Raw genomic sequence first — 64,077 nt, 5'->3', positions numbered from 1 at the left:
GGCTCCCCACTGGCGGAGGTCACGACACAGGAAAACAGGAGGCTGGGTAGTACTAGGGGTTTGTGGGCATAAGGGGGACTAAAGAGGAGGGTGGGGGACACTGTGCAGCTTCTGCCAGTGGGTGAGGGTCCAGCGTGGCAGCGAGTCAGTGTCTCCTCTTACTGGGTGGGAGTTAGGGTGCATGAGAGCAGGAGGCTGGGCGGTAAAGCATGATAGGGGAATGTGGGCAACACAGGGTGAGCGGGTCCCCACTGGTGGAACTTACGGGGCAGGAGAATAGGAGGCAGGGCAGTGATAGGGTTGTGTGGGCATGAGGGGTAGTAAAGTTTTTTGGCTGTTGCAGAGTTGGGATGGCCATTGGTGCAGACGCCATTGATAGTTGGCATTGATTGCGATTTTGCACCCTGCCATCGGTAGTAGTAAAATATTGCTTGGATAACCATCGATTGTTAATGCTATCGATGGTCATCCATTATATCTGACTGAATAGGCCGTGGGTCAATCAGAACTCGGTGGCAGGACTTCCAGGTGTGGGGGGGCGGAGCTATGCTCCGTGTCCCGGCACCTTAAAAAAAAATTAAACTTGATCGGTTCTCCTTTGCCTTCTTGTGGCGGTACAGGATCCCTCATTCTCATGCGGGTCCGTGAAATGCGGGAGTGGGGTCGTGGGGGTCCGCGGGGGGAATTGCGGGATGGGGGCCGGGTGGGTCTGCATATCGCGGGGGGAGGGGGAATGGCGGGAGTGGGGGGGGCGCTGGGGGGCGTGAATCAAGGGAGGGGGGCTCGGGGGGGTTTGTGTGTTTGTGAATTGTGGGAGGGGGGATTGCGAGGGTCCGCAAATTGCGGCAGGGGGGTTGTGGGGGTACGTGAATCGAGGGAGGGGGGTGCAAATCACTGGAGGGGGGGTCGAGGGGGTCCGCAAATTGTGGGAGGGGGGCGCAGGGGGTGCCGGGAATCGCGGGCGGTTTGAATCGCGGGAGGTGGGGACGTGAATCGCGGGAGGGGGGTTGCGGGAGTCCGTGAATCGTGGGGGGGGGTCGCGGGTGTCCGTAAATCGCAGGAGGGGGGGTGTGGGGGTGCCGTGAATCATGGGAGGTGGGGCGCGGGGGTCCACGAAACGCGGAAAGGAGGGTGCGGGGGTGCCGTGAATCGCGGGAGGGGGGTCGCGGGGGGACCCGCGAATCATGGGAGGGGGTGTGGGGGGTTTTGTGTGCCATGAATTGTGGGAGGGGGGGGGCGCGAGGGGCCCCGTGATTCACGGGAGGGGGGAGGTGTGGGGGTGTGTGTGCCGTGAATCGCGGGAGGGGGCGCGGGGGGGGTTGATGTGTCACCTGGTGGCTGTGGAGTAATGGTAGATGGTGGTCGTCTACTGTAGCTCTGGCTGGGCGGGGGGAGGTGATGTCAAGGGGGTGGTGGTGTGTATCACACAGGTCTTTTCCCTAGGGTCCATGAATCACGGGAGGGGGGAGGACGCGGTGGGTGCCGTGAATCGCAGAGGAGCGTGAATCGCGGGAAGGGGGGTCGCGGGGGTCCGCGAAATGTGGGAGGGGGGGTTGTTGGGGGTCCGTGAATTGAGGGAGGGGGTGCAAATCGCTGGAGGGGGGGTCGCGGGGGTCTGCAAATTGCGGGAGGTGGGCGCAGGGTGGGAGTTAGGGTGCATGAGAGCAGGAGGAATCGCGGGGGGGGCTTGAATTGCGGGAAGTGGGGGTCCGCGAATTGCGGGAGGGGGGGTTGTGGGGGTCCGCGAATCACGGGAGGGGGGCGAGCGAATCGCTGGGGGGGGTTGCGGGGGTCAGTGAATAGCCGGAGGGGGGCGGACGCTGTGGGTGCCGTGAATCGCAGGGGGCGTGAATCACGGGAAGGGGGGTTGCGGGGGTCCGCGAATTGCGGGAGGGGGGTTGTGGGGGTCCGTGAATCGAGGAGTCCGTGAATGGGCCCATGATTAAGGTGCGACTAAGTACTGAAACAGTCTGGTGGCGGTGGCACTCGCACAAAGAAATACATAGCATACAGGTAATTTATACATACATACCAACACACCCCCGGTGCCGCAAATAGCCCGCACGCTGGGTGACGTCATCTGAAATGAATGGACTCTATTACCGGCAGATGCGCCTGTCCATTTCAGATTACGTCATCCAGCGTGCGGGCTATTTGCGGCACCGGGACGCCGGGGACGTGTTGGTATTTATGTATAAATTACCTGTATGCTATGTATTTCTTTGTACTGTGTCCTGAAGAAGAAACGTGTATTAAAGGCTTCTAAACGTTGACATATCTGATGTCCGTCTGAATTTCTTGAGAGCGAGTGCCACCGCCACCAGGCGTACTATTGCAGACCCGAGACAGGGTTCCACGGTTGGCACCGCACCTGACTCCTTGTAAGGAGTGCTGCTCCAGATCGTATACTAAAACGTTGTTTGGTCTGCAGTGGAGTAAGCATCTACATTTCCCTACTGCGGAATATACGCTTTTTTCCCTTCGCTGAGTGCGAGAGAGGAGGTTTTCCCAAGATTGTGGGTTAAAATCCATACAATTAGATTTTACTTTCACGGCTATATGTGCCTTTCCATCCGCCTCTGAAGGAAATACATTTTGATTTTATATTATTGGCTAAATTCCCCATCTCTACCAATACTGCCTTGCCCCTAATGAAGTCGTGTAGACGAAACGTGTTGGGCTTCTAATAAAGAACTGCTTTTATGATCGAGGTCTTGACGGTGTTATTTTGATACATATGAAATTTCTTCGGAGTGAATGAAAGTGACTGCTGGATCACACACATTTGTGACAACGAGTCTGTGGCTAGGTGGTACCACAAGAGCGCACTCTGGACACCCCCTCTTTGTGTATTCTGTTCTTTGTCTCTCACTAACAGGAGAGTCGCTCCAGAGTTGCAGCTGGTCGACAGACCTATCTGAGCGCAATTTCCTAGACCATATTGTGTGTTTTTTTTTTTATAAATATATATATATATTTATATATATATATACAAAAAAATCTCTAAAATTGCGCTATTAAAGTACAATTTAGGTGGTCGCTGTTGACACTCAATCCACTGCTAGTTGGGACAGAAAAACACCAATTCACACCACCAGTAGTGTCTACAGCGCCCTTAATCAGTAATGTCCATCCCACAATTTAATAAAAATGTATAAATAAATAAACTTGTGGTTGTTCTTTTTGAAAGAAGCTTTTATTTTTATTTTCAATACACATGCACAGTACACCAGTTTAGCTTCTTTTTTTTTTTTTTTTTGGGGGGGGGGTTGTTTGTTTGTTTTTAGTTTTTTCAGAAGATTCAGTATTTCATCAAAGCTTTGATACCAACACAAGTTCATTGGAAACAGCTTTGATTCTTTATATGTTTTCAGACAGAAACAGATACAGAATAAATTAGCATAACAAGAACTAACTGGAGTGAGATCCTGGGAATTCCCTCACTCTATAATCCTTTGGATCAAAATCTCTACTGTCTACCACTGTGACCTTTCATCTCAATGTCCACAACTTCATAGATAGTCAAGGTCAATTCTTAATAGATACTTTTCTGTTTTGTTAATAAACCACGTACATCAGTTGATATAAGTATCGGTTAATAGAACAAATATATAATTTAAGGCCCCTTTCAGACCGCACTTTTTACCCATTATTTTGCGTTTTTTTTTTACCATTTTAATTTTTTTTCCCGATTTCTCTGCCTGGCTTCCCAACTTCTTATCCTCTGACATCTCCATCATCATCCGGGGTGACTTCAGTATTGCTATTGACAGTCCACAATCTCTGCAGGCTTCCAAACTCCTCTATCTAACCTCCTCTCTCGACCTCTCCCAGTGTTCTGACTCCTCTACTCATGAGGAAGGCCACTGCCTTGACTTTGTTTTCTCCAGGCTGTGCTCAGTCTCTGATTTTATTAACACTCCCTTCCCTCTCTCTGATCACAATCTCATTACCTTCTCGCTCTCCTCTATTAACCCAAGCTCACTGACACAGAAATCATGCATGCCTAGAAACACTAATGCTAATAATTTTCGACAACACCTCTCTGCAACAACAGCTTTCTCTAATTCCTACACTTACCTCTCCTGACTCTGCTGTTTCCCACCTGTACCGTACTCTTGGAATAGCCCTTGACGAAGTTGCTCCAGGTAGCCATTACACCCCCCGTAGGCTTAGATGCCAGCCGTGGCACACCAAAATAGCAAGACAACTACAAACCCAGTCATGTAAAGTAGAACGCCAATGGTGTAAATCTCTTAATCTGACTGATTTCCTCACATATAAGACTAGTTACCCCTCCTACTGCAATGCTTTGGACACTGCCAAACAAATGTACTTCCAATCTCTCATCTCTTCTCATGCCACTAACCCTAAATTACTTTTTAACACATTTAAGTTTCTTCTGTACCCTCCCTCTCCTCCCCCACCGGCTACCATCAGTGCACCAGAACTTGCCTCCTACTTTAAGGACAAGATTGATAATGTCCAAGATGAAATGGTATGCTCTTCCACAACCTCTATACCCACTTTCTTCCCCACTTGAACCCTCTGGCACTTTCTCTTCATTTGAGCCTACAAATGAAAAGGAAGTTTCCACACTCTTCTTATCCTCCTACTCTACTACCTCTCCTCTTGATCCTATAACTGCACAAGTAATTAAAATTCTATCTCCTGTGCTTATTTCAACCTTAACTAAAATTTGCAATCTCTCTCTTGCTACTGGTACTTTTCCTTCTCTGCTTGAATATGCAGTGATTACTCCCATTCTGACTCTAACTCTCTCTCTCTCTAACTACCATCCTATCTCTCAGCTGCCATGCCTCTCCAAGCTACTGGAGAGACTTGTCTACTCACGCCTCACACACTTTCTTAACTCTCATACCCTATTAGACCTGCTTCAGTCAGGCTTTCGTTCCCAACACTCCACTGAGACAGCACTGACTAAAGTGGTGAATGATCTGGTAACTGCCAAGTCTAAAGACCATTACTCACTACTTATTCTTCTAGATCATTCTGCTGCGTTTGACACTGTTGATCATACTCTTCTCATACAAACACTGCACTCCTTAGGTCTTAATGATACAGCCCTTTCCTAGTTCACATCTTACCTATCTGATTGCTCTTTCAGTGTTCGCTTCTCTGACTCTACCTCCTCTTCACTACCTCTGTCAGTCGGAGTTCCACAAGGCTCAGTCTTAGGTCCTCTTCTTTTCTCAATCTGAACCTCATCTCTTGGCAAACTCATCAGCTCTTTCGGATTTCAGTATCATTCATATGTGTATGATACTCAAATCTATCTATCATCCCCAGAGTTGTCACCAGTGGTTTTGGGCTGAGTCTCTGAATGCCTCTCTGCCATCTCATCTTGGATGTCTTCTCGCCACCTCAAACTCAATATTTCGAAAACTGAATTACTTATATTCCCTAAAATATTGTTCCTTATAATTTTGCACCTATGTGTGTATGCGCCGCAAAAATATAATTAATTGGGGGGCAGGTATTGCCCCTTGGGGAAAGGAGACAGCCAGTTCTCAGTAACTTTTGATCCTCATTTGTCCTATGTTGTCACCATGGAACTGGTATAGGTATAGGATTTAAATCATTGGATCATTTTCCTTAAAATCGGTTGTCACCTTGCAGGCAGGGATTTGCAAAAGACAATAATTGCTCTATTGCTGAAATTTCATTGAAACTCACAAGGGGGCAGTATGGTGCCACAGATAAATATACACAGGAAGAAATTGTGCTGTTAAAGACGTATATTAGGCAAATTCTCTCCTGATCTGGGCAAGTAAGTACTGTGAGGGGAATCCACTGGGCTGTGCCAGTGGTTACCTGTTAACCTGACCCGCCTTAGGTATAGGACTGGTATCAGGTCCTGTAGCTGTCTCTCAGTTGCAGTGTCCCCGGGTGAGTTCCTGCCTGGCCGGTCACGTGAGTGCACCACGTGATCGGCAATCCCTCCTGACGAACGTTTCGCGATGCGCTTGGTCACAGGGGGACACACAACCCCCTGTGACCAAGCGCATCTCGAAATGTACGTCAGGAGGGATTGCCGATCACGTGGTGCACTCACGTGACCGGCCAGGCAGGAACTCACCCGGGGACACTGCAACTGAGAGACGGCTACAGGACCTGATACCAGCCCTATACCTAAGGCGGGTCAGGTTAACAGGTAACCACTGGCACAGCCCAGTGGATTCCCCTCACAGTACTTACTTGCCCAGATCAGGAGAGCATTTGCCTAATATACGTCTTTAACAGCACAATTTCTTCCTGTGTATATTTATCTGTGGCACCATACTGCCCCCTTGTGAGTTTCAATGAAATTTCAGCAATAGAGCAATTATTGTCTTTTGCAAATCCCTGCCTGCAAGGTGACAACCGATTTTAAGGAAAATTATCCAATGATTTAAATCCTATACCTATACCAGTTCCATGGTGACAACATAGGACAAATGAGGATCAACAGTTACTGAGAACCGGCTGTCTCCTTTCCCCAAGGGGCAATACCTGCCCCCCAATTATTTATATTTTTGCGGCGCATACACACATAGGTTCAAAATTATAAGGAACAATATTTTAGAGCATATCCATTAAAGATTACCTTTTAAGTGAATTTATAAACACTCCTTTAACAACAGTGAAATAAGGGTGCCCCCACCCAGAGTTTTCTTTCTTTCTCCTCCTCTCTTGGCATAATTTACATATTGCTACTCTAACTCCGGGGTGCACCACTGACTGTCCCACAAACAGGCACCACTAGGCCCAAGGGCCACTAAGGTGCACAGGGACTCACATACTCCATTATTTAGGAAATAGTCAGTTCTTCACAGTTGTTTTGCTATCATCTGAACTACACACATACCAGTGCGGTTATACTCCTTCCCACCTACTATTACTTATATTCCCACCAGCTAAGAACAGTTACCATCCTCAGATCTCCATCACTGTTGACATCTTGACAATCTAACCTACCCCACAAGCTCGGTGCCTATGGGTCATCCTTGACTCTGAACTGTCCTTTGTTCCCCACATTAAATCTGTCTCCAAATCATGTTACATGCATCTATAAAACATTTCCAAAATATGATCCTATCTCACACAAGACACTACTAAATCTCTTAACCATGCACTCATTATATCCCACATTGATTATTGCAATAGTCTCCTAACTGGTCTTTCCCAGAACAGACTCTCGCCACTGCAATCCATTTTAAATGCCACTGCTAGGCTGATCTTCCTAGCAAGACTCTCATTGTCTGCTGATCCACTCTGCCAGTCCCTCCATTGGTTACCTGTATCTTACCGTATTCAATATAAAACACTTCTACTTGCATCTAAAACTATTAACCATACTGCACCAGCTGATATCTCTGTACATATCACAAAATATCTCCCATCTCGACCACTCTGCTCTGTACAAGATCTGCGTCTCTCTTCTGCACGGATTACCAGCTCCCATTCACTATTACAGGACTTTCATCGAGCTGTTCCCACCATTTGCCCTTCCACGCACAATAAGACTCTCTGCTAGCGTCCAAACTTTCAAGCGCTCCCTGAAAACTCACCTCTTCAGGGAAGCCTATCATATTTAAGTTCCATACGCATAACCCTCTGAGGAACTTATGTATTTTATAACTTCCCTTCTGGGCCTACAAGTTATGCTATTACTGGTGCCTATCCTTTTGTTTCCCTCCTATATCACTATAGATTGTAAGCTTGCAGCAGGGCTCTCCTACCTCCAAGTCTGTCTGTTGTTACCCAGTTTGTTTTATCTCTGTTTACAATTGTACAGCGCAACGGAATCTGCTGCGCTATATAAGAAACTGTAAATAAATAAATTAAGTGGACATTTGCATTAATTGTATCCCGTCATAGAGAGAGAGAGAGAGAGAGAGATATTTTCCATACTGCTTTCAATATTGCCAATATTAGTATATATATGATCATTTTGTAGTAGAAAATTAAGTGACATAGCCCTCAAAGGTTTCACCAGAGAACACCCATGGATTGCAATGGTTAACAGTTACTGCAAGAAATAACAACCATCTACTCTGCATGTGCTTACCATGGACTTTCATGTGCAATGTTTGGAGAACCCTTATCATTGAGTCACTTTGCATTTGCAAAGGAGAGAAGCAGAGAGAAAGCATGCGATTGCTAAGTCTATTCCTAGTGGGAGTGACAAAGCAAGGGGAGGGGCAAGGTCAAAAGAAAGGAGCTCAAACAGACCTTTGTGTGCTTGCTTTGCTTGCCACACTTTGATCACAGTTACTAAATGCAACCATTGGTGGCTTTGATAGTGTCACTGCAAGGCATCTGGCCTTTCTCCTCCCTCTGGGCTTTAAGGTTCCTTTAGCCCACTAGGATTTAGCAAATACTTTGATGTTTCTGGGATTCTGGGATAGGAAACTCTGTAACTGATGTGCTGGGTTGAGAGATAGAAGCTTTGCTGGAGAAAGACTGAGTAATTGGGCAGCTTTTCCAGTCAGTAGCCTGAAGAGAGACTGTGTGTAGATACCAGGAGCCTAGTAACTTTGCGACTGAGACTCGAGTCACCATCCCCAGTATCAGCTATATCAGTGGGACACAGACCATTACTCTACTATGAAGCTATTGGACCAAAGCATCCAGACACCCTATACAGCAGAAGAAGGGGAGACATACTCCTACATGCAGCAGATCTGTGAAGAGGGGTGAGTTTTAAACTTGTTCACCACATGCACATCGCTCACAGATACTTGCTAGCCTCATACCTGTGTGGCCTATTGTTTCCGGAGACCACTGTCCAATCTATTTACAACTGTAAAAAAAATATTGTATTGCATCTATTACAATACTGATAACTTGTTTTTGGACTCAGTATTGCAAGACAGTAATATGTTATCAAAGACCCAAGTTATTTTACAGGATCTATTTACATTTACCACCCGGGTATTCAGAACAAATACTCTGCTATCACATTCTATTTCAAAACTGACCTCAAATGTGGCTGGGGTCTGCATCTGGCTTTACATAGGCAGAAAACAGTAGTAGTAGTAGTTTGTTTATTTATAAGGCGCCACAAAGTGTCCGCAGTGCCGTACATAGCAAACAAAAAATCAAATTACAAGGTAATGTACAGGGTGTGTTGATAAAATACAGCATAAATAGGGGTATCGCTGGTAGAACTAAAATCAGCATCAGTTCTGAAGTAGGTATCAAAATTGTGGAGGAGACTGAAGATGAAGTAGAGGAAGGGAAGAACTGGGTAAGAGCACAGGTGAGGTAAAGAGGTAGGGTGAGTACGTGACGAAGGAGGGCCCTACTCATAAGAGTTAACAGACTAAAAGGAGGTGGGTGGATGAACGAAAAGCAATAGGATAAGTAGGAATGGATGGGAACAGATAGAGGGGTAGGGTAGGCAGGATAGGAGGAGTGAAAGAGGTTAGGAGGAGTAGGGATAGGCTAGTCGGAAGAAGTGGTGGATTTTACCGGGGGGGGGGGCGGGGTCTGCAGTCCATAGGTAAAAATCGCCACTAATCAAATGTGCACTTCAACTGTGAGAGACAGAAATTGGGGGAGAAAAATAGGAAATCACATTGTATGATTTTTAAACTATTTCTTTGTATAGTCTTGTGGTAAATAAATATTTTGACACCTACCAACCAGCAAGATTTCTGGCTTTCACAGACATGTTACTTCATTTTTAAGAAGTGCTTCTATCCTCCACTTGTTATCTGTATTAATGGCACCTGTTTGAACTGGTTATCTGTATAAAAGACACCTGTCCAGACCCTCAAACAGTCAGACTGCAACCTCTCTTCCATGGACAAGACCAGAGAGCTATCTAATAACATTAGGGACAAAATTTTAGAGCTGGACAAGGCTGGTATGAGCTATTTGACAATATGCAAGCAGCTTGGTGAGAAGAGATCAACTGTTGGCGCAATTATTAAAAAATTGAAGAAATACAAGATCACAGACAATCTCCCTGAATCTGGGGATCCATGCAAGATCTCACCTCGTGGGGTATAAATGATGTTGAGAACAGTGTGGAATCAGCCCAGAACTACATGGGGGCACCTGCTCAATGACCTTAAGAGAGCTGGGACCAGAGTCACAAAGGTTACCATTAGAAACACACTACATCATCATGGATTAAAATCCTGCAATGCCCAAAAGGTCCCTCTGCTTAAGACAGCACATGTCCAGGCCCATCTAATGTTTGTCAGTGACCATCTGGATGATCCAGAGGATTGGGAGAATGGTATATGGTCAGATGAGAGCAAAATATAACCTTTTAATATAAACTCCGCTCGCCATGTTTGGAGGGAGAAGAATGATGAGTAGCATCCCAAAAATACCATACCCACTGTGAAGTATGGGGTGGAAACATCATGTTTTGGCGCTGCTTTTGTGCAAAGGTGACAGGACGACTGATCCATAATAAGGAGAGAATAAATGGGGCGATGTATCATAAGATTTTTGCCAAAACCTCCTTCCCTCAGTAAGAGCATTAAAGATGGAACATGGCTGGGTCTTCCATTATGACAATGACCCCAAACACACCACTTGGGCAACTAAGGAGTGGCTCCGTAAGAAGCATTTCAAGGTCCTGGAGTGGCCTAGCCTCAACCCGATCGAGGAATTGAAAGTCTGTGTTGCCCTGCGACAGCCACAAAACATGACAGATCTAGAGAAGATCTGCCTGGAAGTGTGGGCCAAAATACCTGCTACAGTGTGTGCAAACCTGGTCAAGAACTACAGGAAACATTTAACCGCTGTAATTTCCAACCAATTTTATATTACAGTTATATTGAGTTTAACTTTTTGATTGTCAAAATATTTATTTTCCGCAAGAATGTACAAATAAATTGTTTTGAAATCATACAATGTGATTTAATGTTGTTTTTTTTTTTTTACACATTCTGCCTCTCGCAGTTGAAGTGATGGAAATTACAGACCTCTCTCATCTTTTTAGGGTCAACTCATACAATCGGTGGCTGTCCAATTACTTTTTTTGTCCCACTGTATATGCATGTGTTTGTGTGTTTAAGTTAAAATGAAAATAGACATTTCAGTTAATAAACAAAACTGCTTAAGATCTATGAACCTTTCACATCTTTATTTTACACTTACACTTAGAACTGGAATTTCTGCTTTATTGTATAAATATGAAAGCCATAAGAATAAAGACTATATGTTTATGATTAGCATAACAAATGTGTGAATTGTCATTGACCTGTTGTGTCTTTGAAGTTGTGGTCATTGTGATAAAAGGTTACAGGTGTGAATATCAACCTTTGATCCTTCATTATGAATATGAAGATAGACCTCTCTCATCTATTTAAGTGCGTCAACTTGGAAAATCAAAGTGAAAGCAGAACAAAAAGCATAGCATGTCTCTCATAACTTAGACCACAAGGCTATGGGCTGGATTGTTAGGTCACATACTCATAGTTACTATGGCAACGTACAGCCTTCCACACTGTTATCTTACTTGTTGATATTAATAGGATCAGGATGATTTCCATACTTTTCATGTAATTATCAAAAATTTCACACTGTACAGTTATTATGTAACATTTCCATAACGCCTACAAGTGGACATTTTTAACTAAATTGCGTAGAAATATAATTGAGTAAAAATTCATAGTAGTTGTGCATGAAATTATGAATTAATATAACCTATAACCACTATATGACTATTTAATTAGTTAAAATGAAAATAGACATTTCAGCTAATAAACAAAAGTGCTTAAGATCTATAAATCTTTTACATCTTTAGTTTTACTTACTCAATATACCACTAAGTCCTATTCCTCTCTACTCTGGCTAAGGCCCTGATAGCTAGAAAATGGCTGGTTTCAGAACTACCTAATATACATCACTGGAGGGCATTTGTCAATGAGGTATCTGGGCATGAAAGAAGTATGCATAAGAATAGAGGTGCATACCAAATGTATTTTAAAAAATGGGATAGATGAAATACCTCGATGCTAGGAACAGATATCCTCTCCTCTAGATAGAGACGCATAAAGACCTCAGCAATGAAATTGTGATAGTTGGAGCCCACAATAATTAGAACTCTATATGTATAGCTTGGGGTATATATGAGATCTTGAGTATATATTGGAGAGCTAAAAGGAAATGGAAAATAAAGTCACTAAGATATGATACTGTAAAAGATAGAAAAAGGGATACTATGATAATGACTAAAGTTTAAACCTCAATTATTATTTTATTTTTATTTACTTGTTGTTTTCTATTACTGTCGGGTTTAATTGTTAATAATTTATATACTAAAGATAACATTCATTTCTTTCCTGACTCGCAATGTGAAAGATGCGAAAAGGAATAAAGAAAAGGTAAAGTCTGGCTATATTGAAGGATTGACATATACTTAAAGGAATAGTAGTAACAACCCATATACAACGTAATCACAAAGGACACTAATGGCAACACGTAAGAATATTAGAATTAGAGGGAAACACAGTAATTACACCTTTAAGTAATTGACCACTATTAAACACGAAATACTGAAAAGAGAAAGTTCACATGAAACTACACACTCATAATTTGCACTCAAACATCTAAGTTTATTTATTTTTATACGCCTTAGTAATATAGGGTATACAGGTCGAGTATCCCGTATCCGAATATCCGTTATCCGAATTATTCCGAAAACCATACATTCCAGAAAGTGAAGAAAATTCTTTTTGTTTTAATAAAAACTCACTGGGGACATATGTAACAGCATCACTGGGGACATGATATGTAACTGGCACTATATATGTACAAGAAAATGATTGCTTGCCATTCAAATTCAGTATCTGAGATAGTACACAAATTTTGTTTCATGTTTTGAAACCTTGTTTTTTGAACAAATGAAATATATTTGTGTGTATTTTATGTGGTAATAAAATATATATGTGTGTATTTTATGTGTTTATACAGCATAAATGCAAGATACTTCAAAAAACATCATTGAAATATTAAAATATTCCGAAATACGGAATAATCCGTTATCCAAAATTTTCCTGGTCCCGAGCATTTTGGATAAGGGATACTCAACCTGTATATGTAATACACAAACACACAAATACGTGATATGGGTTAGCTATGCAGGAAGAATAAATCAGAAGGTATCTGTTCCTTGAATGTAAATCCAGACTCCACAATTTCACTTATATGTCCTGATTCTCGATATCAAGAATGTAATATACACAGCATTATCAATTATAATATATGTAACCAAAAGAAAAAAATCTTTAATAAAGACTGCATGATTTAAAAAAAAAAAGTAGTTGTACTTGAAATTATGAAATAATATAACCTATAATCAAGTATGACTAATTAGTTAAAATGAAAATAGACCTTTCAGCTAATAAACAAAAGTGCTTAAGATCTATAAATCTTTCACATCTTTAGTTTTCACTTACTCTTAGTACTGCAATTCCTGCTTAAAATGTATATGTATAAATATGAAAGCCATAAGAATAAAGACTTTAAGTATCGGTATATACTGTTTTATGTTTATGATTAGCATAACAAATGTGTGAATTGTCATTGACCTGTTGTGTCTTTGAAGTTGTGGTCATTGTGATAAGAGGCTACAGTTGTGAATATCAAGCTTTGATCATACATTATAAATATGGAGATAATTTACTGCACCTCAGTTCAGTCTTGGAGACCATCAGAGCAACATCTCCTGATAGAGAACTTAGAGAAAATCCTACAGAAGCTCTGTTGTACAAGGATGGCCTGGCTCATCTTCAACTTAGGGCTCATCATCATCACAGTGGCTCAAGTAATGTCCATTCCTTTGCCATGGAAGAATTCCAGACTCCCTCTCCAGCAGACACACCACAAATCACAGATATTATCCAGCCTGCATGGAAAAATACACTCCCAAAGCATGTTGCATTCTCCCTACATGATGCAGCAATACAAGGCACACATCATGGGACATGAGACAGATCTTTCCAGCCTGGGATATTCTGTCCTTCAACATATTGACACTGTGCTAAGCCTCACTGCCAAAAGTAAGTACATATATTATTTGGTGGGCACTGAGTTGATGTATTATCTGTGATAGGTAGCTAAATTATAATCTATTTTTGTAGCCTTGATTAGTTATACAGTTTATTATATAGATTAGAGTAATATATTAATTTATATCTTCCCTACTGGAAGCAATTAACAAATGTGAGTTATGCATTGGATAATAATACTGTAGACCAATTTTCATTTTATTGCACAAAGATTTAATTTTCCTTGCCTTCATGCATTTGCAGTGATCAGACAAAGTATATGGTTATATATTTTTTGCTTAAAATGGCTGTATAAATCACATGTAACTGTTCTGAATGGTTGTTTATTGATTGTGTGCTTCTTGTGTCACCATTAGGTTGCTCTGAGGTGGACAGTCGTTGGTCTCTGTCCTTTGACACTTCCTCCATCTCCAGCAATAATGAGATACAGTTGGCAGAGCTGAGGATTCATTTTCCGTCTTTGCAGAAATCTCTTCCTGCAAATCTGGACATCTATCATAGTGAAGATGGTCAAGAGAAGGTATTTCTTGGATCGTTGTCTATAAATTCCTCCATTCCTCCTGAATCCTCCTGGAAAGTTTACAACCTTACTCAGAAGCTTAATTATTTTCTTAAACACAAAACAAATTTTCACAAGGAAGCATATACCGATGGTATGGACATGCCAAAGACAGATCAGGAGACCAGGTGTGGAAATTTTTCTAGTGACAAAGTTATATTCGTGGTCTTTATCAAGGACAATCCTTCTACAAACCTCAATGGATATCCCAACCTTATCCAGACAGTGGAATCCTCTAAGCATGTAATGACTCCAGAGACAAAAACAAATACAGATATTCGGAGATTCAGGAATACCAGGCATGCAAATCACAGTATTATAATGGGCAGCATTTTCCCCAGACCCAATGAAGATGGGATACCCCTGTGCAAAAGGGTTGATATGATTGTGGACTTTGAAAAGATCGGATGGGGAAATCAAATCATCTACCCCAAATCATTCAATGCATACAGATGTGAAGGAGCATGTCCCATCCCCCTCAGTGAAAACCTCAAGCCAACAAACCATGCCTACATTAAGGTAGATTTAAGTTTTCTGATATCGTTTAAATAGATCTGTTTTTTTATATAAATGCCTCTTATTTTAATATTTTATGACTTGCATTCCCTAAAAAAATTCTGGATAACATAAATATTGAATTACTACTGCAAAATGTACTTTAAATAAATATATAGATAGATAGATAGATAGATAGATAGATAGATAGTTCTATCTATCTATATATATATGACGGAGATAACTTCGCCATTATGGAGTTACCTCCGTTATCAGGGACATAAAGAATGAAGCTGAAATTTACTTCTTAACAGAAATTCATGTTTTTTTTTCTTCGTTTTTGTTTTACAGAGTTTATTGAAATTATACAATACAGAAAAAGTAGACTGTTTCTCCTGTGCTCCAGTCAAGATGAGACCCCTGTCCATGATGATGTACGAAGATAGGGAGGTGGTATTAAAACATCATGAAGATATGATTGTAGAGGAATGTGGGTGTCATTGAGGATGAATTCCTTTATGCTTCTCTGAAGAGAGCTAATAAACTATAATGCAAAGCTGCCTAAAGGGTTGAAAAGATGTTTGGCTAAATCACTTGAGCTAGTGGTTAACTGTACTGCACTACAAATAAATGTATATATTATTAACTGATGGGAAATATAATGTAATAAATGTATTTTTTTTGTATTTCATGAAATATTTGCACTTATTCTAGATTATGAAATAAAAAAATTAACTATTATTATTTTGTACAATTTGTCATTTATCAATACGGTTGGGTTGATGATATTTCTGTGGGATATAGATTTGGCAGCATTTGTCAAATGAAAGCAAATGGCTCCGCGATAAGGGATTTGTATAAAAACTGTATGTTTACTTTCAAACGGTTGAGATTGGCTGTAACATGTTAGACAGTTGAAAACCATGGAAAAAATGAGATATAGATGGGGTTGGAAATTCAAAGTGAAAGCAGAACAAAAAGCATAGTATGTCTCTCATAACTTAGACCACAAGGCTATGGGCTGGATGTTAGGTAACATATTCATAGTTACTATGGCAACGTACAGCCTTCTGCACTTTTATCTTACTTGCTACTATTAACAGGATCAGGATGATTTCCATACTTTTTCATGTAATTATCAAAAATTCCACACTGTACAGTTATTATGTAACATTTCCATAATGCCTATAAGTTGACAATTTTAACTGAATTGAGTAGAAATATAATTGAGTAAAAATTCATAAAGTAGTCGTACATGAAATTATGAATTAATATAATCAATAATCACATATGACTATTTAATTAGTTAAAATAAAAATATACATTTCAGCTAATAAACAAAAGTGCTTAAGATCTATAAATCTTTCACATCTTTAGTTTTCACTTAATCTTAGTACTGCAAATCCTGCTTAAAATGTATATGTATAAATATGAAAGCCATAAGAATAAAGACTTTAAGTATCAGTATATACTGTTATATGTTTATGATTAGCATAACAAATGTGTGAATTGTCATTGACCTGTTGTGTCTTTGAAGTTGTGGTCATTGTGATAAAAGGTTACAGTTGTGAATATCAAGCTTTGATCATACATTATGAATATGAAGAAAGAACTCTCATCTATTTAAGTGCGTCAACTCGAACAAATGGTGGCTGTCCAATTACTTTCACATCTTTATTTTACACTTAATCTTAGTACTGCAATTCCTTCTTTATAGTAGAAATATGAAAGCCATAAGAATAAAGACTTTAAGTATCGGTATATACTGTTATATGTTTATGATTAGCATAACACATGTGTCATTGCATATTGTGGTCATTGTGATAAAAGGTTACAGGTGTGAATATCAAGCTTTGATCATACATTATAAATATGGAGATAATTTCCTGCACCTCAGTTCAGTCTTGGAGACCATCAGAGCAACATCTCCTGATAGAGAACATAAGAGGAGATCCTACAGAAGCTCTCTTGTATAAGGATGGCCTGGCTCATCTCCAACTTAGGGCTCATAATCATCACAGTGGCTCAAGTAATGTCCATTCCTTTGCCATGGAAGAATTCCAGACTCCCTCTCCTGAAGACACACCACAAATCACAGATATTATCCAGCCTGCATGGAAAAATGCACTCCCAAAGCATGTTGCATTCTCCCTACATGATGCAGCAGTACAAGGCACACATCATGGGGCATGAGGCAGATCTTTCCAGCCTGGGATATTCTATCCTTCAACATATTGACACTGTGCTAAGCCTCACTGCCAAAAGTAAGTACACATATTATTTGGTGGGTTCTGAGTTGATGTAATATCTGTGATAGGTAGCTAAATTAGAAACTCTTTTTGTAGCCTTGATTAGTTATATAGTTTATTATATAGATTAGAGTAATATATTGTTTACTGCAATTATACCTTCCAGTAGACAGCAATTTACATTTATGAGTTATGCATTGAATAATAATACTGTAGACCAATTTTCATTTTATTGCACAAAGATTTATTGTTCCTTGCCTTCATGCATTTGCAGTGATCAGACAAAGTATATCATTATAGATTTTTGGCTTAAAATGGCTGTATAAATCACATGCAACTGTTTTGAATGGTTGTTTATTGATTGTGTGCTTCTTGTGTCACCATTAGGTTGCTCTGAGGTGGACAATCGTTGGTCTGTGTCCTTTGACACTTCCTCCATCTCCAGCAATAATGAGATACAGTTGGCAGAGCTGAGGATTCATTTTCCGTCTTTGCAGAAATCTCGTCCTGCACATCTGGACATCTATCATAGTGAACATGGTCAAGAGAAGGTATTCCTTGGATCGTTGTCTACAAATTCCTCCATTCCTCCTGAATCCTCCTGGAAAGTTTTCAACCTTACTCAGAAGCTTAATTATTTTCTTAAACACAAAACAAATTTTCACAACGAAGCATATACCGATGGTATGGACATGCCAAAGACAGATCAGGAGACCAGGTGTGGAAATTTTTCTAGTGACAAAGTGATATTTGTGGTCTTTATCAAGGACAACCCTTCTACGAACCTCAGTGGATTTCCCAACCTTATTCAGACAGTGGAATCCTCTAAGCATATAATGACTCCAGAGCCAAAAACAAATACAGATATTCGGAGATTCAGGAATACCAGGCATGCAAATCACAGTATTATAATGGGCAGCATTCTCCCCAGACCCAATGAAGATGGGATACCCTTGTGCAGAAGGGTTGATATGATTGTGGACTTCGAAAAGATCGGATGGGGAAATCAAATCATCTACCCCAAATCATTCAATGCATACAGATGTGAAGGAGCATGTCCCATCCCCCTCAGTGAAAACCTCAAGCCAACAAACCATGCATACATTAAGGTAGATTTCAGTTTTCTGATATCTTATAATTAGATCTGATTTTTTTTATATAAATGCTTCTTTGTTTAATATTTTATATCTTGCAATCCCTAAAAAAAAAATTCTGGATATATATTAAGTGGAAATAACTGGCGGCACTCAGAGGTCTTTTCACAGTGTATTTGCAGAAAAAAAGGCTTAACATTGCGGAGCTGGTGCTCCTTTATCAAAAGCGTGTAGGCACCAGCTCCGAAACGTTAAGCTTTTTTTCTGCAAATACACTGATGAAAAGACTTCTGAGTGCTGCCAGTTATTTCCACTTTGTTCACGCCATGTGAAGTCACCGCGGCAGATGCGCAGATATTGGAGAGTCCAGGCCGCAACCCTACAAGATATATATATATATATATATATATATATATATATATATATATATATATGTATATATATATATATGCATGCAGGGAGATGAGGTGGCACTCAATCAGACTTGCAGCTGAAATTTAAAAGTCCTTTAATTGGTCCTACGCCATAACAGAGTTACCTCTGTCATCATGGACATAAAGAATGAAGATGAAATTTACTTCTTAATAGAAATTCATGTTTTCTTTCTTTGTTTTTGTTTTATAGAGTTTATTGAAATTATACAATACAGAAAAAATAGACTGTTTCTCCTGTGCTCCTGTCAAGATGAGACCCCTGTCCATGATGATGTACGAAGATGGGGAGGTGGTATTAAAACATCATGAAGATATGATTGTAGAGGAATGTGGGTGTCATTGAAGATGAATGCCTTTATGCTTCTCTGAAGAGAGCTAATAAATGATCATGCAAAGCTGCCTAAAGGGTTGACAAGATGTTTGGCTAAATCACTTGATCTAGTGTTTAACTGTTCTGCACTACAAATAAATGTATATATTATTAACTGATGGGAAATATAATGTAATAAATGTATTTTTTTGTATTTCATGAAATTTTTGCACTTATTCTAGATTATGAAATAAAAAAATTAATAATATTATTTTGTGAAATTTGTCATTTATCAATACTGTTGGGTTGATGATATTTCTGTGGGACATAGATTTGGCAGCATTTGTCAAATGAAAGCAAAAGGCTCGTGGAAAAGGGATTTGTATAAAAACTGAATGTTTACTTGCAAACGGTTGAGATTGGGTGTAACATGTTAGACAGTTGAGAACAAAAAAATGAGATATAGATGGGGTTGGAAATTCAAAGTGAAAGCAGAACAAAAAGCATAGTATGTCTCTCATAACTTAGACCACAAGGCTATGGGCTGGTTTGTTAGGTCACATACTCATAGTTACTATGGCAACGTACAGCCTTCCACACTGTTATCTTACTTGCTGCTATTAATAGGATCAGGATGATTTCCATACTTTTTCATGTAATTATCAAAAATCCCACACTGTACAGTTATTATGTAACATTTACATAATGCCTGCATGTGGACATTTTAACTGAATTGAGTAGAAATATAATTGAGTAAAAATGAGTAGTTGTACATGAAATTATGAATTATGACTAATTAGTTAAAATTAAAATAGACATTTCGGGGGAAATTTACTAAAGGAAATTTGTAAAAAATATGTGTATTTGTATCCAGAAATACACTTATTTCTGACATTTACTATCCCGAAAATACGGCAATTCGTATTCGTATTGATAGCACATCAATACGACTACAAATTGCCGTATTTTCGGGATAGTAAATGTCAAAAATAATTGTATTTCTGGATACAAATACACCTATTTATTTTTACAAATTTCCTTTAGTAAATTTCCCCCTTCAGCTAATAAACAAAAGTGCTAAAGATCTATAAATCTTTCACATCTTTAGTTTTTTCACTTACTCTTAGTACGGCAATTCCTGCTTAAAATGTATATGTATAAATATGAAAGCCATAAGAATAAAGACTTTAAGTATCGGTATATACTGTTATATGTTTATGATTAGCATAACAAATGTGTGAATTGTCATTGACCTGTTGTGTCTTTGAAGTTGTGGTCATTGTGATAAATTTTCACATGTGTGAATATCAAGCTTTGATCATACATTATGAATATGAAGATAGACCTCTCTCATCTATTTAAGTGCATCAACTCGCACAAATGGTTGCTGTCCAATGACTTTCACATCTTTATTTTACACTTACTCTTAGTACTGCAATTCCTCCTTTATTGTAGAAACATGAAAGCCATAAGAATAAAGACTTTAAGTATCGGTATATACTGTTATATGTTTATGATTAGCATAACACATGTGTCATTGCATATTGTGGTCATTTGTGATAAAAGGTTACAGGTGTGAATATCAAGCTTTGATCATACATTATAAATATGGAGATAATTTACGGCACCTCAGTTCAGTCTTGGAGACCATCAGAGCAACATCTCCTGATAGAGAACATAAGAGGAGATCCTACAGAAGCTCTGTTGTACAAGGATGGCCTGGCTCATCTCCAACTTCGGGCTCATAATCATCACCGTGGCTCAAGCAATGTCCATTCCTTTGCCATGGAAGAATTCCAGACTCCCTCTCCAGAAGACACACCACAAATCACAGATAATATCCAGCCTGCATGGAAAAATGCACTCCCAAAGCATGTTGCATTCTCCCTACATGATGCAGCCATACAAGGCACACATCATGGGTCATGAGGCAGATCTTTCCAGCCTGGGATATTCTATCCTTCAACATATTGACACTGTGCTTAGCCTCACTGCCAAAAGTAAGTACACATATTATTTGGTGGGTACTGAGTTGATGTAATATCTGTGATAGGTAGCTAAATTAGAAACTCTTTTTTGTAGCCTTGATTAGTTATATAGTTTATTATATAGATTAGAGTAATATATTAATTTATATCTTTCCTACTGGAAGCAATTAACAAATGTGAGTTATGCATTGAATAATAATACTGTAGACCAATTTTCATTTTATTGCACAAAGATATAATTTTCCATATGCATATGCAGTGATCAGACAAAGTATATCATTATAGATTTTTGGCTTAAAATGGCTGTATAAATCATATGCAACTGTTTTGAATGGTTGTTTATTGATTGTGTGCTTCTTGTGTCACCATTAGTTTGCTCTGAGGTGGACAATCATTGGTCTCTGTCCTTTGACACTTCCTCCATCTCCAGCAATAATGAGACACAGTTGGCAGAGCTGAGGATTCATTTTCCATCTTTGCAGAAATCTCATCCTGCGAATCTATCTATCATAGTGAAGATGGTCAAGAGAAGGTATTCTTTGGATCGTTGTCTACAAATTCCTCCATTCCTCCTGAATCCTCCCTGAAAGTTTTCAACCTTACTTAGAAGCTTAATTATTTTCTTAAACACAAAACAAATTTTCACAATGAAACATATACCGATGGTATGGACATGCCAAAGACAGATCAGGAGATCAGGTGTGGGAATTTTTCTAGTGACAAAGTTATATTTGTGGTCTTTATCAAGGACAACCCTTCTACGAACCTCAATGGATATCCCAACCTTATCCAGACAGTGGAATCCTCTAAGCATGTAATGACTCCAGAGACAAAAACGAATACTGATATTCGGAGATTCAGGAATACCAGGCATGAAAATCACAGTATTATATTTTATTTTGGGAATTTTGTCATTTATCAAAATGGTTGGGTTGATGATACTGTAGAACAGGGATGGGGAACCTTTGGCCCTCCAGATGTTGTTGAACTATGCATCCCAGCATGCCCTGCTACAGTTTTAGTATGGCCAAATAGCAAAACTGTAGCAGGGCATGCTGGGATGTGTAGTTCAACAACATCTGGAGGGCCGAAGGTTCCCCATCCCTGCTGTAGAATATAGATTTATCAGCATTTGTTGAGTGAAAGCAAATGGCTTGGGAAAAAGTTATAAATATAAAAACTGAATATTTACTGTCAAACTGTTGGGACTGGTTGTAACATGTTAGACAGTAGAGAACAACAAACAATATTGAGATATAGATGGGTTTGGAAATTCAAAGCAAAATAAGAACAAAAAGCCTAGTACATCTGCCATGTCTTAGACCACAAGGCTATGTGGTTACATAGTCACATATGCTTAGGTCACATAGGAATATTTACTACTGGGGTTTTTATACATTGAGAATGGCTTCTTTACAGAGAGGAAAAGCCTTCCTCGCAGTCAAACACCCTTGCCGTATCCAATGTTAGGATGAAATCCTTGCCATCAGAGGATTTATTTATTACCAGTTTCTTATATAGCGCACACATATTCCGCAGCACTTTACAGAGAATATTTGAACATTCACATCAGTCCCTGCTCCAGTTGAGTTTAAAATCTATATTACCTACCACATGTACATGCACACACACAGATATTGTAGGGTTAATTTTTTGGGGAGCTAATTAGCCTACCAGTATATTTTTGAATTTTGGGAGGAAAATGGAGAAGCCAGAGGAAACCCACGCAAGTACGAGGAGAATATACAAACGCCACACAGTTAGTGCTATGGTGGGCACATCATTGATAGCCCAATGATAGTATTGATAGCACATCAATACGACTACAAATTGCCGTATTTTCGGGATAGTAAATGTCAAAAATAATTGTATTTCTGGATACAAATACACCTATTTTTTTTTACAAATTTCCTTTAGTAAATTTCCCTCTTCAGCTAATAAACAAAAGTGCTAAAGATCTATAAATATTTCACATCTTTAGTTTTTTCACTTACTCTTAGTACTGCATTTCCTGCTTAAAATGTATATGTATAAATATGAAAGCCATAAGAATAAAGACTTTAAGTATCGGTATACAATATACTGTTATATGTTTATGATTAGCATAACAAATGTGTGAATTGTCATTGACCTGTTGTGTCTTTGAAGTTGTGGTCATTGTGATAAATTTTCACATGTGTGAATATCAAGCTTTGATCATACATTATGAATATGAAGATAGACCTCTCATCTATTTAAGTGCATCAATTCGCACAAATGGTTGCTGTCCAATGACTTTCACATCTTTATTTTACACTTACTCTTAGTACTGCAATTCCTCCTTTATTGTAGAAACATTAAAGCCATAAGAATAAAGACTTTAAGTATCGGTATATACTGTTATATGTTTATGATTAGCATAACACATGTGTCATTGCATATTGTGGTCAATGTGATAAAAGGTTACAGGTGTGAATATAAAGCTTTGATCATACATTATAAATATGGAGATAATTTACTGCACCTCAGTTCAGTCTTGGAGACCATCAGAGCAACATCTCCTGATAGAGAACATAAGAGGAGATCCTACAGAAGCTCTGTTGTACAAGGATGGCCTGGCTCATCTCCAACTTAGGGCTCATAATCATCACCGTGGCTCAAGCAATGTCCATTCCTTTGCCATGGAAGAATTCCAGACTCCCTCTTCAGAAGACACACCACAAATCACAGATAATATCCAGCCTGCATGGAAAAATGCACTCCCAAAGCATGTTGCATTCTCCCTACATGATGCAGCCATTCAAGGCACACATCATGGGTCATGAGGCAGATCTTTCCAGCCTGGGATATTATATCCTTCAACATATTGACACTGTGCTTAGCCTCACTGCCAAAAGTAAGTACACATATTATTTGGTGGGTACTGAGTTGATGTAATATCTGTGATAGGTAGCTAAATTAGAAACTCTTTTTTGTAGCCTTGATTAGTTATATAGTTTATTATATAGATTAGAGTAATATATAAATTTATATCTTCCCTACTGGAAGCAATTAACAAATGTGAGTTATGCATTGAATAATAATACTGTAGACCAATTTTCATTTTATTGCACAAAGATATAATTTTCCATATGCATATGCAGTTATCAAACAAAGTATATCATTATAGATTTTTGGCTTAAAATGGCTGTATAAATCATATGCAACTGTTTTGAATGGTTGTTTATTGATTGTGTGCTTCTTGTGTCACCATTAGGTTGCTCTGAGGTGGACAATCGTTGGTCTCTGTCCTTTGACACTTCCTCCATCTCCAGCAATAATGAGACACAGTTGGCAGAGCTGAGGATTCATTTTCCATCTTTGCAGAAATCTCATCCTGCGAATCTATCTATCATAGTGAAGATGCTCAAGAGAAGGTATTTCTTGGATCGTTGTCTACAAATTCCTCCATTCCTCCTGAATCCTCCTGGAAAGTTTACAACCTTACTCAGAAGCTTAATTATTTTCTTAAACACAAAACAAATTTTCACAATAAAACATATACCGATGGTATGGACATGCCAAAGACAGATCAGGAGATGAGGTGTGGGAATTTTTCTAGTGACAAAGTTATATTTGTGGTCTTTATCAAGGACTATCCTTCTACGAACCTCAATGGATATCCCAACCTTATCCAGACAGTGGAATTCTCTAAGCATGTAATGACTCCAGAGACAAAAACGAATTCAGATATTCGGAGATTCAGGAATACCAGGCATGAAAATCACAGTATTATATTTTATTTTGGGAATTTTGTCATTTATCAAAATGGTTGGCTTGATGATACTGTAGAATATAGATTTATCAGCATTTGTTGAGTGAAAGCAAATGGCTTGGGAAAAAGTTATAAATATAAAAACTGAATATTTACTGTCAAACTGTTGGGACTGGGTGTAACATGTTAGACAGTAGAGAACAACGAACAATATTGAGATATAGATGGGTTTGGAAATTCAAAGCAAAATAAGAACAAAAAGCATAGTACATCTGCCATGTCTTAGACCACAAGGCTATGTGGTTACATAGTCACATATGCTTAGGTCACATAGGAATATTTACTACTGGGGTTTTTATACATTGAGAATGGCTTCTTTACAGAGAGGAAAAGCCTTCTTTGCAGTCAAACACCCTTGCCGTATCCAATGTTAGGATGAAATCCTTGCCATCAGAGGATTTATTTATTAATAGTATTTTATATAGCGCACACATATTCTGCAGCACTTTACAGAGAATATTTTAACATTCACATCAGTCCCTGCTCCAGTTGAGTTTAAAATCTATATTACCTACCACATGTACATGCACACACACAGATATTGTAGGGTTAATTTTTTGGGGAGCTAATTAGCCTACCAGTATATTTTTGAATTTTGTGAGGAAAATGGAGAAGCCAGAGGAAACCCACGCAAGTACGAGGAGAATATACAAACGCCACACAGTTAGTGCTATGGTGGGCACATCATTGATAGCCCAATGATAGTATTGATAGCACATTAATACGACTACAAATTGCCGTATTTTCGGGATAGTAAATGTCAAAAATAATTGTATTTCTGGAGATAAATACACCTATTTTTTTTTACAAATTTCCTTTAGTATATTTCCCCCTTCAGCTAATAAACAAAAGTGCTTAAGATCTATAAATCTTTCACATCTTTAGTTTTTTCACTTACTCTTAGTACTGCAATTCCTGCTTAAAATGTATATGTATAAATATGAAAGCCATAACAATAAAGACTTTAAGTATCGGTATACAATATACTGTTATATGTTTATGATTAGCATAACAAATGTGTGAATTGTCATTGACCTGTTGTGTCTTTGAAGTTGTGGTCATTGTGATAAATTTTTACATGTGTGAATATCAAGCTTTGATCATACATTATGAATATGAAGATAGACCTCTCTCATCTATTTAAGTGCATCAACTCGCACAAATGGTGGCTGTCCAATGACTTTCACATCGTTATTTTACACTTACTCTTAGTACTGCAATTCCTCCTTTATTGTAGAAACATGAAAGCCATAAGAATAAAGACTTTAAGTATCGGTATATACTGTTATATGTTTATGATTAGCATAACACGTGTCATTGCATATTGTGGTCATTGTGATAAAAGGTTACAGGTGTGAATATCAAGCTTTGATCATACATTATAAATATGGAGATCATTTACTGCACCTCAGTTCAGTCTTGGAGACCATCAGAGCAACATCTCCTGATAGAGAACATAAGAGGAGATCCTACAGAAGCTCTGTTGTACAAGGATGGCCTGGCTCATCTCCAACTTAGGGCTCATAATCTTCACCATGTCTCAAGTGATGTCCATTCCTTTGCCATGGAAGAATTCCAGACTCCCTCTCCAGAAGACACACCACAAATCACAGATAATATCCAGCCTGCATGGAAAAATGCACTCCCAAAGCATGTTGCATTCTCCCTACATGATGCAGCCGTACAAGGCACACATCATGGGGCATGAGGCAGATCTTTCCAGCCTGGGATATTCTATCCTTCAACATATTGACACTGTGCTAAGCCTCACTGCCAAAAGTAAGTACACATATTATTTGGTGGGCACTGAGTTGATGTAATATCTGTGATAGGTAGCTAAATTAGAAACTCTTTTTTGTAGCCTTTATTAGTTAGATAGTTTATTATATAGATTAGAGTAATATATTAATTTATATCTTCCCTACTGGAAGCAATTAACAAATGTGAGTTATACATTGAATAATAATACTGTAGACCAATTTTCATTTTATTGCACAAAGATATAATTTTCCATATGCATATGCAATGATCAGACAAAGTATATCATTATAGATTTTTGGCTTAAAATGGCTGTATAAATCATATGAAACTGTTCTGAATTTTTGTTTATTGATTGTGTGCTTCTTGTGTCACCATTAGGTTGCTCTGAGGTGGACAATCGTTGGTCTCTGTCCTTTGACACTTCCTCCATCTCCAGCAATAATGAGACACAGTTGGCAGAGCTGAGGATTCATTTTCCGTCTTTGCAGAAATCTCATCCTGCGAATCTGGACATCTATCATAGTGAAGATGGTCAAGAGAAGGTATTCCTTGGATCGTTGTCTACAAATTCCTCCATTCCTCTTGAATCCTCCTGGAAAGTTTTCAACCTTACTCAGAAGCTTAATTATTTTCTTAAACACAAAACAAATTTTCACAAGGAAGCATATACCGATGGTATGGACATGCCAAAGACAGATCAGGAGATGAGGTGTGGAAATTTTTCTAGTGACAAAGTTATATTTGTGGTCTTTATCAAGGACAACCCTTCTACGAACCTCAATGGATATCCCAACCTTATCCAGACAGTGGAATCCTCTAAGCATGTAATGACTCCAGAGACAAAAACGAATACAGATATTCGGAGATTCAGGAATACCAGGCATGCAAATCACAGTATTATAATGGGCAGCATTCTCCCCAGACCCAAGGAAGATGGAATACCCCTGTGCAGAAGGGTTGATATGATTGTGGACTTTGAAAAGATCGGATGGGGAAATAAAATCATCTACCCCAAATCATTCAATGTATACAGATGTGAAGGAGCATGTCCCTTCCCCCTCAGTGAAAACCTCAAGCCAACAAACCATGCATACATTAAGGTAGTTTTCAGTTTCTGATATCTTTTAATTAGAACTGATTTTATATATGAATGCTTCTTTGTTTAATATTTTATATCTTGCATTCCCTAAAATAAATTCTGGATAACATAAATATTTTAATTAGTCCTGCAAAATGTACTTAAAAAAATATATATATATATATATAAATATATATATGTCGATGGGCTCTGGCACTCACTACAAAGCTGTACTCCTCCTGTTGCCATCCGCAATTAGGAACCAGCAGATCCCATACAATACGAAGTCCGGCGGCTTTCAGAATATAATAACACAGAAAGACAGCCAGAGGCAATATTCTGCCAACGTTTCAATTAGGTTTACTAATTTTCATCAGGGCATACAGAATACAGTTACTACTCACCATTTATGTGTTTGTCCATCACCAAGTGAGTCTGTCTGCGCCGCGCGGCAGGCACAGCGCCGCCTGCACGTACGTCACGACATCATCACAGTGCTCCCACACCAATACAATCAACTTTATTTAAAACTGTAACAAAAGCACAATGAAAGGCATTATATAGTGGTATAGGCATAGCGCAACTAGCTACTGTATAAAGAACGGTAGTCATAGTTCAATAACTTGCAAACATGTTGCTAGAGCCAACAGTGGATCATAAGGAGTACCAATAATACTGACAAGATATATAAAAGGTAAGTATCTCACATAGGGAAAATGGCACATTAAATGGCAAACAGTGGTAAATACACTATAAAAAGCAGAATAACCCGAGTGATTCATTGCTTTTTATAGTGTATTTACCACTGTTTGCCATTTAATGTGCCATTTTCCCTATGTGAGACTCTCCATTACTCCACGCATCCGGCAGCCACATCCCGGAAGTGTACACTTAAAGTGGAACCAATGTGCATGTGCGCGTCACAGCGGGAAAGACAGACTGGTTCCCAGGCACCGGAAATGGTCATCCACCATCATCATAGCAACCCGCCGCTTTTCCCTGTCTGTATACGCACCACAGTGTGACCTGCGTGCATAGAACAGTTACAGGGGGAGCAGCTTAAGGTTCCCAGGCGCCGGAGACACTCGCATTTCATTGCCAGTTACCGCAGCCTCCCATAGTGTAAGCGCACAGTACATGGCCCCACTAGTTCTCAACTTCCCAGGGTAGACTACAAGTGCCACAATGGCTAATTAAAGTGCTGGTAGTGCATGAAAATAACATAAAACATAAAAGTGCATATGGGGTGGATCTGTCATGATTGATCAATTAAGTTTGTATGCTTCAAATATAGAGCCAATAATATGGTACTTGTTTCCTATCTGGGCGCCCAGGTTTTCTACGTACAGCACCGTAATGAAATCGGATGTCATCGCATCGTACACATACACGATATTAAACGATGTGATGCGATGCGATCCGATTCGATTTCCCATAGGAAACAATGTGAAATGGCTCAATTTAGCCAAATTATCATAGGAACAATAGTAAATGGGCCAAAAACACCCCTGAACATTGAAATGTCCCCCCAAAAGTAGTTGACGCCACCCCGCCATCAACGTGAACCCGAAGCGTGGCGAGCGCATCGAGCCCGCGAGGGGCGGCGGTACGCGTCCTCCGACCTTTTCATGCCCTACTATCCACTAGGGCGCGGAGTGAGAATAGAATAGTGTGGCGAGCGCAGCGAGCCACCGAGCCCGAAGCGTGGCGAGCGCAGCGTGCCCCGCGAGGGGACGCGGATACCTTCACAGTTATACGCGTCCCCTCGCGGGCTTCCCAGGTGTCCATGGTGACGCGGACACCTGGGAAGCCCGTGAAGGGACGCGTTTACCTGTGAAGGTATCCGCGTCCCCTCGCGGGGCTCGCTGCGCTCGCCACGCTTCGGGCTCGGTGGCTCGCTGCGCTCGCCACACTATTCTATTCTCAATCCACGCCCTAGTGGATAGTAGGGCATGAAAAGGTCGGAGGACGCGTAGCGCTGCGCTCGCCACGCTTCGGGTTCACGTTGATGGCGGGGTGGCGTCAACTACTTTTGGGGGGACGTTCCACTGCTCTGTGGGGTTTTTGGGGGTTTCTGGCCCATTTACCATTCTTCCCTATGCTGATTTGGGTAAATTGATCCATTTAACATTGTTTCCTATGGGAAATCGGATCGCATCGCATCGTTCAATATCGTGTATGTGTACGATGCGATTCGATCAGATTTCTCTACGGAGAATAGCATGGTGCGCAATTAACTTAGCGGGCGCCCAGATAGGAAACAAGTACCAATAATATATGTAGCTTATTCAAGCCCTACTGGGGTGTCTTGCAAATAGAGAACCCCACACTTAGATAGGACTTATGACTAAAAAACATTCTGTATACATAATGTCAATGGCACATTCTATGTTTCAGATAATCATGACAATCCCCCATTGCAAAATATCCCCATAAAAATATTAACCAGAAAACAAAAGGAAGAAAATTGTGAAAACAAGCAAGGACATTAAATAAAGGATTATATGCACATATCAATACCCATGTGGGGAAATTTAATCAGATATAACTCTTGCTGGGTCCCAGCCAAGCCTACTAAATCAAAGAAATACTGACAGGTTCAGATCCTCATTAAAGCCCATTGGTGCCATCGCTTGTAGCGTATAAGTACAGTAGCACTCTCGCTGCAACAACAGCGTATGTTGGTCTCCACCCCTCCTGAGTGGCATGATATAGTCAAAAGGTAAAAACCTAAAGTCACTCATACGATGTCCAGCTTGAGTGAAATGCCTCGCTACTGGCGGCATTGTGTTGTCTACCTTCAACAGAGCTTTGTTTATAGAAGACCGATGCATATTGATCCTCTCCTTGAGCATTCGTATCGTCTTGCTCACATATATCTTATTACATGGGCACTGTATTAAATATACAGTGAACATGGTGGTACAGTCCATATGATGTTTCAGTGGTACTTCTGACCTGTAATCGGGTGCTGCCAGTCACTGCATGTTAGCATGAATTTGCAATTTACGCAACCACTGCATTTTTTTGCCCCAGTACCTATTTTCAGCCATGTGCTGTTACCAACGGGCTTCGGTCCCACATCCGTGAGTACCACCTGTTGTCCAATGTTTGGACTTCTCTTATAGCAAAACATAGGGTTGTGCATGCAATGTGGACCCAGTATAGGGTCAGTTTTCAATATGTGCCAGTGCTTAAGAATGGCCCCTCTCAAAGCCCCAGAGTTGATCGAATATGTATTCGGAAACATCATCCGTTTTTCTGTTGTCAATTTGTCCTTATGGAGTAATAGCTCCTCCCTTTTCAGGGTGAGACATTTCCCTTTCGCTGCCTCCACTTCATTTTTATCATATCCCCGAGAGATAAAGTTCTGTCCCATCTCTTCGAGGGTGTTTATGAGAACATCTCTATCAGAGGTGATTCTCGCCGCTCTAATCAATTGCGAGAACGGAAGCCCCCGCTTGAGCGGCTGTGGGTGAAAACTTGTCGCCATAAGCAAATTATTTTTGTCGGTAGACTTCTTATATAACTTAGCAGCAAAAGCGCCATTCGTCTTTGTGACCACAACGTCCAAGAAATTAATATGCATACCCAAACTTTGGGGTTTGAAGGTTTAAAATTAGTTTTGAAAAAACTTCATATGTTGACATTTGGTGATGTCTAAAATATTAAAATCATGAGAAATATATATAGGGAGGAGTTAGCATGTCTGAGAAGAGCATGAAAAAATAAAATAAAAATGGTTCTATGATTACATTATGGGGGATATATACCCAACGAGATCACAGGTGGATCGTAAGTATTGCTAGATCATAGGTATTAGACCATCTGTAAATTTTACACATGGACCTATACAATAATGGCTCCTATTAATTTCACATAATATACAACTTTGTGTCAAAATGATAGCCTCTCTAGGTAAATCCAGACTCCAAAAATCTTATAAGATTTAGGAGAGTAGCTTTAGACAGTCATAAATTATATATGCTATCTATGTGGTTACACAAATAGTAGTACATACATGGTTAACTATGGAAAATTAATCGGAGTGAAACATGCCATATTGCATCGATAAATCAGAGTAAAATGTGCCAATTTTGCATATTACAAAGGCAGTTGGGATGTATAACAGTAGATGCTCACCAGTGTCTGCCTGCAGACTACTGGGATTTTGGACCCGGTATATAAAGGAGTGAGCGTGTGACATCACTTCCGGTTAGGTGATTTGATGAAAACGCTAAATATTGCCGTTCTGAGCAGTTAAATCCATTAATGGTGGCCACCAATCATTGATATAAATGGCGCTCTCTGTGGTTATCTAAAAATTATACTGCCATTTTATCTATTGATCGTGTTAGCTTACTGTGGACACGCATGCGTTCCAGCATATACTACAGCAACTAAAGACTGCAGCGAAGGGGATACATAGAAATATATCAAAGGCTTCTAAAGATGGATAAACAATACAAGATAATCTGTAGTGTATAATTAGTGTGCTGTATATAAATATAACATTGCGTAAACACCATAAATGTGGATTCATTTTTCCTGTATGACATGGTCTACATGGTCTATCCAATGAACTACCTTATGCTGTATTGTCTTTATATGAGCTGTGCTCACAAGAAATTGAGATTTATCCACTACAATAGTGAAAAAAAAATGTCATTCTAAATTTTACAGTATAATAGATATAAAAATGGCGTGTAACTTATCAGTCCCTATATCAGCCAATTTATAATTTATTTAATAAAATATATAAATTCAGATAGTAAATTCAAACTTTCAAAATGATAGCCAATGCTATGATGCTCCTCCCAGTTGTGTCCAACCATAACATTACATTGCGGTGTGGGTAACAAAAACTATACAAATATTAGATAACATTTACATTTGCTCTAATCCTTACAATTTTATATTTTTCCCAACTTGTTGCTCAGAGTACCTGTGGCATTTGGCACAAGGCCAAGAGCCTTGGACAGAAGGTAATATAAACATAACCCAACAGGTAACATGAATCTGTAAATGCAAAGAGTATAGAAGGTAATAATATCTAGTGAACTTGATCCATCTCCCTTGTGAAATAGATTAAACATCTGATACTAGTTCCGATCGGCCTGTATTGGGGATCAGGGTGAACAATTTCCAGATAGCGCTAACAAAGATACAAGAGATCTTGCTAAGTGTGTGTTTTCAAAAAAAAGAGTTGTATCATTTATACTGACCTTAAATCTTAAGGTGGCGGTGGTCAAAAAGCATTTTGCAGATCGGGGAGAATTCTCTTCGTTTCTGAGAAACCACCGCCAAGAAGTTTTGAAAGATCAAGATCTTCTGACAGTCCACTTATACCAGGCATGTCCAAACTATGGCCCTCCAGCTGTTGTGAAACAACACATCCCAGCATGCCTTTGTCATAGTGTTAGCATTCCCTAATAGCAAAACGGTGGCAAGGCATGATGGGAATTTTAGTTTCACAACAGCTGGAGGGCCATAGTTTGGACATGTCTGACTTACACCAATCCAGCTCCGTGATATGCAAGCAGTACTGACTCCTTATTCCTGTAATTTAGGTACTTTGCTATAAATGGTCTAGGTCAGTTCCCAGCCTGGGCCTGCTCTGGCCCAAGTCTGTGTGTCCTCTCTATTATGGCCGTTCCCATGTCCGAGAGACCCAAGGCATGAGTAAGGTCAGACTGGAGATAATGAAGCAGGGTTTGATCAGTAACCAAATCAGGTATACCCAGGATATGCAGTTTACTCCGACTGATCTAAATCATTAATTTTGAGAGACTGAATAGTTGTCTACAGAGGATTGGACTGATGCTATGGTATCTTCGTTGTCACTAACCCTCTGTTCGATTGTTGAAATTCTTTTAGAAATTGTATCAAGTTGACACCGCTGAAGCAAAGATGTTTTAAAATTCTAAGAAATGTTGGTCCATAGCAGGTTTAAGAACCAACAGCCTCATGGGCCACCTCAGTTGCATATGGGGATGCTAGATGAGATATTGAGGGTGGAGGTAGGGAAACCAGTTGGAAAAGAGAGGGGGTAGACATGGGTGAAGCTGGTTCAGCAGAGGGATTCAGGAGGGGGTATGGTTACTGCACTGGGTTGAGAGGCTTTAGTGTTTAGTCCCCTTGGATTTTCCCCTTGTCATGTTAATGGATAAGTAAGGCTCAAAGAATTTGTGCATAACCTAGAGATACAAAGTTATGAGTGGAAAATATCCCCAGATTCTAGAGAAAGACGTAATACAATAAATTCAAATCATTTCTAAGCTGTGATACTATGTTAACAAGAAATGTCCAAGCATACACAATACAGTAAATAACATTTATATCATAGTGGCAGATTTCAATGAGGGTGAAATGTATCAGCCAATGCTCGATATGTGGCGTGTAACTCACAGTATCTGTTCACCTGAGGCTTAGAGGTAAAGGGTAATAGGATAATCAGTCCTGATAAGTGCAATATCACAGTATTGGGGCAGTACGAATGGTGTTATGGTTAGCATTACTGCCTCACAGCACTGAGGTCATGGGTTCAATAACCACCATGGCCCTAACTGTGCGGAGTTTGTATTTTCTCCCCGTAATTGCGTGGGTTTCCTCCAGGTACTCCGGTTTCCTCCCACAATCCAAAAATATACTGGTAGGTTAATTGGCTCACAAAAAATTAACCCTAGAAAGTCTGTGTGTGCATGTACATGTGGTAGGGAATATAGATTGTAAGCTCCACTGGGGCAGGGACTGATGTGAATGGTCAAATATTCTCTGTAAAGCGCTGCGGAATCTGTGTGCAATATATAAGAAACTGCTAATAAATAATAAATAATAATAAGTGCTGATGAATCAGGTGGTTGTTCCAAAAGAACGGGGTAGTAATGAACTTCGTCCCGGGTGCTGAGGGATCTGGGTTAGGTAGTGTGCAAGGTGTAGTCTCCCACAACAAGGAAATGTCTGTAGGCCTGAAACGGTACCCGACAGATGAAGATGGTGCCACTTCAGATGCCTCTAAAGTACCGTGGGTGTAGGAGTGTAATTGGCACTAGTTGTTGCCAGAGTCTGTGCTTCAGCATGAAAAGTTAGAAGGGCAGAGGTGTAGGGTGGGATAAATGTGGATGTCCATAAGGAGGCTTAGCTAAATGAGGCAATGTGGTGCACCCATCTGTCATAGGATGAGTGGGGCACAATGGGTATAAGGTGGGTTCCATCTACGAGGAGGTTTTGACACTGTGAGAAGGGTAGTTCATTGTGGGGGAGACCCAACAATAGGGGAGGTGTTGATCGTCCTTTTGCGGTGCGGGGAGGCCCAGGCAGGTAGTCTTTAGCAAGTAGAATGCTTGGAGTGGAGATATGGGGCAGTGGGGGTCACATCACCAACCCCAGGCCAGTGAGCAGGAGGGCAATAGTACTGGCACAATGTCTGGGAGCGTTGTGCAGCAAGCCTCCCCTTTCTAGGAACGGCCCTATTCGGCCGCTCAATCCACCTCCCAGTCCAATCAGTAGCCAGTGTATGCATGGAAGGGTAGTGGTCCGGGACCTACACCCACAGACAAAATCTGAATCACTCACCTCTATGTAAGCAGATATGGCTAGGGCATCTCTCACCCAGAGGATTGCAGTGTTCCATCTTTGGTGAGGCCCCACATCACCCTTGTGCTTCAGTCAGAATACAGTCACAACAGCGAGTGGCACCACCCACCGCTTCAGGGCGCTACAGTCGACACTCAGAGTCAGCTCTGCTCGATTCGGCGTAAGTGTCCACTGTTTGCGGATTTTTTCTGCACCGACTTGGTGGGGTATGGGCAAGGGGTATATGCAGATGGGTATTCGAGCTTTTGAGAAGGGGATCTGTACTAGGCTGCATACTTAAGATGGCGGTCGTGCATCCTGTTCCTGTCTTTTGGAGCTGGACTTTGGTGTGTCAATGCCGATACTTATCCCAGTTGGTAGATCACATCGGGACCTCTAAATTAATCTCCGTCACCCGGTTGGAGAGCCTCGAGCCGGGAGCTCCATTAAAAGGCATCCTCCTCAGAGCCACACTCACCGGAAGTGAGCAGCTAACGTTTCTGTTTGGAACGGTTTGGCTATTTGTGATTTGCTTTGGGAAACTCAGGACTTTTTACAGAAATGTATTTTTTAAGACTGGTAACTAGCTCATTTTTTTAGCATCACTTATTTTCATAGTGTAAATGCTGTGGTGTTCCGGAAGCATGGACCTGCTGTGCCAAACGTTGGCCATTTCAGGTGTGTGTTTTTGTGTGTGTGTGTGTGTGTGAGAGAGAGAGAAAGAGGGGGGGGGGGGGCACATTGTAAAAGTGCCTTTGGGAAAACTGTTGTATCTAATGTATCCGTTAAAGTACATACTTGGAATTTATAACATCTATTGCTATCCAGGTTCAAAATATGGAGCATGAGTTTCCAACTGGAGCGCATTACAGTACAAAGTTAAAAGCCTCTATCATCCAGATTGCCTTGTCACTCCCACTAATCACAGGATATTGATCAAAGAGGTAAATTACATTAAATTGCAATCAACAAGTGATTTGGGTAGACAATCTGTATTTACAATCAATGTTGTATGGGCTAAGCTCACAAGATCTAAACAAGACCTTAATTTGTATTGCTCCAAAAGGAAAGGTGTAATTGTTTCTAAATTGTTGATCTAGAACTACATAAATTAATTTTATAACAATTGTTTCTCTTGTAGTTAAAGCGTACCTGTCACCTTGAAGCAGTTTTTTTTTTAGGCTGAAACAAACTATTGCTGGTTTCTGTCAGTCTAATACTAGAGAGGAGGTTGGCTCTTCCTCCCCTCCCCTAATCCCACAAGCATACAAATACATGCACATACACACTGTAAGAGTTCTCAGTGCTGCTAGACTCTGACATCAGCACTACCTCCATCCTCTATAACAGAAAAGTACCAACATAAAGTCCATCCTGCATCACCTGCATCTGCCTGCATCGTGAAGCTCAGAGGCCACTGAACAAAGATGGACCTGCTAATTTCTTATGACCATCATCTAGAAAACAAATTATTCCTACCCTCGCTATGCCAGCTCCAGAGGGTCACCAGGTGTGGTGGTCACAAGGGAATGTGTCCTGTTTCTGAGAGGGTGTGGCCTCACGGGAGACCATCTTGTATCTCCGGAGATGCTGGTTTCCACCACTGTCTGCAGTGGTGGCACTTTGGTGTCACCCAAAGAGTGAATTAGTGTAGAAGTTCCCCAAAGTAACCAATCCGTTTCTAAACAGCATTTATCAAGCACGTTCTAAAAAATTATAGGTAGAAGATGACTGGTTTCTAATTGCAACTTCTCTACTGATCTACTTCCCCACTCTTTAGAAGGTTTAAATTCAGGGAATTGGGAAAAGGTGAGCATTCAAATGAGAATGGAAGAAAAAAGGCTAGAATAGGTAAAGTTGGGACAAATAGATGGATACAGTACGAATTGTAGAAAGAATAATGGGCAACAGGAGAATGTGGCATTAAAACAGAGATAGATGGGAGAAATATGAACAAGGATAGACAGAGTTGGGAAGAATAGAATGAGACTGTAAAAAATAGGTGGAACAACAGGTGTAGACAGTATGAATATGGGAAGACTAGATGGAGATAGGAGGAATAGGGGTAAGAATAGGGGAGACCATAGGAATAATGGAAATTAGGAGATAGGAGGAAAAAGAGGAGACTATGGGGAGACTGGAGGAATAGGATATAAACCTGCTCAGAAGTTAGCAACCCAGCTAAAGTAGGGTCCAAAATACTAGCATTTACATATTTGAGAGCTGCCCTTAATCTCTGCAGACAGGTCCAGTTTTTACATACATATTTGGCTATAAAACTTTTCTTAACTGACTACATGAGAAAATGAAGGCCACGTGCCTATTTTCATACGGAAAAAAGAAAGTCCAAAGCTATGAATACCATTGGGAATGGAGAATATTGGTTCCAATGAGTTGAACTTGAGTTAAATGCCAAGAAGATGGAGAATGAAAAAATTGTGCCACATTGTATTGCAAACACAACACAAAGTGGAATGTATGATGATATTGAAAGCAGTGGGCTCCAAAGTCCAGACTCAGTTATGTAAACTGTTCTTGAGTAAAATAAACAAGTAAAAGCATGTTTCTGTATATCAGTAGATATGAGGCCTAATTTTGATTACCTTTTCACTATATGTTTGTATCCCCAAGGATTCATGTTTCTATGTATTAAGATTTAGATTTAGATTCCTATAGATTGTAAGCTTGAGAGCAGGGCCCTCCTACCTCCTGACTGTAAATACCATGTTTGTTGTATCACTGTCTCCTTTTGTAAAGTGCAAGGGAATATGCTGCATTATATAAGAAACTGTTAATAAAAATAATAAAATAAATTTAGTCCAAGAAAAATGACATTATAACTTAAGCTGGAATATATATGGATGGGGATTGAAATATGCACATAGCAATTTGGGGGTTATTCTGGTGCACTTGCAAAGGCACAATTACTCTCTAATGGACAAAACCATGGCCCTTATTCTGATTGATGCGGACTTTACCGCGTTCTTACGGATTGCGTCTTTACGGCGTCTGCGCATGCGTGGAGAACGCTACGCGCATGTGCCACGCCTTGACTCGGTACCAGTTCGGACAAAGACCGTCCAAAACTGGTCACCGCTATCAGTCGGGAAATAGGGGCGTATTATGGGCGTCATGCGGAATGACACATGGGCGTAGTTTCAAAGTGGGCAAAACGGGGCGGAAACATGGGCAGACACGGGGGAGTACACTTATGTTGGGGGGCGTACATTCGGAAACCACTCCGAATGCACGCGAGCAAAAAGGGCTGAAATGTGCGGTGTCCACAAGTGTACTATTGCTTTGCGGACACCACTCGTTCATGCGGTAGGCGAACGTACGCCTAATGACTACAACCATTAACACCTGAACCCAATAGAATCTACTCCTTTACTCATTACTCACTAATAGGCCGCTTGTCAGTGCTTTAATAGAAACCATTGCACTTACATTGCTGTAAGGGTTAATGTGTGCTATGCATGTGTTAGGCATGCTTGTAAGGATATATTGGAATCTAATTGATTCCAATTCCAAATAAGCTGTTTTTTATGAGGGTAGGTAATTGAATAAGTGGGTCATGTGATGTATTGCAGAAGATACTTCATAGTGGGTTGTTTGGCGGAAATCCTCCGCTTACGTGCGGTAGCACCGCTTGGCTCCCGTTCGGATGCGGTATTCCCGAGCATACTCTGTAATACTCTGTAATACCGTGCCGAATCGGAGTGTTTCTCCCGCACACGCATGGTTTGTATGTCGTCCGTAAACACGCCCTGTTCTTAAAGAGTGAGTCCGTCCGAATGCGGAGGACACGTGGGCGTTTCTACGGACGATGGCCGCATGCGGAAAAACACCGTGGCGTGCGGACCGCTCCGTAAGAATGCGGGAATTTCCGCACAGATCAGAATAAGGGCCCATGTGCACTGCAGTTTAGGCTGATGTCACATGTGCAGAGAGAGTTAGATTTGGGTGTTTTATTGTTCTTGTGCAGGGTAAATACTGGCTGTTTTATTTTTACACTGCAATATAGATATCAGTTTGAAGTATAAACTCCACCCAAATCTATCTCTCTCTGCACATGTTACATCAGCCCCAACTGCAGTGCACATGGTTTTGTCCATTAGAGAGTAATTGTGCCTTTGCGAGTGAACCAGAATAATCCCCTTTATTCAGAGTTGTACCTTTACTTACTGTATATACAGTAGCAGCAGCATATTTCATAGCACTAATCAATTGTGAACAAGAAATACAAAATTAAACAGAATTAGACTAGTAAAAAAAACACCCCTAGGTAATAACAGACAGAGAGGTATGAAGGCACTGCTTACATTTTATAGGGAAATTGGCATTGCTACACAAGGGTTAATATTACATATTTGTCCATCCAGATTGCAGCAGTTCCTGTGGGCTATATGGTCCAATCACTAAGTGTTGGCCTAGGATCAGTGAGAAATATGAGTGTAGTGGCGTAACTATAAATTTTGCCCCCCCCCCCCCCCCCCCGCCAAAAAGTTTGTGGCATCCCCCCCCCCCCCCCATGGCATTTTGGTAATATTGGTAGAAAAAATGCACCTCTATTATAACAATAACAAGTGTGAGGATTGGACTACTGTCTGCTCCCTCTCTGCTGGCTTCGCAGCTCCTCTTCAGCCTGTTTCCCCAGCGTGTGATGTGACAATGTCACATGCATAATGGAGAAGCAGGAGAGAGGCAGAGAGAGAGCCCAGCGGACTGCTGCTCCCTCTCCGACACATCCCAGGCCGCCCACCCATCCTGTACACAGTAGCTAATAGCTAGCTCTGTGTACAGTTCAATTGAATCAGTGGGGATTTGTGACTGTCTGTGTCATGGCCGTGCCCGCGTTGTGGCTGACTCGTCCTCCGGTGCTCAGCCAGCAGAAAGCAGCAGCATGTTAGTGTGCCCACACAGACCACGCTGCCGCTCGCTCCCACAAGCGGCAGCGGGTTTTGCCTTACAGTAGTTACGCCCAGGGCTATTTTTCAGCCAAAACGGTCCGGAAAGCCATTCCTGAAGTTCAAATTAAAAATGACGTCATCAGGAACGGCGTTCCGGAACCTGCTCCAGGCCACCCGGCATCGCCTGCCCGCTCCCCTGCCCGCTGTTTTCGGACTCCAGGAGAGAGACGTGCTGCTATGTAACATTCACGTCTCACGCTGGACCGCTAGCCAATGGGTGCTTGCGGACCAGCAGCCAATCAACTGGTGGCTGCTGGACCACGAGCGCCTATTGGCTGGCGGTCCAGCGGGAGCTATGAATTTTACATAGCAGCACCTCTCTCTCCTGGAAGCCGGACACAGCGGGCAGGGGAGCGGGGAGCAGCACAGGCTGCACAAAACAGCAGCTCTGTCCTCCTCTACCCGTCTTCCTGCAGTGCAAGCATTCACCTGGCCCAGGGAAGCATCGCCTCCATCCCCCTCCACCCCGACGGCTCCTTCCTTGCTCCGGGCAGGGGGGTTCCTGTATTGTTGCTCCGAGACGGCAGACAGCATGAGGCAGAGGACTCTAGTGGGGGAGATCGCCCTCTTCACCCCCCCCCCCTCTAAAGGCCCCCATACATTAGGCCGACTTGTCCTAGGGACAAGTCGGACCCAATTTACCTGCGAGCCGCCCGGCAGCTCCCCGGGAGGCTCACATACAATTTGGCACTTGATGTGCCATTTTTTATATGGGATAAATCACATGCGATTTATCCCATGTAAAAAAAAACCCGGGGAGCTGCAGGGCGGTGAGGAGTAGTGGGGGCGGGCAGCGGCGGCGGTGGTGGTGGGGGCGGGCAGCGGCGGCCAGCGGTGGTGGGGGCGGGCGGCGGGTGCGGTAAGCGCTGCTGACCTGGCCGGGCAGTGTACTTACACATAGCAGCAGCGGGGATGGGCAGCGCAGTGGCGGCTATTATATTTTTAAAATACTTGTCAAATGACCGGCCGCTCTCTGATTGGCTGAGAGCTCTCCGGCCAATCAGAGAGCGGCCGGTCATTTGACAAGTATTTTAAAAATATAATAGCCGCCACTGCGCTGCCCGTCCCCGCTGCTGCTATGTGTAAGTACACTGCCCGGCCAGGTCAGCAGCGCTCACCGCACCCGCCGCCCGCCCCCACCACCGCCCGGCCAGGTCAGTCAGCAGCACTCGCCGGTGCTCAGGGACCCGCTGCCCCGGTGTCTGCATGCATATGCCTGTCAGGTGGCAGGCATATGCATACAGGGAGGTCGGACGTGATCGTATGTACAGACCGTCCGACCTCCCTGATCCGGTCCGATGCGCACGGGACCGCGCATCGGATCGGATCAGATATCACACACCTATGATTTTGGGCCGATTTCACCCGATTATCGGCACAAAGTGCCGAAATCGGATGAAATCGTCCCAAAATCGCATAGTGTATGGGGGCCTTAAGACCAGCATCAGGGCCGGATTCAAGTATCAGAGTGCCCCTACAGTAGGTACCACATTAAGCCGCCGTGGGGTCTGCGGCCCCTTAGTTACGACACTGCTTACATACGGCGGTTTTTGAGCTGAAAGCAGCGGGCATCTCTGTGTGTGGCATATGTTTAATGGGCATCTCTGTATGTGGCATATGTATAACGGGCATCTCTGTGTGTGGCATCTCTTTATGTGCATCTCTTAATGGGCATCTCTGTGTGTGGCATATGTATAATGGGCATCTCTGTGTGTGGCATATGTTTAATGGGCATCTCTTTATGTGGCATATGTATAACAGGCATCTGTGTGTGTGGCATATGTTTAATGGGCATCTCTTTATGTGGCATATGTATAGCGGGCATCTCTCTGTGTGGCATATGTATAATGGGCATCTCTGTGTGTGGCATATGTTTAATGGGCATCTCTTTATGTGGTATATGTATAATGGGCATCACTGTGTGTGGCATATGTATAATAGGCATCACGGTGTGTGGCAAAGGTATAATGGGCATCTCTGTGTGTGGCATATGTATAATGGCCATCACGGTGTGTGGCATATGTATAATGGGCATCACGGTGTGTGGAATATGTATAATGGGAATCTCTGTGTGTGGCATATGTATAATGGGCATTACGGAGTGGGGCATATGTATAATGGGCATCACGGTGTGTGGCATATGTATAATGGGCATCACGGTGTGTGGCATATGTATAATGGGAATGTCTGTGTGTGGCATATGTATAATAAGCGTTACGGAGTGGGGCATATGTATAATGGGCCAATTCTCGGCGTGCAGGTTGCAAAACTGCGGTATAAAGTAGTATTTTTCTGCAATGCTTTGCCCCTTGCATTGAGGCTACACCCTTGCGTGCCAAAGGCACGCGCATATTCTCCACTTTGCTGCTGGGGATTGTTATGTTACTGCCACTGTTGGGAGGAATTATATATATTTTTAATGCCCCGCCCCTTTTGTAGCTCCTCTCATATCACCGCCCACTTTCTGCCCCGCCCACAGTTCCTGAACCTATTTTCCTACAAAAATAGCACTGGTTACGCCACTGTATGAGTGTAGATATAGAAAATATGTTATGTGTGGAATGCGTAAATCTAGAGGTAAATTAGTATAACAGCATATGGGACCTCTAGCAGCCCATACACGCTGTGATGCGGGCTGTCCCGATGTGTGCATTGAGGTGCGCGCTCCCGCGGCACCTCATCGCACAGTACAAAAAGTATGTGCTTGCACATACTTTTTGTACTTAGTTCTCATCACATCAATGCATGCACAGGCAATGCAATGTGATGTGATCCGTGCTATTTAAGCCCACAACGCACGCCCGCATCCGGGCGTGTATGGGCAGCTTTATTCTGATTGACTCGCAAGGCTGTGATTTTCGCAGCCTTGTGAGTCTCCCAGACACTGCCTGGCACCCGCACGGCCGCCCACCTCGAACCCCTGCACTACTGCTAATGGATGATTTTCATAATCATCCATTCACAGCCTTGGTTGCGGGGGAGAGATCAATAGATGTTGGGCAACCATCAAATGATTTCTCCAGCACTTGCAGAGCAGAAGCATCTCTGTAGTGTCTCAGATCTCCAAGCGCCCTGTGCGGGAAGTGGATGGACAGCTGACTTCTGCTGCCCGCACCCTCACACCAGGCCATTACCATGGGAATGCCCAGCATTTTAATTGGAATGCCCATGAAACGCTCGGTGTTCCAATGGGCTATGCCCCCCACCACCGCTCCACATCCCCACCCACACTGCTAGATGCGAGCGGGACAGCAAACATGCAGTTCACCATGCCCACTTGCACCAAGTGCGGTCCCCCACGCTAATGCGTGGGGTACCGATTAAACTAATATAACCCCCATGGTGTGGGTGGTTATGAAGTTCACTTTAATTTGCATCTTGTTTTGTAAAATAACATGCCCCACTTTCATTGTACAGGTTGAGTATCCCTTATCCAAAATGCTCGGGACGAGAAGTATTTTGGATAACCAACATGGTCGGATTAACAATGGGCCTGATGGAGCTGTAGCTCCAGGCCCACTCTCCAAATAGGCCCATTTTGTAGGTTTCCAACAAGCACTGCCCGCGTCGCTAGCCCCCGGGAACCGGAGATACTGTACCACGGGGCAAATCTAGAACGTTTTCCCTATAGTATAACATAGGACCCGCTAATTCCGACCCCCACCTGGTTCCAATGGCTGCCAGTTCCCCCTCTGGCATCTCAGCTCAAGGTTGATCTCGAAACCAAATTGCTGGGCCTTCAATCTGATACCAGGCTTGTCCATATGGGTTAATTGGTTCCAGAGATATTGCGGGTAAACCGTTTTTTTAATTTCTGAAATGTAATTTCATGGCTGTATATGTTGTTTGGGGGCAGATTTCTCTGGAGCCAAATGGCCCAGTTTCACAGGACCAAAATAATTTGGAGCCCACTCAAAAGTTCTTCACTATGATGCTGTAAATTGGTCAGTTGGTTCCGAAGATATAGCCGAATGGTTAAAGGGGGGATTTCTCTCACCCTCATTTTTAATAAGTATTATAGGTTTGGCATAATACGTAATGGACATTATGGTGTGTGGCCTTAGGCGCGCAATACCTCTTTTTATAACGCATATTGTGATTTTTTTCTCATTCCGTTTGGTATAGTGTGTATTTTGGCTAAATCCATGTGGCAAAATGTGAATTTAGCCTTAATCTGTGTGGCATAACGTGCATTTTGACTCAATCCATGTGCCATAGTGTGAATTTTGGCTCAATCAGTGTGAATTTTGGATCATTTCATGTGACATAATGTGTATGAGGCAAGTACAGTATAAGGGGATTACTATTGTGTTGCATGATTTGTATAAGGGGTATATGGTGTGGTAAACTTAGGTGACCACATAAAAGGTGCTGAAATGTTGCCTACCAAGTTTTGGCTTTCAGTATTTTTTTATGACTGGAGTGCCGCCTCACCCTGTAAGTATCTTAGGACATCACCACTATTCCCCTATATATATGGTAACCCAGCACAGCAGTCTATCACTTGCTGGCTGGACTCCAAGGAGTACACAAGGAACACACATAGACCTGGTAAGCTAATACCTAAAAGGGTTTTAAAAGGATGACCTCAATTATTTAAATAATAGCAATTGTTCACTTTTTCTTGTATTAGGAACCACCACCTCAGTCTGTTTACTTGCTTACAACTGGACTACCAAGTTGACAGCATCTGAGGTGGAATAAACTTTTTTCACCCATAATATAGGTATGTTATTGTAATTGAACCCATAGTTGGTTATGTTACTCTATGTATTATAATACTTGTATAACAAAAATGAAATTGGGTATATCTCTTACACAATTAGGAGAACTTCTACCTCAGAAAGAGGCTACTTTTTATGAAGGCCTTATTTTCTACTAAGTGATCTAAGGTATGTCATTGACAATTAATTAATTAATTTAGAAATTCTTAAAGGTGTACAAACCTCAATTAATATGGACCTTCATTGTGACATTATGAGGTCACTGAATGTCACCATTGGAAAGATAATGTCTGCATCCATAATTTATGAGAGACAATAATAACTGAATAGAGGTTTGTCAACATATTAACATATTACATAAGAGAGTGCTAACTCATTTACCCTTTCTATATCTTATTGAGTAGCTCTATAGCTTCATATATGGTAGATATCCCTTTCCTAATAGTATTCTTTCTGTTCCCTCCAACTACTTGCTCTGTTCAACCTTATGTTTAAAGGTTATTAAATGTATGTAACAATATTTAATAGATGCATTTTAATAAGATATATCTAATTTAAGAACCCTTGATTAGATTGCATCATGTGTGTTGGTATTATGTATATTCAATACCCATGTATGTAATGTCATTGTGTGGTGTTTATATGATTTTATGTAATATTTTATAGATAAAAAAAAAAACCCTGATGAAGTTCCTAACCGGAACGAAACGCGTTAGGATGATCAAAATATTTGACATGGTTGCATCTTATGTGACCAGTCAGAAATGCCTATGTCAGAGGGACCTCCTGGTCAGCTTAAACCTTCAGCACTGCCCCCACTGTGTCCCAATCATGGTTATTACATATCTCGCCCCCATAGCCATGACAGTTTGTGTTCATCCGTGTCCTGATCACTGTGGCCAGCATTGATCCATACCTCCCAACTTTGATGTCCCACTGATCGGGATGCCTGCGTGCGTGTCTAAAAAGAAGGCATGGCCCATGATGGAGGGGATGGGGCCTCAAGGGGATGCCACCGTTGCAAGCAACACCTCCATTGTTGTCACTATGAGTGTATGGACAGCTCTGAGAAATCTGCTGGACCTACCCCCAGCCGCTCTGCTTCACTAAAGGTCCATACACTGGGCGACTATGCCCAGTGTGTTTGGACAGTGATGATCGTCATTATCGCTGGGGGGGAAAGCCACTCAGTGCATACACACTGGGCGGCTTTTCCCCTGCCTGGCACTGCCAGTGGGGAGAGGACGGCATTGCATAATGCTTGGCTATGCAAAGCCGTCCTCAAAGCCGCTCATCTGCTGGTAATACCAGCAGATGAACGGCTTTCCCGGCGATGATGCGGGAGTGCGCAGCATCGCTCATCGCCGGGGCATACACACGGGGCAGCTTTGAGCTGAAAGCCGCTCAAACATGTTGTTTTGAGCGGCTTTCAGCTCAAAGTCACCCAGTGTGTATGGGCCTTAAATAGATGCTGTGCGACCGCTGCTCTGCCGAGCAGAGCAGTGTCATGGAGGGGAGACTCCCAACTGCCCCCACCACTGCTGGACACTGCCGACCCCGGGACTGTCCCACGAAAATCAGGACAGTTGGGAGGTATGAGTGATCTGTGATTCTTGTCACAGTGATCAGGCAGTCTTGGAAAGTAAATTGGTCTTCCACTACATGTATACCTCACATGCACTAATGTCAATTGTTTAAAAAAAAAGTGAGTAGTCTCTTTCATCCAGTCGGCTTGTAGTGCCTGTGCTGTAGGCTGTGCCCCACTCTGTCTGGTCTGCTACTTATCCCCATATGTCTGATATGCCATTCTGAGTGCCCTTAGCCAGCCCAGCAGCTGCTCCCACTTTTTTTTTTATCAGGATTACATAGCTCATAATCTAATAAATTGCAAATTTAAAAAAAATAAAAAAATCATAAGTTTTAAGGACTTTAAAAAAAAAAAAACAGTTATGTGCACATTCTTCTACAAGTTCCAAGAATTGAGTTTATTAAAAAAAAAAAAAATTAAATGATTACAAATTTGCCACAAGAGGGAGACTGCAAACCATATAAGTTAGCAGTAATGAAATGTATATTTATAAGTGATCATTTCCATTTTATTGGTATGGAGTTATTATGTCGACATTCATGTTGACATAGGGCCTTATTCTGGTTCATTTCTTCGGATACGCTTTCGCACGTATCCAAGCGAATGAACCGTGCACCCACATGGTGTGCGAAGGCACGACCATAAGGCCACCGCATCCGTTTGGACGGACTAACACACAAAGGGGGAGTGGCATGGTAATGCACGTGCGCTACCGTGTGTGGACGGAACTAACAAAGTTTGCACGGTTTTCCTGCGTGCAGACAGCCGACCAAATGCCCTCTGCTGGTGTTTAACTCGGCCTGGTACGAATCCGCACGGAACTCATGCTCAAACCCATTAACATGTCCTAACATGGGCAGAGCACTTGTGTGAGAATTGGCACATAATAGCAGTTAAGAATAGTGGTGCATTTGTGTGTTCAAACAATTAAATATATACCAGAGATTTGAACGCAGAGAAGTGTAAATGGTTAAAGTTTAAAAGTGTGCTTCCCGTGTTGCTGACATGTAGTTAGTTAATTGATAAATTAGAGAAACTTCTATGCTGCATGGGTGTGTATTGCATGTAGCTGAAAGTAATGTAGCTATTGTGCATGTTGATTGTCTGACCGAATGCGGGCCCTCTGATGTGGCAGGGCTGCGAGGCGTGAGACTTGCTTTTTTCTTCCAAGTGTTTCTCAGGAAAACAGGTTTGAGCAGGTCCGTGCACTCGGGGACTCGAGCGGTGCGTACACCCAGCACTTGTTGTCAGTGGCGTAACTAGCTTTTTTGCGCCCCTCCGCCGCATCTTTTTTTAGCGGAGGCGGAACCCTGTGACGTCACAGAAAATCAGCTTCAGTGTGAAAAGTGATGTACATGTATTTCATTTCTGCTTTGGTACTTGGATTGTTTAAATGTTTTTCAAATTAAAATTATTTAGGAGCATTTTATGTTCCATGAATCAAGATTATTGTAAAATAGGCTAATTCTGGTGGCAATCTAATAATTTGACCATGCTTGTATATTATTTTATATCTCAATATAATTCCCATACTGTAGCTTTAAAATGAACAGTAAAAATTCTCATTCCAAAGTACACTTCATACTTGCCTACACTTCTGGAACAGCCTGGAGGTTCCTGAAAATCAGGTGCCACTCCTGGCCCATCAGAAAATTGAGCAAGAGCAAGTCCCCACTATCACATTCTAAAGATGGCGATGCCTACAAATAGAAGAATAACCAGGATCTAACAAATTTCCGAGGCCTGGTGCATATGTGGTCAGTAGCCAAACATTCAAGAACGGCATTTTGGTTGCTTATTTCAACATACAGCATATGTGGTGCATTTGCACATTGTGTTTTTAGATTCAGATGTGTGCACAAGTTGCTCGAAAACAGAATCTGTTTTGAAGATATATCTGACTTAGTATCAGGCCTTGGGCCACATGTACTAAGCTTGAAAGTGATCAAATGGAGAGTGATAAACCACCAGCCAATCATCTCCTAACTGCCATGTCACAGGCTGGGATTGAAAAATGGCAGGTAGGGGCCGATTGGTTGTGGTTTAGCACTCTCCATTTTATTACTTTCCAAGGCTTAAAACATCCTGCCCCCTATAAGTGTACATATGTTTCTCTTATCTAAGTTTAATAAATTGCATAATTTAAAAAGTGTCATATTACAAATTCACCACAGGAGGGAGACTCCATGCTACTTTATTTTAGATGTTCACTTCACCTTGAAACAACATATTGTACAATAACAATCGATGATAGTTTCTCCTAAAATACTAGGTTTTTTTCCCCCCTAAATTACTGTACTTACTGTAATTGTTTTACAATGCCCACATATACAGCAAGTATGCACAATTTTAAATGCAATTTATATATGCTAATAAAACTTCTTAATTTTTTTTATTTATAGTACAAAGAAATGAATTTAAAATATATTTTATAATTTTTTATGATAATTCAGTAATTACACTTATGCTGTGTACACACGGTACAATTTTACATTCGATTTTGACTATATAGTCAAAATCGAATCGGGATTGCATAGACAGTGGTGCCACTGATGGCTGCCTAGGTGCTGTGCAGCTCAGCAGGTATGTGTTTCCTATGTGATAACTGTACTGTCTCTGCTGTATTGTTGCCTGCCTGGCTGCTGTGGCGACCAGTGGTGCCGGGAATGGCTGCCTAGGCGCTGTGCTGCTCGGCAGGTATGTGTTCCCTGTGTGATAACTGTACCGTCTCTGCCTATATTGTTATCCACCTGGCTACTGCAATGACTAGTGGCACCACTGATAGCTGCCTAGGTGCTGTGCAGCTCAGCGAATATATGTTCCCTGCTTCTATAACCCCCAGGGTACATCTTTATTTTTAACAAGAAAAGGTAAGTATGGTATAGATGCACTGAAAGCCAAAATATTACTCATAAAATTTTACTTTTAATGATATTCAGTAAAATTGGTGAAATATTAAAATATATAAGAAAGAAATAAAGATAAGAAAAGTATAAGATTTAAAATACAAATGACCGCTACTATACCCTGTCTTAGACTTTGCAGGGTTAAATTGTCCGTGCGTGTTTCTGATGTATCTTCTTATCGCACTCTCTCCCTGTATTTTATATCAGGAAGAGTTACCGCTTTGTGCTTTTTAATGTTGCAAACAGCTAGTGTGCAGTATTGATACACTTTGTGTCAGAATATCTGTTACAGTGTTGATATTTGGCTAATTGTATTGATTCCCAAATGCCACCAGAACTGGGGATAATTGCACACAGTGCAATTATGATATTTGTCTCGGTGGCAAGAGGAACAACGTGGAGGTGTGGAAAGAATGCAAGACCCTCTCATTCATTACAGGAGGATAATCACGTATGGGATACTACTCTGGATTAATAACAACCCAGAATTGGAAAGTTCTTTATGACTGTGGTTTCCATGGTAATAACTATACATAATGATACATAATTTTACATCATTAGTAACAGCCTGAAGAAACAAACCAAGGACAAATTACTAGTAATCTTTTTATAGATTCATCTACTGCTGATCTGTAATTAGACTTCATGGGGCCCTCAGCAAGATACTGGTTTGGGGCCCCTCCTTCAAACAATCTATAGCACTATATTTTCATTCCTGATTGTGTGCGGCATCGCAAGAGAACGTTGGTGCATGCGCATTGTACCGATAATCACCCAAGTGCATGAACATCAGTACTGTGTGAAAATCTGATCCAAGTTATTTTGGAAGTAGACTTTAACATTTCACATTTAACGTAAGCCAACTGCTCACATATAGTGAATGAAACCAGTAGGTGTGTCCAAACATTTCTCATGCTGAGGATGCATCAAGCAATGCATTTTTCATGTGATGTATCCCGCCACTCTCCGCATGTATGAAAAAAATAACAAGGACAGATCTTGCGGTTAGAGCTGTCCTTTACATTGATAAGACTTCCTGATATATGACCCAGAGTCTTCACTGTGTATGCAACACTGCATTGCTCACAGAAATCAGTGGGTCCACCACAAGTTCAATGCTCCTCTGGGAACGGCTTATTATAGGGTTGGATTCCATGGGACCTGTCCATGGGCCTCTTGGGACCCACTAGGCCTTAGGAGGGCAACTACAGATGTAGCCACACTCATCATTGCCATGCCAATCTACATGTGCAACTTACGTGGTGACTGGTGTAATCCCGTCGCCATGAACATGCATCCAGTTTCATCCACGGGTGCAAATTTGGCGCAATAAACAAGCACAAGCAGTGGCAAACCTGCAACGATGAGTGCGGTCTGTATGTTGCCTTGTGGGAAATCTGGCCCTGTTTTACTGTGATTTATTTAACGGAACAGACAGGGCCTGGTGACATATTAGCAACGTAGCAGACGGTGGCAGCAGTGAGAGGGTGAGGGGGAGCTGGGCGCACAAATTCTACTGGCCGGGGGGCGCACAGATTTTAGTTACACTATACGAGCGAAGGCTAGAGAAATCATTCAATGGTGAGCGACCATAAAATTATTTCTCCTCCTTGTAGCCACGTACAAGTGGATGTGTAAGTGTACACATCCACTCGCATGCTAGTGCAGGGATACAGTCAGCGGTGGTGGAGGAGTGGATAATGCATTCGGCAGGGCAGCATTTACCTGCTTGCAAATATAGCATTACAGAGCACCAGCAATAGGACTCTCAGACAGGGCCGTCTTACCCATTGGGCATAATGGGCAGTTGTTAGAATAGTGCGCTCGGCACCTGTCCCCTGGAAGCAGCAGCAGCAGTAGCCCCTTAGGCTATTTTGTTACACTGCGCCTCCGGTACCTACCTGTGGGCGGTCCCCAGTGTCCCTGCGCTGGGGACCATTTGAATGACAGCGTGTCCTTACCTCCTACGGAGAAGCCTGTGCTACTGAAGGAGAAGCTGACAGCGCACAGTGAGTAACTGTGAGCGGGGAAGAGGTACAGTATTATGAGGTTGTCTGTGCCACTGGGAGCCCCACCCTGTGCTAGCTCCTATCTCCTGCTGCCTTGCCTGGGGCTGACCGGTAGGGAAGGAAGGAGGTGAGAAGCCGGCTGTGCTGCAGGGTCGATCCCCTGTCACCAACTCCTATCTCTCGCTGCCTGGCCAGAGGAAGGGGAGTGGGGGAGGGAGGAATAAGGCAGGAGGCTGGCTGTGCAGCAGGGAGCACTGTCCTGTGATCAGCTCCTATCTCCCGTTGCCTTGCCAGAGGCCCACACAGAGTCTTCCCCAAGTTCACAGTCACAGCACTTAGGGCCTTATTCTGATCGGTGCGGCCCAATCAGAAATATGCGGTCATGTCCGTGCAGGCGAATCCCCGCCTTCCATACGGATCGCCACCTCCGTCCGTACGCGGATATGTGGCGATCCGCATGAAATTGGACGGGGATACGCCTCCTCCGTCTTGGGAGCAGCCCCTGCATTCGATGGTCGCTGAACATCGAATGCAGGGCCGCACGCTCCACCAGGTCCCGCCACACAAGACCACACGGACACTTGTCCGTGTGAAATCATGTATGGGGGCGGGCAGCTGACATCCGGCGATGTCAGATGCCCGCCCCCTACACACGCGTCACGGCCTCATTACCATGCATACGCCCCGCGTTTGCATGGGAACGCCCATGAAACGCGGGGCGTATGCATAGGGTAATGAGGCTAAGTAGCCCCTCACGCCCCTCTACGCCCCCTGTGCGGCGTATAAAGAATCCGTGCGGCGAAATCGCCTGCACATGCGCAGAGTGACCTCTGCACATGCGCAGACGATCAACATCGGCGGGACGTCCGCATGCGGTAAAATCCGCACCGATCAGAATAAGGCCCCTAATGTCAGACATGCAGTAGCACTTTATGCTGTGGCTGTGTGATAGCAGTAGCAATTTCATCCTGCACTTCATCAGTGTGTCCTGTAGACAAATTACCTCCCTATCCCTGACCTTCCCCTAAAAGTAATCTCCAATGCTTGCAGCCGAACATTCCCCCAACCTCCCACCAACCTCCCACCCACCCCAAAGCCAATCCTCCTCCCTAACTGTCGGAAGGGGCCCCAGAGCATTTTTTTGCCCGGGGGCCTGCACTTCTGTTAAGACTGCCCTGCTCTCAGAAACCCAACAGCCAATGTGTGAGTAACATCCCTCCCCCCTCCCTTTATAATTTGGCCATGGTGTCCATCATTTTGAAGGGCTAGTGTTTAGTGATTAGCAGCCAATTCCAGCATTTAATGGGTAAGAAAATGTTTTGTCATCCAGAAGTTTAAAAAATACTACTAAAGCAAACCGCAGTCTTTGGGAAAGGCCTGAGGTTTATTATACAGCAGTTTTTAGTCACAATGTTTTTCTTCTGTGGTTGTGTGTCTGGTCTGCCGAGCATTGCATCTTTATAAAGTGCAAGGTAATTGCAATGCAATGATTACTTGAAGTATATGTGTATGTCTTAAAGCAGGGATAGGGAACCTTTGGCTCTCCAGCTGGTCTTGAACTGCACATCCCAGCATACCCTGCGACAGATTTGCAATTTGGCAATGCTAAAACTGTTGCATGGCATACTGGTATACGTAGTTCAACAACTACATAAAGGTTTCAACGTCTGAGAGCAGATGACCTGAATTCTATATCCACAATGGGGTACTCGCATCCATAGGTGTGCGCACATTGAGTGTTAGGGGTGCACAGGCACCTCCAAATGCTTTGCCCACCCTTATGAACACCTCCCTGCCGCTACCTTTTACCAAAGACTTTTACTTTTTAGAACTGTATTCCATTAAAAGAAGCACCCATCAATCAACTATGTGTGTTTTTCATTGTTATTTGTACTAGACTATTGTCATATCACTACAACTGTACCTGCGTCATCCATATATGTTTTGACTTTATTTGCATGTACTGTTACACAGAGTAATTAGAAGATTAAAGCTGAAATAGGCATGTTATTATGGTGTGGCTGAGAGATGTTTCATATTGTAGCGAGTGCCAATAGATGATGGTACAGTAAACACACCTGATTGTCAGTGTTAGACACACCCAATAGGTGGTGATAGGCACACCCCTTTGACAGTGCACCCCCTAATAAAATGTGCTGTGCACGCCTATGCTCGCATCATAATCCAATTCTCAGAAAAATGCAGTCTTATACAAGAGCTGGAACATAATTAAAAAATATATAAAAATATAAAAATGAGCAAAATATTTCAAAAAATGTGTTCTTTAAAATCCATATACATATACAAGACCAGAATGACAATGAAATAATGGCTACTCACCCTGGGCCAGATTTTCTAAGCTTCCAAAGTGTTAAAATGGAGACTGATAAACAGCCAGCCAATCAGCTCCTACCTGACTGTGTTTGAAAAAATGAAGCTTAGAGAATCTGGCCCACTGTCTGTAATTTCCAACGTGTTTCGGTCTTGCTGGACCCTTTATCAAGGCAAGAACTATTTTTTTTTTTTTATAATTTGTTTGCTATTTTTGTATTTTTATATTTTTATTTCACATTTTTAATATTGTATATGGTCCAGCTCTTGTATAAGTCTTTGCATCTTTGGAGAATTTGATTGTGCTGCAAATATCCCATTTGCAGGGGGTCTCCATCTGTGTTTTTTTTTTTTTTATATATATATTAAATTTTCTTTTGGAACCAAGATGATATTTTAAAGTTTGTTAGTGGATATAGAATTCAGGTCATCTGCTCTCAGACATTGAAAGATACCTTTATGAGATTGACTTCATTCATATATGAGTAAGTGATGGTAAGCATTCTCTGCCAATTGTATTAAGGCCCTTATTCTGGTTCACTAGCAAAGGCAAATTCCTTCTCAACTGGACAAAACCATGTGCACTGCAGTTGGGGCAGATGTAACTCTAATTCTCTCTGCATGTTGCATCTGCCCCTCCTGCAGTGCACATGGTTTTGTCCATTTGAGAAGGAATTTGCCTTTGCAAGTGAACCAGAATAAGGGCCTAAGTGTGGCCTTACCAGATGAAACGGTTCATTCATCGACAATACCTTTGATGATTAAAGAAACTGCTATATGTGTCACTCTATACCTATTTACTGTGAGCTGGGTATGCAATTCTAGTCACTTTGAAACCCCATTTCCCTCATAGAGATGTTTTTAACACAGAAAGTCAAAGAAACCATTACAGGAGTTCATAACAACTTATCCGCTGTGAGTGGGGTAGGCCATCTTGGCCTAACCTTTTAGGACCACACCTCCAACTCTTATGCCATAAAGATACCCTTATGCGCTTCCTTGTCCCTTCTATAGAGGTGAGCGAGGTATGCAGTAAAGAAACCTCCCCATCAATTGTTTTAAAACATTTCGACATTTGAAAAATACAACAACAAAGAACAATTGTATTGCTAGCCTAATCCTCGTTCCATTTTTTCTTTTCTTCGGAGTAACAACTACCTCCAGTTATTGATGGAAACATCTTGTCGCTCAGCTGGATAACACAAGCATTCGTATCATAGGACATCCATGCACCTTTCATATCGCAAACGGGGAATCACTTAATTTTTTAATTTAAATGGATGTACTTTATTATCTCATTTTCACTTTACATTTATATTGTTTGTGCACTTGATACACATTTTGAAATATATGAGGTTTTTATTTCAATTTGCGCCCCAGGATCGCGTCATTATAAAGCTCCTATCCTATGAATTTTCTTTACCTCTATTTTACTATCTCACAACCCCATTGTTGGTTTTCTTTCTTTAAAGTTTACAAATGAATAGTTTTATATATAAAATAATTATGATCTAGCCACTATCTGTCACTCACTGTAAAAATAAGGATTATACATTCTTAGCTTCAGAAATAAAAATGGGATTATCTATCATTTCCTAATGACTCTCACAAGTCAAGAGGCTAATCCTTCCTCATACCTAATGGTCAATAACATAATTATGATTTTCATATTTTGGAAACAGAAGACACTTTCCTGTCCACAACATGAATAAAGAAAATGTTGATGTTTGTATCCCATTAGGCAACATCCTCCTGTCAATCTTATTCATAGATCATAACCATTTCACAACACAACAGCCTGGGGTCATGGTTTAGAGTAAAAGGCTAGCTCTGATTTCATTGGTGGTACAGTCTAATGTCATCTTGGATGTGGGGATGGGGGAATTATCAATTCTTGAAGCTTTTGTAAATGACGAGAGCAGGATAAAGCAAAAATGACAAAAGATCCTCATAACCTGTATGGTTGAGTAACATAACTATGGGGCAGATGTATCAAGCTTCAAAAAGTGATAACGGTACTTCTTTACTTTCACGGCGCCAGCATGGCGCCGCGCGTCAGAGTCCCCTTGTGGGGCTCGCTTCGCTCGCCCACGCTGCGGGCTCGGTGGCTCGCTACGCTCGCCACGCTAATTAAAATCAACTCCATGCCAACATGGATAGTGAAGGTATGAACTATCCATGTTGGCATGGCGTTAACTCCGTTTATTTAACTTAATTAGTGGCGAGCGTAACCCGGAAGTACGCGCGGCGCCATGCTGGCGCCGTGAAAGTAAAGAAGTACCGCGATATAGAGTGATAAACAACCAGTAAATCAGCTCCTAACTGCCAGGCTGGGTTAGAAAAAATGACAGGTAGGAGTTGATTGTCTGGTTGTTTTTCACTCTCCACTTTTTTCACTATTTGAAGCTTGATACACCCTTTGCATGATATATGCAACCTCCTACAATTTGCTTTTCTTGTAATGAAGTTATATTCTCTCATATGCAGAGATTTAGAGATTTGAGTGGGTTTCATATATTTTGTTTCTGTGCAGGGTAAATACTGTCTGATTTATATTTACACTGCAATTAAGATTTCAGTTGAAACGCAAAATAATTACAATAAACATAGCAATCACATTAGTGTTAAGGTGCCCATACATGCTGCAATAGGGCTAGATAGGGCTGGATCGCATCGCAACGCATGCATTTTGCATGCAATTTGCTTGCGATGTGATCCGCGTGCAGCACATACTTTTTTACTGTGCGATGCCTGCGGGAGCGCGCATCGCATTGCACACTGCTATCGCACCGTGTATGGGCACCTTTTGAATTCAGGCATGCTATTGGGTCTAATGCTCACATCAACATTGCTTTTAATGGTGAAGCAAATACCAACACACCTGTTGTAAAGCACCTAGGGAAATAGTTGACACAGGCTATGATAAATCAGTTAAAACAGGGGACATTAGAGAATGTGACCACAATGAGACTAATTACAAAATTAATCTAAAACACTATCATCAGCACTCATTTTTCCTAGTTTTGCGGTGCCATAGGCATACCTCACAACATGACCCTCTGCTCCTGCACTTCCCTCTAAATATATGATTGCAATCACCTGTGGTGGAACACCTTTCTTATCAATTACCTAGTTCATGTGAAGGCAAAATATAGATTGATATAAAGCGCTAGAAAGGTTCTCCACAGTAGTAAATACTCACCAAAAAATCAATTTGAATCCGGGTATGGAACAATTCAAGATGACGTTATCCTCCAGACATGCAATGAAAGAAAGTGCAAATAGTGCATAATGTATTAAAACAACAATTGTTAATAGGGATGATCACAGATGTCCAATGGAAATGGCAGTCCAGCTCCGGAACTGGGGGCACCGTCCAAAAGAAACACAAGTTCCTGGGGTCCAACCGGGTAGGCGATTCAGTGACTTTAGACTCTGTAGGCTGCTGGAATGCGATCCTCCTTCCTCTGTGGGCACTCTCTCTGGTTAGGCCAATCACTACCTGGCAGCTGGGACCATGCCTGAGAGTGAGACCTGCGGTAATATGTGTTGCTAGTGCTACTGTAATTTGCACAATTACCTAGTTCAACACAGATGAGGGTAAGAGGAAAGTCCAGGAGCAGAGCATTGTGTCCCTCATGGAGAGGGTCATGTTGGGAGATATGCATAGGGCACACCCCCGACCTATCACCTAGATGGCTATTTCACCATCAGGAACAATGATCTCCTGCACTGGAAACACTTTTTTTCAGAAAGCCACAGGTGCTGCTAATCAGCCCAATCCCTGATCACATCAATTAGGAAACCTGGACTGGATCTAATTTTCATGCTGCTGCTGCTGCTGCTGCTTTTAAACCTGGTCTGTATTCCCACATTATCCTCATGTGGAAATCTGTTGTATCTGTAGCGTGACCAACTCATCCCTTTAATCCGGCACACATATTAATTACACAGGTTCTGTGGCAGTTTAAAACCCGGTGAAATGGAGTCTTGAGGTCTTGGTAGTTTAAAGCCAGGTGAAAGCCAGCCACAGAACCTGTGTAATTAATATGTGTCCCCGATTAAAGGGATGAGGTAGTAACCCTATGTATCTGTCAAAATATACAGTATACTCATACTTGCCTACCTGACCCTCTCCATGCTGGTGAAAATGCTCTGTTTCAAATCAAATGTACTGTATACCATGTGAGTGAAATAAGCAATGGCACTTTAAAATAGCTATTTGTTTCCCATTGATTAATTCATTTTTTCCCCCCATATTATGACTGTGCAAAGGTTAAGTTGAGTCTAATGCCCACTTGTATGGTTTACAACTCATGTTGCGGAGACTAATATATACCGGATACTATACACTTGCATTCATAAACAAGTCTGTAGTTCATATGAAAAAAAAAATAGGAAAAAGGTTGAAATAATTTGAAGCAAGTTCCACACACAAACCACAGTGTTTCCGTTTCCCCTGCAGTCAGCAATAAAATCAATTTATATATTCCCAGAAAATCTGCCCACTGACTTCCTTCTGAATCCTCCGCACTACTCAGATCATTTAGAAACTATTTTCCTTTTAGAAATTCTGATTTTCCATGTTCACCCGTCTGATGAAATGTTTGTGTGACTGTGCTAAAGAGGAGCACAATGAGCAGAGATGGGATTTTGTAAATGTGGCTTCTGGCGATGTCTGACTATGAATATGGTTAGGTAATGTGTCTGGGCTGTCATTTCTCCATGGGCTGGTGCTATTACAGTTAGAGAGTATCCCGCCTAGCTTCTGGTCTTAGGTGTTTGGAACTCAAATAATAACTTTTTTTTTTTACAGAGGAATTATTCACAGTTTATGGTGAGATTCCTTTGCTATTCGACTTGCTATGTAATCTATGCTATTTCATGTGCTATTTACATACAATTCATGCTATGTGCATTAGATTTCCAATATGTAATCATTGCTGCCCTGTCTATCTGGGTTTTGATTTGTGCTGTTCCGGGAGCGTGCATCGGGATCGCAAGGTAAAAACCTGTGCAATCTGCATGCGATTGACTATATAGTCAAAATTTATAGAAAACTTTGGGCTTGATTCTGGTTCACATGTAAAAGCAAACTCCTTTAACCCCTTCAGTGGTGGGTTTCTTTAAGGTAGCACTCCCCACTGGGCGTGTTTTTTAGGGGGAGCGCTACCTAAAAAAAAAACCACCACTGTGTCCCCCTGGGCTGGTCAGCGCCGCTGAACACTATGTCAGCCGCTGTGCCCGGCCCTGCAACCCAGTGCCGCGGCCCTGAACCCTGCATGTCAGTAGCCGGTGCCGGAGACTAACATAGAAAAGCCGGGGGGGGGGGGGGGGGGATGCAAGAGGAGAAGGAGCCGGCCAGACTGGGCACTGAGGCACAGTTCGGAAAATTCTCGGGATTACCACTTAAGGGGTTAATGGACAACACCAAGTGCACTGCAGATGGGGCTGATGTAACATGTGCAGAGAGAATTAGATTTGGGTGGGGTTCGTACTTCAAACTGAGAGGGGGCGTAGAAGTGCGGAGCCGGTGGAGCACAAGCTCCAGGGCGCAGAGAGATCAAAGGGAACCACCAGTGCCGTGCACCGCCGGCTCTCCCGCCCTGCTCTCCCATAGCATCTGCTGTACTGCTGCAGCAGCCTGCCAGTCGCTGCCTGAGGTTTCCTCTGGCTCGCCCCCGGCAGCGGGCTTTTACTCACCCTTCATGCAGAGCAGAGTGGGTGCTGCCGCAGGCAAAGTTTTTACATAGGTATTTGCCGACACACCGAGAGCCTCACTAGCGCTCTTCCTAATACGCTGCACACAAGTGACCGCACTTCCGAAATCACTTCAGAATGAAGTGATTTCGGAAGTGCGCTGCCTGGCCCCGGCTACCAACATGAACAGCAGCTCTGTGAAGGCGGGCTGAGCTAATCCTCCTGAGGTGAGGTCAGTGATGCCAGCAGAGCTGCGGCATTATTTCTATAATAATTGTAATTGAGGCACTGGCTGTATATGTGTCTATGTAATGTATATGTGATTTTATACATAGATAGCTATAGATACACGCAAGTCATCCTTGGCAATGAGGAATTTTAGTCCCCCTTGGCAACGAGCAATTTTAGTCCCCCTTGGCAACAAGCTATTTCAGTCCCCCTTGGCATCTCATTTGCTAGGAAGTTCCTAGCAATGAGCATATAGGTAAGTGGCACTTATGTGTCAAATGTGTAATGGGCATTATGGTTTGTTATATAGTATGTAATGGGCATCATGTGCGGCCTTATGTGTAATTGGCAATACATCATGTGGCTTTATGTGTAACGGGTATTTCAAGTTTGCTAAAATGCGCAATGGGCATTACGGTGTGTGGTATAATGTTATGCCGCACCCCCTTTTTGCCACGCAAGAGCCCCGCCTACTACAAATCGGGGGGGGGGGGGGACGGACGGACATGCCCTTGCTCTGGCCACTGTGGCATCTAGCTACTCCACAGCAAGCTGATATCTATATTACAGTGTAAAAATAAAATATTTTACTATTTATCCTGCACAGAAACAAAATAACTCACCCAAATGTAAATATTTCTGCACTTTACATCTGCCCCACCTGCAGTGCACATAGTTTTGTCCATTAAAGAAGGAGTTTGCTCTTGCGAGTGAACCAGAATCAGGCAATTGTTTTTATGGAAAATTGCATTGGTCTGCCAAAAAAAGATGGTGGCATTTTGTGTAGTACAGTAGATGCACAGTGTGGTGACATTAATACAGCAATGAGTTTCAACCTTGCTGTATAATATTATTTAAATAAGATATAGAGATAAAGGAACAACACTTATAAGGATGCTAGGCTAGAAGAGCTGAAATTAGTAAAGGAAGTTGTGCTAAAGTAGAACTAGGCCATGAATGGAGGCAGATTTTGCTGAAAACTCTTCAGTGCTGGGGCCTCTACAGTAATATCCGGCACCAGCAGGGGCAACGACTTCCTATATGAGGTGTTCCCTGCTAATCACAGCCTGATATGCCATGCCAGGAGGAGGTTGTTCTCCTTCTGGGACTGCAAATAGCATAGACAGTGCAATTCAATTGGTCATTTCAACCTCAGTGTCACACTTAGTATGGCTCCACCTACCCCTATTCTGAGGTAAATACAGTATAGCAACAAGAGGACTGCATTACAACCACAAAACTCATGATCATTATATTGCCTCTCCTCATCTTTACCATGAGAACACATGGACCAGGCTCACCACCCTTACGTGTGAGAAAACCACGACTGTTCCCAGGCCTACGCCTAATGGTGACATGGGGGCTAAGAGGGGGGGAGCACCAGGGCAAGCCTACTAAGCAACACTACCAATATATATAAATGCGCTCCCCACTCTCTCACACCCGTACTGCTCCCATGAAACCTGGACATTTATGACTTTATCAAAATAATGATTCCCAAATTATCCCCATTTCATGAAGGTGTTTTTATCATGTCTTTCCCCCCCCCTGCAACAGTGTATTTATACCCCACGATGTGCTATTCGGTAATGTGTACTTCCACTGATTGCAAACCTTGCCAGCTGTGACCTACACAGTGCACAAAGCTGGTTGCCTCAGAGGGTTCCTCCGCGGGCAGGATGTGCTTTGTGTGGATGTTTCCTTGCACTGTATACCATACTACCACACAAGCATCCACTTTCCCTTATCTGCATTGGGTCCTTATATGGCTCACCTCCCACAATGTAACCTTCGTAGTGCACCCAACATGGCCGTCTCATCTGGTACACATGTGAATGGGATGAAAAATACATGGCCCCGACAGTCTGATTTGGACCCTACTCTACACAGCAATCACTTCATTTTGTGTCATTTCTTCTAGAGGTAACCTATTCCACCCAGGGTAATCCTAAACAGTGTGCCTAAAATGGCTGCTTCACCTGGTACATTGTTAGGATGTAATATACAATGTGTGAAAGTCATTATACAAAATGCTTGCACCAACACTAGATTGTGCCTACTGTGCTCTCAAGTCTTTCTTTTATGTCTGTGTGACTTACCTATTGCTGTACTATCCAAATCTTATGTACAGTATTATGTGCATTGTGTTGATGTCCGTAAAGCACCTTGAGTCCTGTTGGAGAAAGTGCACTATATAAAAAAAGTTACTTACATAAAGACGCCTGTTATAGAATATATATTTCAATAGTTTAATTTCAACGAAGCGCAGCCTCAGACTAATATCATTCATTTAGAAATATAAAAGAAAAACAAAATCTGAATCTGGCACATTAATCAAAGAATTTTTTTTTTAAATGTACCTTTTATTTAATTGAGTGCCAAGTGAATATGTCAAAATAGGTGTGAAAATTGGCAAGCATTTTTTTTTACATATTCATCATAATGACCTGCATTGTTTGCCTCATTTTTTACACAACAATTTTTATTTGAATTTATATAACAAATGTGAATTTTTAGAGGATATTTTGCACAAATCACAGAGTTAGCACTCAAACTATTAATAGTATGCCCATATTGTGTCGGTTTCCTGTCCTTGGATTTTCCAAGATAAATTCCTAAATCATTTTGGGCACAATAAGGATACACATTGGCCCTTATTTAGATCTGACTGCAGTACAAATTTGTTTGGAAAATGGGCAAAACTATGTGCACTGCATGTGGGGCAGATGTAACATGTGCAGAGAGAGTTAAATTTGGGTGGGGTGTGTTGAAACTGAAATCTAAATTGCAGTGTAAAAATAATGCAGCCATTATTTACCATGCACAGAAACAAAATAACTCACACAAATCTAACTCTCTCTGCACATGTTACATCTGCCCCACCTGCAGTTCACATGGTTTTGCCCATGTCATTTTTAATATCCAACAGAGTGGTACAATTCTCTGGTGCACCTTATAAATGTACTACAGGAGTGCATTACACAATTAGGAAAAAAGGGGAGGGGGGAATCAGCCGCCTATTATTTGGAGTTTGCAGCTCTACAGTGTGCAACTAATTATTTTACTGGCTCCTGTTTTCAACCCTTGGCTATTAATATTGTATTATGTTATGGTCTTTTCTCTCAAAAAGTAAATTTATTTCCTGATTTTTTTTTTAAATCAATTAATTAATCAATCAATCAATACATTCTTTGCCTACTTGCCACTAAATGTTCCACCTGAATTTCCATGTAGTGCCCTGGAGCATTCTTTCTGCCACTGCTGTGAAACAATGTTTCATAGATGTGCTATATTCTTTAAACTGCTGTGTGTTTGTGCCGCTGGTCTGTACCTTTATTTAGTCATACAGTTTTTGATGGGATGCAGTCAAAATCCCGATGGTCAAAATCCCGACAGTGTCAAAATCCCAAATGGGTCATAATACAGACAAGGACAAAATCCCGTCAAGGACAAAATCCTGACATTTAAAATACCGACAAGGACAAAATCCCGACATTTAAAATCCCGACAAGGTTAAAATACCGACATATAGAATGTACAGGTGAAACTGTCAACATGACCATGTCACGAGGTCGACATGGGTTTTTCCATTGTTTTTTGACCCGACATGTGCCGACAGGTGGTATTTCATGCCCTACCATCCACTAGGGCGTGGTGGGAGAATAAAATAGTGTGCCGAGCGCAGGAAGGCACCGTGCCCGAAGCATTGCGAGTGAAGCGGTTCATCTCCAACTGTATCCATGTCGACTGTGTCGACATTCAGCTAAAAAAACAGTGAAAAAACCCATATCGACCTCGCGACCTGTGGGACCAAAGTCATGTTGACAGTTGCACATTTTGCACCTGCACATTCTATATGTCTGTATTTTGACCATGTCGGTATTTTAAATGTCGGGATTTTGTCCTTGTCGGTATTTTAAATGTCGGTATTTTGTCCTTGTCGGTATTATGACCCATTCGGGATTTTGACCCTATCGGGATTTTGATCGTCGGCATTACATACCAAATCCGTTTTTGACCAATATTAGAAAACAATATTGTGAGCTGGTCAAAATTGAATGGAAATTACAGGAAATTATTGTTAATGAGGTTAATAACACTGTAGGAACAAAAAAAGCACATAATACATGATTTTTGCTACTTTTATCAATATTTGTTAAAAACAAATACCACAATTATGGAAAAGTAAGAAAAACTGTAAAGCCAAAGCATATTAAAGATACAGGGCCAGATGTAGCAAAATTCA

The 64,077-nt window shown here is 41.8% G+C and overlaps 4 protein-coding genes across 4 annotated transcripts; all 4 read left to right on the top strand.

The window, feature by feature from the left end:
* Positions 1 to 13,690: 13,690 nt before the first annotated feature.
* LOC146072708 (nodal homolog 2-A-like) lies at positions 13,691 to 16,257 on the top strand. Its single transcript, XM_083179900.1, has 3 exons — positions 13,691 to 14,030; positions 14,396 to 15,117; positions 15,445 to 16,257. Exons 1-3 carry the CDS (start codon positions 13,745 to 13,747, stop codon positions 15,595 to 15,597), a joined length of 1,161 nt encoding a protein of 386 aa, XP_083036026.1. The 5' UTR covers positions 13,691 to 13,744; the 3' UTR covers positions 15,598 to 16,257.
* Positions 16,258 to 17,668: 1,411 nt separating this feature from the next.
* Positions 17,669 to 19,340, top strand: LOC146073180 (nodal homolog 2-A-like; the record flags this gene model as incomplete). Its single annotated transcript, XM_083180365.1, has 2 exons — positions 17,669 to 18,451; positions 19,061 to 19,340. Coding segments are annotated over 2 exons (936 nt in total), but the record flags the coding sequence as incomplete, so codon positions are not given.
* Positions 19,341 to 20,894: 1,554 nt separating this feature from the next.
* On the top strand, positions 20,895 to 26,479 carry LOC146073179 (nodal homolog 2-A-like). Its single transcript, XM_083180364.1, has 5 exons — positions 20,895 to 21,180; positions 21,499 to 21,746; positions 21,851 to 22,052; positions 24,404 to 24,563; positions 26,374 to 26,479. The coding sequence occupies exons 1-5, from the start codon at positions 20,895 to 20,897 to the stop codon at positions 26,477 to 26,479; spliced, it is 1,002 nt and encodes a 333-aa protein (XP_083036490.1).
* Positions 26,480 to 26,496: 17 nt separating this feature from the next.
* LOC146073178 (nodal homolog 2-A-like) lies at positions 26,497 to 27,840 on the top strand. Its single transcript, XM_083180363.1, has 2 exons — positions 26,497 to 26,740; positions 27,101 to 27,840. The coding sequence occupies exons 1-2, from the start codon at positions 26,497 to 26,499 to the stop codon at positions 27,838 to 27,840; spliced, it is 984 nt and encodes a 327-aa protein (XP_083036489.1).
* Positions 27,841 to 64,077: the final 36,237 nt, after the last annotated feature.

Source organism: Crinia signifera, chromosome 4 (assembly GCF_055691185.1).
Source record: "Crinia signifera chromosome 4, ASM5569118v1, whole genome shotgun sequence".
NCBI classification, from domain to species: Eukaryota; Metazoa; Chordata; class Amphibia; order Anura; family Myobatrachidae; genus Crinia; species Crinia signifera.
This window is presented reverse-complemented; position numbering and strand designations above follow the sequence as displayed.

Coding starts and splice junctions, on each gene's coding strand:
- LOC146072708 (XM_083179900.1), top strand. CDS start 13,745: ATGGCCTGGCTCATCTTCAACTTAGGGCTCATCATCATCACAGTGGCT. Junction 14,031..14,395: donor GCTAAGCCTCACTGCCAAAA/GTAAGTACATAT, acceptor TGTCACCATTAG/GTTGCTCTGAGGTGGACAGT. Junction 15,118..15,444: donor CAAACCATGCCTACATTAAG/GTAGATTTAAGT, acceptor TTTGTTTTACAG/AGTTTATTGAAATTATACAA.
- LOC146073179 (XM_083180364.1), top strand. CDS start 20,895: ATGGCCTGGCTCATCTCCAACTTCGGGCTCATAATCATCACCGTGGCT. Junction 21,181..21,498: donor GCTTAGCCTCACTGCCAAAA/GTAAGTACACAT, acceptor GCAACTGTTTTG/AATGGTTGTTTATTGATTGT. Junction 21,747..21,850: donor TTCCTCCATTCCTCCTGAAT/CCTCCCTGAAAG, acceptor GACATGCCAAAG/ACAGATCAGGAGATCAGGTG.
- LOC146073178 (XM_083180363.1), top strand. CDS start 26,497: ATGTCTCAAGTGATGTCCATTCCTTTGCCATGGAAGAATTCCAGACTC. Junction 26,741..27,100: donor GCTAAGCCTCACTGCCAAAA/GTAAGTACACAT, acceptor TGTCACCATTAG/GTTGCTCTGAGGTGGACAAT.